The sequence below is a fragment of the Arabidopsis lyrata genome (genome assembly GCF_000004255.2).
Source record: "Arabidopsis lyrata subsp. lyrata unplaced genomic scaffold ARALYscaffold_8, whole genome shotgun sequence".
NCBI classification, from domain to species: Eukaryota; Viridiplantae; Streptophyta; class Magnoliopsida; order Brassicales; family Brassicaceae; genus Arabidopsis; species Arabidopsis lyrata.
In genome coordinates this window covers 144,522-204,048 of record NW_003302548.1, presented here as the reverse complement: position 1 = coordinate 204,048, position 59,527 = coordinate 144,522, and the positions used below count along the sequence as shown (strand labels likewise).

The 59,527-nt window shown below is 37.8% G+C and overlaps 7 protein-coding genes and 3 long non-coding RNA genes across 27 annotated transcripts; 4 read left to right on the top strand and 6 right to left on the bottom strand.

Moving 5' to 3' along the window:
• Positions 1-4,514: 4,514 nt before the first annotated feature.
• Positions 4,515-5,356, bottom strand: LOC110225887. The gene is made up of 2 exons (XR_002330040.1): positions 5,212-5,356; positions 4,515-5,116 (listed from the first exon to the last, which is right to left on the bottom strand). It is a non-coding gene; the product is annotated as an uncharacterized LOC110225887 (long non-coding RNA).
• A 405-nt stretch (positions 5,357-5,761) lies between these two features.
• Positions 5,762-7,501, bottom strand: LOC9301193 (aquaporin TIP2-3). The gene is made up of 2 exons (XM_021016171.1): positions 6,745-7,501; positions 5,762-6,340 (listed from the first exon to the last, which is right to left on the bottom strand). The coding sequence occupies exons 1-2, from the start codon at positions 7,120-7,122 to the stop codon at positions 5,966-5,968; spliced, it is 753 nt and encodes a 250-aa protein (XP_020871830.1). The 5' UTR covers positions 7,123-7,501; the 3' UTR covers positions 5,762-5,965.
• Positions 7,502-12,883: 5,382 nt separating this feature from the next.
• Positions 12,884-28,141, bottom strand: LOC110225913. Of its 4 annotated transcripts, none has more exons than XR_002330083.1 (7): positions 26,362-28,134; positions 26,063-26,098; positions 25,612-25,713; positions 25,452-25,505; positions 13,477-13,542; positions 13,185-13,364; positions 12,884-13,092 (listed from the first exon to the last, which is right to left on the bottom strand). It is a non-coding gene; the product is annotated as an uncharacterized LOC110225913 (long non-coding RNA). The 4 variants fall into 4 exon arrangements; XR_002330084.1 differs by lacking the exon at positions 13,477-13,542 and having other exon boundaries at positions 26,362-26,405; positions 26,555-28,132; XR_002330081.1 differs by having other exon boundaries at positions 13,185-13,542; positions 26,362-28,141.
• A 124-nt stretch (positions 28,142-28,265) lies between these two features.
• LOC9301192 (protein transport protein SEC16A homolog) lies at positions 28,266-32,587 on the bottom strand. The gene is given in 11 exon segments (XM_021016263.1): positions 28,266-28,554; positions 28,795-28,903; positions 28,989-29,116; positions 29,310-29,444; positions 29,522-29,755; positions 29,838-29,960; positions 30,042-30,167; positions 30,266-30,545; positions 30,547-30,575; positions 30,766-31,649; positions 31,652-32,587. Coding segments are annotated over 11 exon segments (3,039 nt in total). The 5' UTR covers positions 32,373-32,587; the 3' UTR covers positions 28,266-28,284.
• Positions 32,588-32,709: 122 nt separating this feature from the next.
• Positions 32,710-34,509, top strand: LOC9299419. Of its 10 annotated transcripts, none has more exons than XR_002330079.1 (5): positions 32,740-33,013; positions 33,104-33,222; positions 33,807-33,853; positions 34,068-34,112; positions 34,337-34,494. XR_002330079.1 is itself a non-coding variant. In XM_021016266.1 (4 exons), the coding sequence occupies exons 1-3, from the start codon at positions 32,838-32,840 to the stop codon at positions 34,085-34,087; spliced, it is 315 nt and encodes a 104-aa protein (XP_020871925.1). In that variant the 5' UTR covers positions 32,740-32,837; the 3' UTR covers positions 34,088-34,112; positions 34,337-34,509. The 10 variants fall into 10 exon arrangements, 6 of the variants coding, with proteins under 6 accessions (XP_020871924.1, XP_020871925.1, XP_020871926.1 ...); XR_002330078.1 differs by having other exon boundaries at positions 33,104-33,277; positions 34,337-34,355; XR_002330076.1 differs by lacking the exon at positions 34,068-34,112 and having other exon boundaries at positions 33,104-33,277; positions 34,337-34,489.
• Positions 34,454-36,448, bottom strand: LOC9301191 (putative pentatricopeptide repeat-containing protein At5g47460). The gene has a single exon (XM_002863296.2). It carries the CDS (start codon positions 36,312-36,314, stop codon positions 34,584-34,586), a length of 1,731 nt encoding a protein of 576 aa, XP_002863342.1. The 5' UTR covers positions 36,315-36,448; the 3' UTR covers positions 34,454-34,583.
• Positions 36,449-36,501: 53 nt separating this feature from the next.
• LOC9301190 (WAT1-related protein At5g47470) lies at positions 36,502-38,890 on the top strand. Its single transcript, XM_021016264.1, has 8 exons — positions 36,502-36,639; positions 36,706-36,944; positions 37,048-37,113; positions 37,225-37,341; positions 37,420-37,642; positions 37,703-37,867; positions 37,951-38,102; positions 38,307-38,890. Exons 1-8 carry the CDS (start codon positions 36,517-36,519, stop codon positions 38,431-38,433), a joined length of 1,212 nt encoding a protein of 403 aa, XP_020871923.1. The 5' UTR covers positions 36,502-36,516; the 3' UTR covers positions 38,434-38,890.
• Positions 38,891-41,513: 2,623 nt separating this feature from the next.
• Positions 41,514-47,853, top strand: LOC9299418 (protein transport protein SEC16A homolog). 4 transcript variants are annotated; one of them, XM_021011188.1, is made up of 12 exons: positions 41,516-43,461; positions 43,652-43,972; positions 44,068-44,193; positions 44,275-44,397; positions 44,480-44,713; positions 44,791-44,925; positions 45,122-45,249; positions 45,335-45,443; positions 45,683-46,006; positions 46,262-46,396; positions 46,477-46,775; positions 47,064-47,853. In XM_021011188.1, exons 1-12 carry the CDS (start codon positions 41,815-41,817, stop codon positions 47,551-47,553), a joined length of 4,071 nt encoding a protein of 1,356 aa, XP_020866847.1. In that variant the 5' UTR covers positions 41,516-41,814; the 3' UTR covers positions 47,554-47,853. The 4 variants fall into 4 exon arrangements, with proteins under 4 accessions (XP_020866851.1, XP_020866854.1, XP_020866847.1 ...); XM_002865069.2 differs by having other exon boundaries at positions 46,256-46,396; XM_021011192.1 differs by lacking the exons at positions 46,477-46,775; positions 47,064-47,853 and having other exon boundaries at positions 41,514-43,461; positions 45,683-45,989; positions 46,256-46,355.
• Positions 47,854-48,141: 288 nt separating this feature from the next.
• LOC9299417 (protein transport protein SEC16B homolog) lies at positions 48,142-55,163 on the top strand. Of its 3 annotated transcripts, XM_021011207.1 has the most exons (14): positions 48,143-48,531; positions 48,644-50,493; positions 50,668-50,991; positions 51,087-51,212; positions 51,317-51,439; positions 51,525-51,695; positions 52,132-52,257; positions 52,332-52,466; positions 52,670-52,797; positions 52,883-52,991; positions 53,166-53,486; positions 53,564-53,713; positions 53,792-54,066; positions 54,373-55,163. In XM_021011207.1, exons 2-14 carry the CDS (start codon positions 48,859-48,861, stop codon positions 54,824-54,826), a joined length of 4,077 nt encoding a protein of 1,358 aa, XP_020866866.1. In that variant the 5' UTR covers positions 48,143-48,531; positions 48,644-48,858; the 3' UTR covers positions 54,827-55,163. The 3 variants fall into 3 exon arrangements, with proteins under 3 accessions (XP_020866873.1, XP_020866866.1, XP_002865114.1); XM_021011214.1 differs by having other exon boundaries at positions 48,142-50,493; positions 50,671-50,991; XM_002865068.2 differs by having other exon boundaries at positions 48,143-50,493.
• A 1,388-nt stretch (positions 55,164-56,551) lies between these two features.
• On the bottom strand, positions 56,552-58,371 carry LOC110224680. The gene is made up of 7 exons (XR_002329177.1): positions 58,211-58,371; positions 57,956-58,106; positions 57,745-57,832; positions 57,617-57,657; positions 57,350-57,514; positions 57,093-57,169; positions 56,552-56,966 (listed from the first exon to the last, which is right to left on the bottom strand). It is a non-coding gene; the product is annotated as an uncharacterized LOC110224680 (long non-coding RNA).
• Positions 58,372-59,527: the final 1,156 nt, after the last annotated feature.

Sequence of the window (59,527 nt, the reverse complement as noted above, 5' to 3'; positions counted from 1 at the left end):
ACCATAATTTATGGTTCCTTTCAAGTACTTGAGCACCCGCCTTACAGCTTGCCAATGATGAGTACTAGGATTACTAGTATATCTACTCAACTTTCCTACCGCATAAGCTATATCCGGTCTAGTGCTAGTCATGGCATACATTAAGCAACCAATTACTCGTGAATACTCGAGTTGTGATACCGCTTGTCCCGTATTAGGCATAAGCTTCACGCTCGCATCCATGGGAGTGCTCACGGGAGAACAATTTTCATAATTGAACTTTTTAAGCACTTTCTCAATGTAATGTGATTGAGTTAAAGATATTCCTTTGTTCTCACGCTTGATTCGAATTCCAAGAATCACCTCCGCCTCCCCCATGTCTTTCATGGCAAAATTTGATGATAAGAACTCCTTTGTAAGTTCTACTTGTCTAAGGTTGGTACCAAAGATCAACATGTCATCAACATATAAACAAATGATCACTCCATTACCGGAATCATCAAATTTGCTATACAAACACTTGTCCGACTGATTTAATTTAAACCCATTTGACAAGACAGCCTCATCAAACCTTTGATGCCACTGTTTAGGTGCTTGCTTTAGACCATATAATGACTTTACCAACTTACACACCTTATGTTCATTACCAAGCATAACAAACCCTTCGGGTTGTTTCATATACACCTCTTCTTCCAAGACGCCATTTAAGAATGCCGTCTTGACATCCATTTGGTGGATCACAAGGTTATGAATGGATGCCAAACCAATTAATAACCTTATAGAGGAGATCCTAACAACCGGAGCATATGTATCAAAATAATCAATGCCTTCCTTTTGTCTAAAACCTTGAACAACCAACCGAGCCTTAAATTTGTCGATCGTTCCATCGACTTTCATCTTCTTCTTGAAGATCCATTTGCATCCTAAAGGCTTGCAACCGGGTGGAAGATCCGTTAAGAACCACGTATTATTTCCCATGATGGAATCCATTTCATCATTTACGGCTTCTTTCCAAAAAATAACGTCATTAGACGTCATAGCCTCACTAAAAGTTCTAGGTTCATCATCAATATGATAACAATATGAGTATTGGAAACCAATCTCATCTCTTGACCCTTCAACTAAGTAAAGTTGAAAATCGGGACCGAAAGATTTTTCGATTTTCCCTCGTTTACTCTTACGAAGCATAGGTGACTCGTTAGGAGGAACGAACATGTCGTCTCTTTCCTTTGTTCCACTTGAACTAGGAACTAAATCCTTTGGTCTAGGTATCGATGAAAAACGATTCTCATCAAATATTGCATCTCTTGACTCAATTACGGTGTGAACCGCTATAGAATCATTAGGTTCTATGACATAAAACCTATATGCCTTGGAATGCAAGGCATAACCAATGAAGATGCAATCAATACCTCTTTCTCCCAAAGTCTTAATCTTTGGTTGGGGTAATCTAACGATCGCCCTACAGCCCCAAACTCGAAGATAGTTCAAGTTTGGTTTCTTTTTATACCAAAGTTCATATGGAGTAACTTTGTTCCTTTTGTTGGGAACTCTATTTAATAAATAACAAGCCGTTAACATGGCTTCACCCCAAAATCCGTCACTTAATCCCGAGTAAGATAACATGGAATTAACCATTTCTTTTAGAACTCTATTTTTCCTCTCGGATATACCATTTTGTTGTGGCGTATACGGAGCCGTAGTCTCATGTATTATGCCCACAGACTGAAAATACGTAGGATCATAATACTCCCCACCTTTATCCGTGCGTAACTTCTTAACCAAGTCACTATGTTGTAATTCAACCTCGGTTTTATAAACCTTGAATTTATCTAAGGCCTCATCTTTAGCATGTAATAAATATACATAACAAAAACGAGAATAATCATCTATGAACGTGATGAAATATTTCTTGTTTCCTAAAGATGGTGTAGCATGTAAGTCACATAAGTCACTATGAATAAGTTCAAGCACCTTTGAATTTCTTTCAATGCTTTTAAAAGGTTGTCTAATTATCTTAGTCAACATGCATGTTCTACACTTCTCTATATTCACGTCAAAAGTAGGAATTAATCCTTCTTTAGACATATCAATCATTCTTTTATAATGCACGTGGCCTAATCTTGCATGCCATAAAGAAGTATCATTTTTGCTAGAACATGCCATGTAAATAGAATTGACAACTTTATTAATATTAAGCATAAACATGCCATTACAAAAGTATCCAAATCCAACAAAGATACCACACTTAGATAAGACATACTTATCTGACTCATACACTTGTTTAAATCCACACTTATTTAAAACACTACCGGAGACTAAGTTTTTCCTAATTCCGGGTACATGAATTACATCATTAAGATCAAGAGTTTTCCCGGAACTAAACTTTAACACCACTTTTCCACGACCTAGGATAGGAGCGGTTGACTCGTTGCCCATATAAAGTACAGATCCATCTTGAACCGGCTCGTACGTCTTGAACCAGCCACGATCCTTGCAAACATGTATTGTTGCACCCGAGTCAATCCACCATGCCACCTCATCATCCTGCACATAGAATGCCTCAGCTATTTTTGATACATAATACACTTTTGAGTATGAATCAAAAACAAAATTCTGACCTTGATGAGAGGATGGGCCTTGATCCTTAGACCCTTGCCCAAAACGGTTTTGTTGCGTTTTATTCTTATCCTTTGCTGCCCGACAATCACGTTTGAAGTGACCCGGCTTGTTACAAATCCAACAAACGCTCTTGAATCGTTTGTTAGATCCATCATTGGTGTTGTTAGTAAAGGGGCGCTTCTTCCCCTTGTTCTTTATTTTAGAACTCCCACTCTCCTCCATCATATTGATTGAAGAAGTTTCAGCCTCCTTATCTTTGGGTTTTCCACCCTCTTGCACCCTTAGAGATTCCTCTATGCGCAAATGGCTACCAAGTTGTACAAGAGACAACTCTTCCTTTTTGTGTTTTAACATGCGCCTAAAATCTTTCCACGAAGGCGGCAACTTGTCGATGATACACGACACCGAGATGGATTCATCCATCTTCATGTTGTGTTGAGCGAATTGGCCTAGGATGCGAAGTAATTCATTGTATTGCTCCATTACCGGCCTTGAATCGGACATCTTGTAATTATTAAAATCACTCACAAGGAACTTCTTACTAGAAGCATCCTCGGCCATGTACTTCGATTCCAACGCATCCCATAGTTCCTTTGCGGATTCGACATTTTGATAGACATCAAAGAGAGAATCAGACATACCGTTGAGAATGTGGCCACGACATATGTAGTCATCGTTTTCCCACTTAAGTTGCTTCCTTGTCTCCTCCACGGACTCGTTCTCACCATTCTCCGACACGGTGGGCATTGGCACACTTAGAACGTGAACCACATTGAGCGTTGTGAGGAGAAAGTGCATCTTCTTTTGCCATCTTCTAAAATCAACTCCTTCAAACTTATCCAATTTGCCAAACTTTGACGTCATCTCACGCACAGAAACATTAGCCATTGTTCACCGTAAATACTCTTTAAGATTGTTGTGTATCGACGTTGTATCTCCGGGACGTAACGAACGTGAACTTGGATAGAGATTGAATCGCGCACGAGAGCACTTTCCTTAAAGAGTATTTCGACCCTTCTCAAGCCTTGGGTTACACGAAATCCCTTCTAGGATAAGACAATCAAAGTTCTCTCTTGTTCTAGGCTAAGACACAAGAGAAACAAATAGAGCTTTTTGTGTTTTGTTTTTGTGTTTTGCACTAAAGATTAAGACAATCTTTAGTCTCGTGAATCTCTCTTTACTCCTCTTCTTCACTTTCTTTGACACAAGAGAAACAAAGTTTATATATGGTTCAAAAGTTGTGACGTACGTTTGCAACCGTACGTTTAAATAATAACCATAAATTGAATAGTTGCAATGGTTAATTTAATAACCGTCGGTTTACACTTAAATTTATAACATATTGTGGGGACATTTGCATTGGTTTAAGAGCCATAAGCTGCTCTTTTGTCTTGTCTTTTTTTTGAGTTCGAGAAGATTTGACCGGACAACTTTAACAGAGTTCGTGACTCTCCCGACCAGTTTCTGTTATCATTGTAGTCACACGTAACAACATCGCTTTTGGTTTTTCTATAAAGATACTCCCACGAGTTCAAAAGTGTTACAAACAATTCGAATAGTCCTTTTGGTATGTTTTTTTACTTTCTATATTACCATTATTATTTCTTGCATATCTATGGATAATTACGTAACAAACAAAAAAATTAATAGTCCACAGTATTTATTTAATATTTTATCACAATGTGCATTATTTATTTTCATTGGTTGATTTAGTATTTATGATGTATTAGATAATATTTTCTTAATTAATCTTTGTGCTTTAAATCAAAAAATCTTACAAAAAAAAACCGGAAAGAGTATAAAGTTGCCTCAAGGCGACAACTCAACCGGGGATAGGGAGAGTGAGAACAACAAAAATCTAAATAGTGTGATTATTAATTTATCGCTAAGTAAATTTCAATTATATTGATAACTTTTTTTTTTCCAAAGGATGTCTTTGTATATATAACATCCAAACAGCATCATCCATCAATGGAGAACCCATGTTGGAGAGGCAAGTACAAGATACAACAACAAATTTTACAAACAACCAAGTACAAGTAAAGTACAACCCATTCTGCCACTAAAGGGAACGTTGTGAAATGGTAGCTTGTTAACAGCAACCTCATAACTAATCTCAATAAGACCAAACATCAAAACTCAAAGGTTTAGAGCTGATCTTATAGCTTCCATCATATGCTTGTAGTATGGTTGCTTCTTGCTCACCATCTTAACATCCGAGCAGGGTGATAACTTCTATTCTGATTATAAAACAACTAAACAGATAAAAGCATAAAACTAAAACAATCTACACTAGAAGCTTAACCCTGATTAAAAAGCCAAACTAAAATAAAATATCAAAAGCGATAACAAAGAGATAAGGATGAATCCACGTGTTGCACAATCAGCCAAAGAAAAGGTGAGTCATCAAAGTGGCCTGAGTAATGACGCCAACAAAATGGAGTCACCGGAACATCTTCTCCGGTACACTGAAAACCGTCACAGAACCTTCAAAACCACTGTGCCCAAACTAATTCTAAAGCAACAAAAGCATCCTGAACTGCTAAAAGAAACATCTTCTTTTTTATTCATTATGTCACAAAACGAAGACTGAGATATTGCTTCAAAAACCTGCAGCTTCCCAACAAATCAAGTCAAAGGATGGTTCGAAAAACAGATCCAAAATCCCAATTTTTTATGCACCAACAGAGACTCGAATCGAAGTGAATTCTCCAAGGCAAAGGAAGCTGTCGGAACCTTCGAGAAGAAGCAACTTCACAAACAACAAAACCAAATCAAAAGATAAACCGAAGCTAGACGAATCACAGAGACGAGACAGTGAAACCCTAGACGAAAACCGACCATGATGTCGCCGAAGGAGCCGACACATGCCGGACTCAAGCCGTCCATCACCGTAAAAAGAAACGGTCGATGACGGAAATGATAGACGACCCAACCATCGCATAATAAGCCGGTGGTTGTCGGACTGAAACCGGTTGCAACAACCGGACGGCTTTGCCGGAATTAACCGGACGGCTTTACCGGAAATATCCGGACGGCGGAAGAAACAAAGTTTCTCTCTCTAAAAGATTTAAGAGAGAGAAGAGAGAAAAACCTGGGATAAGAAGCTTTTTCCAATTATATTGATAACTTTATGAAAGTAAAATGCGATAGAAATAGAATATGAAAGAAATCCCATGCTATACGTTAAAAGTAAAAGACATGAAGTGAAATATATACATTTTCTTATTAACACGACATAACTTTTTTTGTTTTCTCTACATACAATCTTGCAAGAAAGTGGACACGAAACATGGATACACACGCAAACAAAACATCAAACCAACCAACAAGCAAACACCAAGCATTCACAAAACCCGGTTAATTACACTCGGATCTCACGGGTTTCTACCGCTTCATAAGAACCGATGAACACGTCACCGTAGATAAGTCCGGCGAGTGCACCACCCACAAGTGGTCCCACCCAATAGATCCAGATTTGGGACAAGTCACCACTCACAACAGCTGGTCCGAAAGACCTTGCTGGGTTCATGGAGCCACCACTGAATGGACCAGCAGCGAGGATGTTGGCACCAACTATGAAGCCGATAGCGATTGGAGCGATGGTCCCAAGCGATCCTTTCTTTGGATCAGCTGCGGTGGCGTAAACGGTGTAGACCAATGCAAAGGTCACAACGATCTCCATCACGATACCTTCAACCGCTCCTAAACCGGCTGCGACTCCGTGGGTCGGTACGCTCTGCAACAAACCATTTAAGATTAAAGTATTTATTTATTTCTTACTGATCAAACCGAATTTTGTAAACCTTTTCTAGTCTAACCAAATAAACTGAAATTCATAATATTGATTGACATAGATAATTTACTAAATTTGTTAGAAATGATTTACCAAATCAAACGGAGAGTTATGATTCAAACCAAATCGAACCGGAAAACAACAATACATCTTTCTGGTTATTTTTACCTAATAAAAGTTATCAAACCAAACCGGGGTAATTTATATTCTATTTCGGTAAAAATTCTACTAAATAACCTAAAGCCAACCAAAAAAAACCTATATACGGTAACCTAAAAAACTGATATATTCATGATCCAAACCGGAGAAACAAGAATAAAGCCACTCCTAGGCCTACTAGTACGTACCTTTCCATTGGTAACAAAGACGAGGAGAAGACAAGCGACGATGGAGCCAAGACACTGAGCAATCCAATAGAAGAAACCTATGATGAGTGTTATGTTTCCGCCGATGGCAAGGCCAAGAGTCACAGCTGGGTTAAGGTGACCACCGGATATATTAGCCGCAATGGAAACTCCAACGAAAAGAGCAAACGCATGAGCAATCGCAATCGCTACAAGACCAGCCGGGTCCAAGGCTCCATCAGAGGTTAGTTTGTCAAACGCGATAGCAGAGCCAACACCGGCGAATACGAAGAGAAGCGTTGCGATAAACTCAGACAAGTAAGCTTTTAGAGATGATACACTGAATGAGTCACCCACACTTCCAAGTTCGATCTTCACCATTTCTTGAAAAACTAGTTTTTGGTTTTGTTATCTCTTTCTATTTTCTGTTATTTGGGCTTTGGATGGGCTCTTGTTTATATAGCGAAGAGCAATTGACAAAAGGTGGGGTTGATAATGATATTACGTGGCAGTATCATTATTGGATGCCGCCCAAACCGCCTCTTATTTGATTAATGGATGGTTAGCAATATTAAACATGTTTAGTGACAACTATAGTGGGATTTAATAACATGTAAGGATAGGAATCTTCTCTTGGCATTTTGGTAACCCGCATTTTATAATTAATGTTGTGTCACACCAATAATGATAATGGTCTTTGTTATTTTTGTGTTTCTTATTGGATTAGATAAGTAGGAAGGTACTAAATTATTAGTAGGGATTAATTTTATAAGTTAAATCCAATTTGTTTGTTTTTTTTTGTGTGTGGAGTTTGATTGGGAATATTTTACAAGGAAATCCAATTTTTAACTAGCTGCGATTATGACTATTCACAAAACTAACATTAGACTGAACATATCTATTTCTATAAACTTACATATAGATGTATTTCTAAGAACAATTTGTATGCCTTCTTGAAATATTAGATTTCATAGAAACAAACATGTAGTCGCTACGGAATATTTGGTGTACTAGTTTCTTTTAAATTAATCTTCTGACGTTCAACGTTGTATTAAAATCATGAGATGTAAGGTACATCGAGTTTAAGGAGAAATTAGGTAATGCATGTGCCATGGACATGCAAATTTGATCCTATTTAATATTTAAGAATAGCAAAATATTTATTTTTGATAAATAAATTTGTATGTATAGTAAATATATATTTGATATATATGTACAATATATATTTCAAAATTTTAGTTTCACGCATAGATTTATTCTATATATATATTTGAAAAATAAATTAAATATTTATTTGTGTTTGGCTATTGATTTTAGAATATTAAGAACAAAATCACAAAATTAAAAGTGTTGACAAAAAATAGAACTAAATAAATGTAAAATAAATAAAATCATGACAATTGTGGGCTTGCAACATCAGCAAAAATAACTCTATAATGTATAGACTATAGAGGATGATAAAAAATGTATTAAGTTAGTTTTACTTTTAAATAAAGGTTTGACATTAAGTAATTTGTCTATATTAACCTACATGTGGTGCTATACAATTCATGTAAATTATAAAAATTAAGCGATTAGATACTTACCCAAACTTTGATGATAATTGTAGTTGATATTCGAATAGTATTAAGTTAGAAAGGGTATTTTGTTGAATTTCGAAAGGTGATCCGCAATGATGGCCAGATTATCTAAATGTTATTTTTATATTGCTGAGCCAACGATTGTTTTATTTTATACGTATATCACGTTATATTTAGCCGAATAAAAAATATTATTCGAAATTAAAACCTGACATATTTCGGTCTAGTCATCAAAAGGTGAGTTACTCAATAGTTTATTTAGTGAAAAGGTTTAGGACATGGATAACATAAATTAATAATCGCATGTTCTTTTATGTAGTTAGCAGTGTAGCTGCCACGTAGCCACGTTGCCCGGGACCGAAACCCAATAACATCTGAAAAACCCGAAGATGGGCTTTTTTTTTTTTTTTTAATAGATATTCTTAGACTTTGAATGATTGTCTAGACCGGACTAAAATTATACCAGTCTATACTTAATTCACCATTTACTATTATGGACTAGTGTGCACTATTGCAGACTAAAAATCTCCATACTAGTATGCACTTGAGCATACAACTCCATACTATCATAAATTCACTGTTAATCTGCATTTTTTCATTCCATTCCCCAAAAGCTCAATACCATCATAAACTCCAAACCAACATACAAATATCTGCTCCATACTACAGTCCGATATTTTGCATACTAAAGTATTGGTATGCAGTGTCTAGTCCACATAGAATAACCCATTCAAAGCGTTAGTCGACAAAAAAAAAGAAGCAAACCCATTAACTTTTTTTACAAAGTTTCAAGTAATTTAAATACTTTCAGGTATTACTAGTTAGTTTTGATGATTTTTAAGATCTTTTTAGTAATTCAGATATTTTCAAATATTTTATGATAATTTTTGGTTAGTTTGGATTTTTTTTTCTACCAATTTTTTTGGGTAATTTGGATAATATAAATATTCAATGTTTTCCAAAGTTAAGAAATAACAGTATTAAAAATAATAATTTAATTCATGTACCAAATTAAAAATAATAGTTTTGATATTTAAATTTCTCACCTTCTAATCTCCAAACAACATTCAAACTACCATATCTTATTATATAAAGTATGGTTTTCAAAGTTAATAACTCATAAGATCGTGACACGTGGCAAATTTACCGATCTTAGATTCTGACACGTGTAAAACAATTTTTTTTTTTTTAAAATTGGAAGTAATTATAAATTTAAATAATTTTAAAAATGTAAAATCTTATTATAAGGATAATTGTAAATAACTAATATTTCTATAAACAACCTAAAAAATGTCAAAAGATAATAAGGAAATTATACATTTTTTATAATTAAAAATATATATTTCAATTAAACAAGAAAAAAATTAGACAGATTTATTAAAAAGGAAACATATGTTATTATATAACTAATATTATATATTTTTGTTTCTCAAAGTTAGTAATTAATAGTATCACGAACCGTTATCCATCAAAGATTTTATCATGTGTCATGATTTAATTTAAAATTTGATATTATTATCTCAATTTCCTTCTAATTATAAATATGTGATGATTTAATTAAACTAATCCTCATATTATTTATTTGAGTTAATTTTTTCGATTAGAAATATGAAATATCAATTTTTTTTTTCCTTTTTGTAATATTTTTTTTTTACTTAACTGTGTTTTTTTTTTGTCCTCAATTATGATTGTAGTATTGTTAGATTGTTTATTTCAATTTCTCTTTACATATTTAAATTATCAAAGATTATCAACGTGTTTATAATTTATTACTTTTACTTTAATTTTTGTATCCTTAAATTATTTATTTGGTTTCTACGTTCAGTTTAAATTATATAAAAGTTAGAATATATCATAGTTCTAATGATTTTATATAGCGACATGTGTCATTATTTAAATTACAAATTTACATTATTTATCTCAATTTTATTATCTAAATAGAAATATGTGATGATTTTAAGTAAAGTTTTATATTGTTTAATTGAAATTCTTGAATATGTAAGAACCATATATGCTTCTTTTTTGTTTTTGATATTTTGAATTTAATTATACTATTTCAAAATTGTTTATTTAAATTTCTATGTTTATATTTGAATTATATAAGATTCATATATCATCATGCTTATAATTTTTGAATTTATCGATTTTTATTGATTGATCATAAAGTCATTGCATGCGAGTATATAGGAATCGAACCCGCAATGTTAGCTTGGAAGGCTAAGAGATTTAGTCGATTTATCATTTTTATATTTTTAATGTGTCTAATTAAAAATCACTACTTTAGTTTCATTCGCCAACTTTATGATGATATTTCTAATTTGTTCTTCATATAAGTATACCATGAGTTATTGTGATGTGATATATCTTTCATTCGAAATAATTTTGAATTAATAATTTTAGTGGTTAAAGAAACAATGCAACAGTGAAAAAGTAAATATTTTTTTATACTTTTGAAAGAAAATTTCTACTTACAAATATTGTTAATTAATTTTTAGTTAAATTTAACTTTAATATTTAAAAAATTAAACCCGTCTATCGGACGGATCCTTATCTAGTTATAAATAATGTATCATGAAAACAAATTGGTCAGCTTTCTGTAATCAATTAACAATTAACAAAGTTAAAAATTAGATTAAAAACAAGTAATAATAAATGAGACCGGTAATAAAAGTATAAATCTTTTTGGATTTATTATATACTAGTATTTGATCTTTTTGCATACTCACAGAATTAAAACTGTTGAAATCATATAATATTATCCTTACTTTACAATAAAATTTTTGTAACAATTGATGATTAGGTAAAGTTTTGTAAAATGAAATTATGATTTGATAAGTTAGCTAGAAGCCTAGAACATTATTCGTGGAATATAAATATCTAGTTTTGTTAGAAAATGTATAGTCAATATCTATATATACATTTTTGGAGTACACTTAGCAAATAAATCCTAGAGTTGCTAAGTATTTACAATACAATGCCATTGGCATTTAATGTTTTAACAATTTATTCTTAAATCTAGATATGAATCGATTTGTTACAAAAATTTAGGAAACTAAAAGAAAAAAAATTACAAAAATCATTTAAATCTTTCCAAATCTAAACAAAATATAGTACACACTAACAATCCTTTTAAGAGGATCAATAAGCATTAATCACCCTGATTTTCGTTTTAAATCATTTATTTTCAGTTAATAAAAAGAATGAAATCTCATATTACAATATATGCTTTAAAATTTTTATAAAAAATTAATTACGCCACAATTTTAAAAATTGAAACCCTAATTCTTTCCCAATCTCCTATAAATTAAAATCTATTTCTTAAGCTTCCCTTCATTAATCATTACGATAAATCGGCACTCTACAGTCCTAATTCTTCATTAAAAAAAAAAATATTTTAGTTTTATATTTTTTTATATTTTCATATGTTTGATTATGTTTCTTTGAATGATTCGTTAAGTCTTGCCAATCATGTTTGTTCAATACAATATCACTCTTCTTGAGAAGATCGAAATTGATTTTATTTTATTTTGAATCACTTTTTGGAGTGTATGATCTTCCTCTTATAGTAGTTCATATGTAGAAGCCATCCATCACAAGTTAAAAAAAAACACTTCCTAAAACCTTTTTTTCTGATTTTTTTATTACGGCGTTCTAATTCTGTTTTTCTATATACTTTTATGATTTTATCCAATTTGCAATTGTACAAAATAATTATCACACCCTAAAACTTTCTTTTCTGATTTTTATTAAATTTTGTTCTTTTTCTGGTAAGAATAAATTGTACATGTATTTAGTTGATATTGCAATTCAAATAATGTTAACAAAAATGCCCAAATATAGGCTATTAAAAGAAAAAACAGTTAGTCAAAAACACAAGTATATCAATCCCAAATTATGATTAAACTAAATATTTATTTATAATATTTTTTACCCAAAACAATAACATTATATATATTAAAAATTTTGAAGTACCTTTTTAAATTACTTTTGTGTTAGTAAAGTAAGAATTTACAAAGAATGTGATCACATTAAAGTAAACAAAAACAATTATTATTTTTGAAATATTATTATTGATATATTTTAACTTTATAAAACATTATTAATTAAAATATCATGAGACGAATTATATAACGGGACGGATTTGGATTAATATAACATGGGTTATATCTTTATTTTATTATTTTATCATCACTAATTTTTTTAGTTACAACATTAATATAAAATTATATAACTTTAATACTAAATTAAAAACCATAAAATTTAATATTATTATATTTATGAATAAAACATTTGCTCCGTGGTGTACCACGGGTTAAATCCTAATAAATTACAAATTTTAGTTGTCAGTTAAGTAATTAAAATATATAAGGACTTCATATCATGTCTTTCCATCCTCATAATTATAATTAATGACTTTAATAATTGAGCTCAATGGTGTAGTCATCCTCGTTCTTTATCTAAAATGTGATTTAAGCTTCATACACTTGTAGAATATACAAATGTTCTAAAATTGGTTCATGCATCACCAACGACCATCTATAATTAAAGGCGCTCTTTGCTTATGACATGACAATTACCATTTACGTAACTCATCGCTTAAAACAATATCCACCAGTAAAAGAAGATGAGTGATTAATTCACCGAGGTGGAATGTTCTTCTTTTTTTTTTTGTTCTATCGACTTTTTTTTTTTTTTTTTTTTTTTTTTTGTTAAAGGATCTTCATTTGTTCTATCGACTTTAATCATTCTCCTACTTGAAAGGATACTTCTTCTACAAAATTTTAGAGCAGAGTAAAAAGATTAATCATTTGGAACTTGGTAAATTGGTGTTCGAATTAGAGTTTAGAGTTAGTTTTGGAGTACCTTTACTGTTCCTTGTTTCCTCAAAATTTTTAGGTCGGCAACATGATCCCTTGTGATTATTAGCAACTGCGTCTCTGAATTGGTCATGTTATTTACTTTGCGTGTTCCTTTTTGTCCTTCCAAATCCAAAAAGTGAAGCATGATAAAGACCTTCACTATAACTCTGCAACTCCTTGAACTCTGCATATTGCCAAATACACAAACCACCAGATAAAAAAAGAGAGAAAATAAGAATCTTCTCAATTCTCAAAGTCAAGTGTGCGGCGCAGTGGCGAGAAAATATGTAGAGAACCTTGAAATCGTTGCCGCTAGAGTAGATGCCGGAGAGATCGATGTTGCGGCAGATTGACAGAAGACACTATGAAACAAAAAGGTGGAGAAGAAGAAGGAAGAATGAAGAAGTGTGGATGTCGGAATCCGCACTTAAGAATTTGTGGACGATTTGGGGGTTCTCGGCCTCGTGAGATGAGCACGATCAAATCTTAAAGCAATGAATCGAGAGTTGAAAGTGTTTCGTATTAATCGTAATAGAGTTTTGTTACAAGATTTTTTGACCACCGTACAATACAGATGCCTCTATATTAATATGCGAACCCTAGAATATATTTCATAAATGCAGCCATTTCCCCACCGAGAATCGCGCCCAGACGTTACTTGTAATCCATGGAACAGACTATTAAATGCTCCACAATCAATGCCTCTTCATTACGCCTCGGAATATTCGTCCGTTACACGCATTCGGGAATGCCCAATTCTTACAGTCCGCTAACAGTTCTCGGCGCATTCAGGATCTTGCGACCCATTTACGATAAACCGTTTTCCCTCCGGGCTGGACAGATACCGAGATCCGTCACCAACAGTTTGCCCCAAAGTTATTTGAAGTGCGTAACTTTGGGGGACTTAAATGCACTATAAACTCTCCGCGGTGAAAGTAAGGGAGGTTAACCCCGCAAATCTTGGGATCCTAGGGCTTTCTTTTGCCGCCCAGCGGTCAAAACTAATCTTATAAAAACCAAAGGACCCTTTGGGTTCCACACCTTTCGTCCTTAAAAGGTAACCTTCTTCCCTTCTTCTCCTTTTATTTTCCTTAATTCGTTTTAGAGAACTAGGTTGACTCTTCTTTAGAATAGGTGTTAAGATCATTGTTTGCTTTAGTTTTTAGAAATCTCTCGACGGTTTTTGTTCAGGAATTCTTACAGACTTCATTAGATTTTCAATCGTAGGTTAGGAATTCTCACTGTCATTATCGTATCTCTTCAGATCTTTACCGGTATCTTTTCGTTTCTTAGGGCAAAAGCATACGTCTGTTCGTCGGAACACCTGGGAACCTCCAAAGTGTTCTTACTTTGTTCCTTAATTCATATTTCTAGATCTCTGTCCTCGCCTTGAATTTCTAATAGTTGTTATGGCTCTGAAGCGATCTCGAAAAGAGGTAACCGTTCTGGACGGACAATTTGAGAAATACACTCCGTCCATCCTTGGCTCGTGGAAGCTAATTATAACAAGAGGAGGATGCGAGATCCCAAAAGAAGTACTTCCCTGTAGCGTCCCGTCCCGGACGTCTCGGCGTCCGGCGACCATGGACACACGCTCGTGCCTCCTCCCGGCCGAACCTCTATATTTTTCGCATTTTCACATAGAATTTCCTTTACGAGGCTTAATTCGTTTAACACAGTGGAAGTCTTTCTACCCTTGGTCTAATTCCAACCACCCCTTATACCGGTTTGATCGTCTATGTCTCTTAGACCTTAGATCAATCATTTACTCGGCCAAGTCAAGCAATTTGTTCGCTAACCATTCTAAGTCTAACGATTGCATATTCTTTTATCCTTAATCCAACGGCCAATTCCCAAACGTCTATCTTAACTAATAAGTTAGATTTGTTTACATACCTTGGCCTACATGCGGATTCGATTCTTCTTCGATCCGTCCATTGGTCCTTCTCTTAGCTCTTTCGTTGCCTTATTCCATTCGTACAACGATTCTTAACCATTTGTGTATTGATGGACCAATCTCTATCGTTACTTAGCCACACATCAAACCAACCCCACTGGTCTAAGTCCCACGATAGAGATTGGAGATCATACGATTCCCTTGGTTCACGATGGCCGAATCAAGCTCTTGGCTCATTGGTCCATCCGTCCTCCAAAAGTACACCCCTTCGGTTTCATGGTGGACGATCAAGCCCTCGACTTATCGAACCATCCATGTTTCCGATAAGGTCGTTTAACACTACAACCGCCCACGATTTACTAACCGTTTACCCGTCCGATCCATGGTGGTGGGTAAAGCTTTCGGCTTATCGATTCATCCATGCGATCCGAACAATATCCTTATCACACCCAAGGGTCCGTGGATTCATCCATCGGATCATCGTAGGCTAGCCCATGAAATCATTCTTCCGTCGACCTTTGGTTTGCTCGCGGGTCCAACATACGTTTTGTCCATCGGTTCTCACTGAGAATTTTCCCGTAGGTTATCCATCGAGTCACCATTGGTCTTACCGATCTCTGATCGATTTCACCATTGGCCGCGGTGATAGATACATGAAGATGGTCGTGATATTGATCCTTGTGTGGAGAACCACGTTCCTTACCCATTCTTGATGTTTTCACCTTTTTTCGGTGAGATTGCATCTATGGGCGACCCTTGGGTGTGTTTGGTTGCACTTATCCCCGTGCTTCATAGAACACCTTTCCCTTATACACCTTCCCGAGTAACTTCCCGTTAACCCTATCATTCCATCGGTATATCTTTGGATTCGTCAATACTTCCAGATCGCAATTTGAGATTTGTCGATCCCTTTTCTTTTCGTATCCCTCACTCAGCGATATGATTTGTCAGACGATACATCGATCCCATAATCGAGCTATCGATCCGAACAATCAATCGAATCGTCGAACTCTTCGTCGATCCAACTCCTTGATCGAATTGTCGTTCCGCCGATCTGATCGATACAACGATCTGATCATTCGGTCGACCCAACAATCTTACCTGATCCGATTCATCTCTCCGACAACCAATCTATCCGTTTCGATCTGTGTCTCCGATGATCGGTCCGATTAATCCATCAATACTATCGAACCGTTGGATCGGGAGGTAGCATGCGCATCAGTTCGGTCGAGACTCGTAGAATCCATCCCGATTCCCGAGATACTCGCCGAGCCGCACCACCTTTCCGACCAACAACTTCGTGGTGTGTTTAGGATTGTTTCGGGGTGTGTTTTCGTGATTGTGAGGATGATCTAATGCCCTTGGGCGTCCTCCCTTATATAGGGGCGAATGGATGCCTTTCCGAAACATCACACCCGTTCATTGCACCCTTCCGAAGGGTTGCATCTTTTTTTATCATAACCGCTCAGCCTTATCCACCTTTTGGCTAACAGAACGTTCGTTTGTAACCGCTCGACCTTAACACCTTTTGGTCGAGACATCCTTTGGTCCCCGAGCTACCACAGTCCACCAGCTCGAGTGTTAGCTCACCGGACCACCAAGCTGGATTACTACTCGGTCAGCTCATCAAACTCGGTTGAGCTTTCGGTCAGCTCACCTAGCTAAGCAAGCTAGCCTTCCAGCTGGTGTAGCTCACCTAGCTGAGCTTGCTAGTTCATCCAGCTAGTCCAGCTCACCTAGCTGGATTAGCTCGGACTCTTTTGTGCGTTCTTTTTGGCTAAGTCTTTCGGTCCGTTTCTCAGCCTTAACTACGCCACTCCTAATCGTTCCATGATCATGTCCCCATGATCATGTCCCCATGATCACACGATTATCCCAAAACGATCTAAGTCATATACCATTTCATGACTTAAACGTTTCTTTCGTTCCTTGGGTTAACTTATTTATAAGTCTTTTTCGACCATGATCTAGTTTTCCCCTAAACAAACCGGCCCTCCTTTAGAATCACGGGACGCGGGTGTAACATTCCTCTTCCTGGAACTGCTTATCAAGCTCGGAGTTTCTCTTCCCAAGTTGTGCCCAAATGTTATCTATAATGTTTTATGCCTTCAAACTTCAGCCGAAGAAAGCGGCTACCTTCTATCTCTTTCGGACCTTTATTATTTGTACACGATGAAGAGGAAACCAACAAAAGGAACCTTTTATCTCGGACCTTGGAAACTGTTCAAAGTTTTGACAGGATAGCATACTTTTTCTTTCCAGTCAACCAATTTACGTACGATGAACGTACATGCTAATTGGTTTTGGACTGGAACGCTGGCTGACTGACTATGGTTTTACACTTTCTCTTGCAGTCAAGTTCAAGCAAGGTCCGCGTCCCACACTTTTCCCAACACTTAGTCGCCTTCTATAACAATCAGATTGCCTAGGACTCCTTCACTTATGAAAGAATCAGGAGATCGGGAAAAAGAATACGCTCGAGGACAGACCTAGTTGTTGCATCACCTTTTCCCCACCCTCTCCAACCGCAAGCAGACATGTTTCCAACCGCGAAAAGAAGAATCTAGAAAAAGAGAGAGCACGGAGAGCCAAGGAGAGGAGCAACACAAAAAGACGATGTATCGGACTCTCGGAGAGAATACGGGTAGAACGCTCTTCGGATATATCGAGAACTCCAGATCCGAAGAATTTTGATGGGGATCCTCTGGCAATATCCGATAACCGATGCATCCAACATTAGTAAACCTACAAGATCGGGTAAGGACAAACCTAAAGAATCATCCGAGAAAGTCAATCCTCAGACCCAAGATATGAAGATAAAAGCCTTGGTTACATATCTACCATCCTTTCATCGCTCATCCCGTCCCTGTCTACCTGAACTGAGCGAGAAGGAAGTGTCCTCTACTGGAGGTGGGTCGCCTCGGGTCAAATTCATGGTTGAAAATAAAGAATCTTCTCGTAATATCATGATCCGTGCACCGAAGGAAAGTGGTTCGAAAGACATCAATAACCGCAAGGCTCCATTTCCCACATATTTCGAACTATGAATTATAGTTTTGATGGCACCGAATTTATCCATTGAACCCAAATGAATCAGGTACTTCTCCAATGTCTCCTTCTGATATGATGATAAACTTTGTCCGCCCAGGGTCGGGAATCCCCCCATTCAGAAAGCTCAAGGACATCAATCGAGAAAGTTACTTCCGCCTTGCCGACAAACATGGAGAGGTAATAAGACCCAGGTTTACTTTCTTGTTGTCACTTCACACCTTTCGCAAGTCAAGAGGACCAGATTGCGAACTCTCATTCTAGGAAAATTAATTCATTGCAGGGTCGAATTGCTGACTTGGAGAAGGAGGTTCAAGAGCACAAGATTATCGAGGAAAAGAATGTGAGAGCAGTTTACAAGGCGAATCAGATCAGGGATAAGATGAAGGAAGAGGAGGCTGGCTGCAACGAGCTAGAGGTTACAAATCAGGACTTGTCCAAGAAGCTAAAGGGTAAGAATATGTACTTTGAGGTTGGAAGAGTGTGAGGCCCAATGCAAGCTTATCGAAGAGAAACGCGACGAGGATATCAAAGCCGCGAAGAAAGAGTAAAAAGTGGCTTCTCGCGAGCACTTCTTAGTACGAGAATTTCCTCAACGGAGTAAGCAAAGTAGACCCCCCGCCCTATGGGTTGCAGAGACGAAAGCCAACCGCGAGCTTCTCAAAGAGATCAAGAGTGGGGAAATCATTGATACTGATCAGGAGCTCAGAATCGTCAGGAGAGAAAGAAAAAGCAGCCAAAAAGGTTGCCGAGGTGAGTGCGCTAAAAGCCATCTCTCTTGAATGTGCTCATCTTCTGGTTGACACTAGTCCCAAACAAGAGAAGGAGGCAACTCTTCCCAAAGAAGAATTGGTTATCGGCGAGTCCATGACTAATCGAATCACTCTGAATGGAGTAATATAAATTACTTCATTTCTACTCGGGGTTGTGATGGTCCTTAGGATCCCCCCATTATGTACTCTTTTGGGAAACTGAATTCTTATTTCTCTTTTGGATTTTAAATTGAGAAGGTTTCGTGGTCCATGGGGACCCATCCGTAATGCACTTATCGTTCCCTTACCCTTTGTTTTTAACAAGTAGAGTACGTGGGGAAAAGAAATTAGCATTCTGAGGGATGAGACTCGAAGTGAATCGTTCATGACGAACAAAAATTCGACGCGACTTAAAAGGGATTTGTCGAAAGCAAAACAGTTTTGATACCGGAGGATCCTGATTTATACAAAGCGTTTTTTCTTTAAGAGATTTACCTCGGCTTTGAAGCATGACTTCAAAACTATTCGAATGAGAAAAACACAAAACGAATGTGCTATAACTTGTTTAAATAGGAATCAAATCGATCTCAGATCAACCGTACAAGATTTAACTCGGTTTAAAAGTTGATTACGTTATAACTTGTTTGAGATGATTTTGGTTTAAGATAAAAATCCCACACGAGTTCCGAACTCGAAATAAGAAATTTTCTTATTAGAGACTGGACTCGGAGTGCAAGCTGCCAACGTACCCAAAGGCCCAACAATATCCATATACCACCTCGTAAATGGATAAAAGGAGGATGCTTTTGTAACTATTCGCACTTCTAAACATAAATCGCAATCCATGATTAGAGTTGGCCAACAATAATTATACTTCTAGATTTTAATTGCTAAGGACGGACTTCTAGAATGATTACCGCAAATCCCATCATGTATTTCTTTTATGACACTACGAATTTGCTTCCTGAAGATACATATTGCATAAGAACCTTAGACATTTCATCGATACATATGTCGTTAGAAAAATATTGAAGCAGTTACTCGTGGCTTTCAACTTTCGAGTTTCCTACTTTTCAGCGGAAAGAGTGCCATTGAGGATATATTCTTGGATAGGTATCCTCTAGTCTGCCCCCTAGACATGAGGCGGCGGTACCGGTTTCGCAGATTCAGGATTAGATGAACTTAGAGGATGTAAGACTACCAAAGGAAGTGGCTCGGGATTCGGGGCTCCTTGGATAACTTCACCAAAATCTAACATATGCGCATTGCCCTTGTAGTAACAAAATTTAACTCCACAACATGAATACTTGGTCGTTCAATGACTTAGACTGGGATTAACCTAGTTACAATTACTTCGAACTTGAGGCGAGACCGACGAGAGCCTCTACTACTAAGTTTTTTGCTCGTGGAATTCTAGAGAGCTCAAATCTTAAGAATCTAGATGATTGTTCTCGGACAAGACCATTCGACTGTCCTTTGTCTCATACTCTCCTGAAAACTGATTAGCATCGAGTTGCGATTCGCAGAAAGCTTCCAGGTTGGTAACCCCTATTCTGACGGCCAAACTTAACCCGGCAAGTAGAGATTCATAATATGCGTCGTTATTGGAGGCATCGAATGGGAGACGGAACAATTGCTCGATAACCTCTCCGCTAGGTGATTTGAATCAAATCCCGACTCCTACTACTTGCTTCGAGGAGGCACTATCAATATGGAGAACCAAGAAATGGGAATTCGATTAAAAAAATCAGCGAGTACTTGGGATTTAGCACATGTCCTATAGTTCGAACTCGATGTCATATTCACTGAGCTCGATAGCCCACTTAGCCAGTCACCCTGATTGATTGGGACTGTGCATGATCGTACGAAGTGGTTGCATGGCTAAAACAACAATCATATGATACTTGAAAAATGGCCTTAATTTCGCTCCATCATAGGGTACCTCGACTCAGCTCCAGTGATTGATTTACTTATGTAAAAGATTGGTCTCTCTTCGCTACAAACGAGTACTCCACTTACTGCACGATCCAAAACCAAAATGTAGAGGAAAAGCTGCTCCGCGAACTCCGGTTTGGCTAAAATTGGATGTTTCGATAAAAAAGTTTTGAATTCCTTGAAACCATCCTAACACCGTTCATCCTAGGTGAAACCCTTGTTTCCCTTCTGAAGCAAGTTATAAATTGGAGGCATTTATCGATTGACATGAAAATGAATCAGTTTAAGGCTGCGACCCGCCCAGTGAAACGTTGAACCTTACAGATGTTGCTTGGAGAAGTTTAGTAAGAAACGAGTTTCGTTGGTTTGAATTTGCTTCGATTATGCGCTCAGTGACTATATATCCTAAGAACTCTTCCGAAGGTAAGGCAAATGTGCATTTAGACGGACTTAACTTCATTCTGAAGTGATTCAAAATGGCAAAACATTCTTTTAAATGCCATATGTGCGAAGTCAAAACCAAAGACTTCCATAGTTTTTCCGAGGAGATCCTGAAACATTCCGTTTACTAGACGATGGTACGTAGCTCCAGCGTTTTTCAAGCCAAAAAGGCATGACCATATCACAATAGGTCTCGCGATCCGTAATGAAAAATGTTTTCTCTTGATCCTTCAGATTCATCAAAATTTCATTATAACCCGAAAAAGCAACCATGACAGATAGCATCTCGTGACTAGTTGTGGATTCTACAAGACTGTCGATGTGAGGAAATGGAAAGCTGTCCTTGGGGCAAGCTTTCTTTTGATCAGGAAAATCAACACAGACTCACCACTTCTCGTTTTTCTTTTTGACCACTACGGGACTTGCGAGCCAGTCAGGATATTGAACTTTGCAAATTAGATCGGCATCGAGTAATTTGACTACCTCGGAATTAACAACTTTTACTTGGTCGGGATAGTGTTTTCTTCGCTTCTGTTTTACGGGTTTGAAAGTATGACCAACATTGCGCTTGTGCGAGATCTCATTGATTTCCCATAATTTGCTCCACCCCGGTTTTCGTAGAAAACTTCACGCATTGATAATATGTTGAAGGTACTACTTTAATTTCGAATAATCATGGTGTTCCCAAAATTATATTGTAAGTTGCTGGTCAGTCAAAAACTGTGAACTCGACCATTTTCACAACTCCTCAAGCTGATACAGGCCGTATAATTCTTCCTAATGACATTGAAGCTTCACTAGTGAAGGGGACTAGAGGACTTGTGGGTCTCTTGATATCTTGCTTCGAAACTTCCATTCTAGTTAAAGTATCCAGGAAAAAATCATATCAACCGAACTCACGATATCCACCAAAATCTATGATACTTCGTAATGCCCTATGTCGAGCATTATGACCAATGCGTCGTCATGAGGCTTGTTCAAACCATCCATTTCGCTTTTTCTGAACATTATCTCGGGTAACTCTTAGCAGGTTAGCTTGGCTTGTGTAACCAATGGCGATGTCGCTTTACGCTAATGATGATTGATAGCGATGATCGAATCATAGAATAGTTTTGATCCACCATAATCATTTCGATTCTTTTCTTTGGGATCTTTGGATTGTTCAGACTCTGAGCTGTCTTAGCTTTCTTACTGGGAGGTGAAGGTTCTTCGATTTCTACAACTTGGTTATGGGCTTGCATTTGCTTGAGCTCTAAGAAATCGACCTCAGTGATCTTGCCAGCCGCAAATTTAGCTGCAAGGAGCCGCCCCAACCTTTTGCAATCATTAGTAGCGTGCTTATTGATCTTGGGAAATTAGCAAAAAGCAATTGGAGCAATAAGAAATGGATCTCGGACCTATTTTTCACTTGGGAAAGCGCCATTTTTGTTTTTCAAAGATAACGTGGCTTCAGAGCTGTTTGAACTTCTTAGATAGCCAGGGCAACTCGCTCTTCCTCGGCATTGATCTAATTCGTTACTCGGTGAAGTGCGTCTAGGATTGTTGTAGGTCGATTAACGTTCAATTCTTTATGGTAGCGGGACTCATGCCTTAAACCATTTTTGAAAGCTGCTAAAGCTGCTGAATCTGACAATCTAGGAATCTGAACCATGATTTCCTTGAATGTCGTAATGTAGACGCGAAGTGGCTCAGTTACAGCTTGGGAAAGGTTCCAAAGTTGAGCATTAGTGAATGCATGCTTGATGAAGTAACTGATTGAAGTTATCGATCAATCCTTCTACAAGATGAGTGAACCATGAGAGGGTCGGTCCGGAAAAGGTTCTCAACAAACAATTTACAAGGTCATGCATCTTCATGCGGTTCAAGGCGTACGCGCCCTGCAGATACTCAAAAAAAAAGGTAAGATGCTGCTTTGAATCTCCTTTTCCACTGTAGCTCGGGAATTTTATCTACCTGGTATCTCGGATACGAAATAAAGAGATGCGAGGTGTGAAAAGAGTTCTCGTTGTTTCTTCAATTACCATGTCCACCTCAGGAGCCGAGTTGGTGGCCTTATGGACTTTAATTGCTCTGATCTGGTTCTGCATGCTTTGGATCTCTAGATTGAAGTGAAAAAAGTGTTGTTGCATTCCGAATTGTGGGTAAGAGGCGTGACTTCCGGACGCAGCAGTAGCGGAGTACTCCACCAGCAACAACAATTTGAGAAACTTGAGGGTTCTGGTGGATAGGGTCGTAAACTCTAAACGCCGTCTTGATCCGGAGGTTCACAAAGTCCTTAGTAAGAGTGTTGACTCGGTCAGCATAATCAATATGTATTAACCCTGATTTCAGAGCAACTTGCAGTAAGGACTGTAAGCTAAGTGTTGGAACGCTCCTCAAACGATATGAACTTCTCAGACAGTTCAGTGATGGTGCACTGCTGTTGATCCAACTTATCATCCAAATCCTTCTACAACTTCTTGATTTCGTCAAGCGTAGAGGTTTGATCTCTGTTGTTTGCCATAGCGATTCGACTGATACTCTAGAGTGAGAGATTGGGATGCCCCTCCTAGCGCTAAAATATGGATGATGTCGAAATTCGCACTTAAGAATTTGTGGACAATTTGGGGTTCTCGGCCTCGTGAGATGAGCATGTTCGAATCGTAAAACAATGAATCGAGAGTTGAAAAGTGTGTAGTATTAATCGTGATAGTTTTTTTACAAGATTTTTTCATCCACCTTACAATATAGACCCCTCTTTATTTTTATGCGAACCCTAGATAATATTTCATAAATGCAGGAAGGACTATTAAATGAGCACGTTACTTACAATCCGCAGAACGGACTATTAAATGCTCTGCAATCAACATCTCGTCATTATGGCTCGGAAGATTTGCCTGTTACGCGCATTCCGGAATGCCCTTCAACTTCGATGTGCCTTTATCTAGGGCTATGACATCTCAGCCATTTCTTACAGCTCTCGGCCCAGTTAGGATCTTGCGGCCCATTTACGATAAACCGTTTTTCCTCCGGGCTGGGCGGATACTGAGATCCAACACCAACAAGAAGGATTGAAGGTCAAAGATAAAGAGAGTTTGTCGAAGAGTAGAAAAGAAGGGTTCGTGAGAAGGAGAGATTAAAAAACAAACATATGAAGTGATAGATCTAGGGTTTTCTGTTTATATAAGGTGTCTCCCTTATTAACTGAAATACTGATCGGTTTTGATGAACAGAACCAAAAAAATCGAAAACCAAAATCAATTTAAAATTCCGCCGATCGGTTTACAACAGTAAGTCGATTTCAAACCGAAAATCGAAATCATCGGTTTATTGGGTTCGGTTTAAACGGATTATGCCAAACGTCCATGAATAATTTCAAGGTAATATGGGTATATTTGGTTGATACAGTTACAATTTGTTTTTAAGTATTTCAAGTAATTTCGGGTTTAAGGTTACTTTTGAATAATTTCGAGTAAAAAGTAACCAACCCAAACCCGAAAAGACCGAAACCATAACCGAACCAAAAAATTACCCGAATGAGACCTAAATCTCAAGAACCGAAGAACCGAATCTGAATGGAACCGATCCGAGTAACCAAATGGCCAAGCTTACCTCTAATCCTATATATGATTATAGAATAGAGAGTGATTCTTGGAAAAGTTCCAAGGAATCAAAGAAAATGTGAATGAAAGAGAGCTTTTTCACGGCTCTGATTCCATGCCACAAATTGAAAAATGAAGTCCTAACGAGACTTTTAAGATTATAGAAATGAAAAACTGTACATAAGCCTCTTATTTAAACAGAGGGTTAGTAAGTTATTTCATAAAGTTCTGTTTAGCACTCTTCATCATACAACATAAACAATTGCATTTCCAATTGTGTTGCATTAAAATAAGTTAGTACATTCATGTGTGAGCACAAAAGTTATGTTTACGTTTTAGAGTGTGTCCGTGTAATGCATTTGTGTTTGTATTAGTGTGAGCACAAAAGTTACGTTTGTGTGTATGTTTACGTTTAGTGTATGTGTTCGTGTTATGCGATTATTTGTATAAAGGAAACATTAATCTACCTAGAAAAAAAAAAACACATTCAAATACTAAATTTGCAGCCAAAGGAGAAATAAACCAACCAAAGCTTTGCTTTGCTGAAGCCAACAATACCAAAATATCTAAAAACGTTCATGCATAAACGTCTTAAGTAAACTTAAAAATATACTTACTTGGAAATACGAGTGTTGAAGATGACGCACGCAACAAAAGCTCCAATCATGCCTCTGATTGAAGAATCAAAGAGTTATGCTTTGCTTAAAAATATATCCGTAGGCTGGAAAAAAACTGTCCAAATGTAAGTAGGGACATCAAGATGATTGTAGGCTATACCTTTGGTTTCAAAGAAGAGAATGAGGTATTAGACGACAAATGGATGGCAAAGTCAGATGTCTAGAATCGCGTGGACTTGGAGAGATAATAACCCTTTAGTTCCTGCAAGTTTGATATAAACCATAAATGAGTATAGCAAGACAAGAATATATCATTGAATGTTGAAAAATCATGAGATCTCAACTTTGCAGCAATATAAACAATATATGAATCACAACTTTGGTTAAGGGATAACAAATTATCTGATCAAAACCTGCTGAATTTTCCGGTTAAAAATCTGACATTGTCCACTATAACAACTAAAACGCAAGCAACAACATTATATATTGAACAGAGAATTCATGTACACAACATTACCACCAATGATGCCTAATTTGAAATCATATCAGATGTACGATCAAGAGTCTTTGACATAAATAAAACTTGCAAGAATAATTGGATCAATACTTACATCTTACTCATGTACACAATGCCTTCTTTACGGTTCCTGCAAATAGAACATAAAGACTTTTCAAATTTTGATTCTGCAAATGGTAACTAAGACATGTAACCGGTAAGTTGCCTTAACCGTGCTTTATTTTAAGTCTTACAAGTTCATTATAAAAAATAGTGAGTATTAGTCACAAGTTCATGGATGTTAGCCCAAAAATAAACTAAATGATATTGTACTTGATACTGAACATTCACTACAACAAATCAAACACAGCGAGTAACACTCTAATATTTCAAACTGAGGGAGAGAAGTCGAACCTGAGGAAGATCACTTACACACTCCATTTCATGGTCTTCTGAAGCTAAAAAAAAGGATCAAAATCACTCATAGCAAACAGTTATAAAAGACTACGTGATCTAAAGATGTAATCAATTAACGAACTACAAACTCCATCAAGGAAAAATATTATGAAGAACATACCTTATTTTAAAAGACGGAAGAGACACTTACCAGATTAAAAGAGGGAAAGATACAGTCTGCAAAGACTTTTTTTTTATGCAGAATATTGTAAGTTAGAACATGATGTCCCATTGAATATCATATCTCAATGAGATATATATTGATTTGCCTTTAGTGCCTCATCTCTCTCTTTCTCTTTAGTGCCTTGCTCGAGCCTCGACCCATCAAGCGTTGCACAACGATGTGCCTTCGCTAACAGGAATAGCTTCAAGAGCTAGGCATAAAGGGCATTTTCATCCATAAAACTGAATTCCCCAACCGGAATTCATTAGACAAGTCTTATAAAAGACAATTAATATCCATTAATAAGCAGATCATTGAGTTTTAAAGCAGATCATTGAGTTTTATCCCCGTCAATAAGCAGATCATTGAATTTATCCCCGTCAATAAGCAGATCATTGAATTTATCTCCATCAATAAGCAGATCATTGAGTTTTATCCCCATCAATAAGCAGATCATTGAGTTTTATCTCCATCAATAAGCAGATCATTGAGTTTTTATCTCCATCAAATAAGCAGATCATTGAGTTTTATCCCCATCAATAAGCAGATCATTGAGTTTTATCCCCATCAATAAGCAGATCATTGAGTTTTAAAGCAGATCATTGAATTTTTCTCCATCAATAAGCAGATCATTGAGTTTTAAAACAGATCATTGAATTTATCTCCATCAAATAAGCAGATCATTGAGTTTTATCCCCAGCAATAAGCAGATCATTGAGTTTTAAAGCAGATCATTGAATTTATCCTTCTTAGGACATCATTAGAAAAGCCTTAATGAAAGCAGTTCTATGCAGAAACTTGAAGTTATGCTGCCCAGCCAGCAATATATCGATTAGATTCAATTATCCAATCTTTGAACATAGTTAGATAAGTCTTACAGATTTCAATCAAAATCTTGCTTGTCTTAAATAATTTACAAGTCTTACAGATTTCAATCTCATCTTGCTTGTCTTTCATAGTTTAACAAGTCTTACAGATTTCAATCAAAATCTTGCTTGTCTTAATTAATTAGACAAGTCTTACAGATTTCAATCTCATCTTGCTTGTCTTTCATAATTTAACAAGTCTTACAGATTTCAATCAAATCTTGCTTGTCTTACATAATTACACAAGACTTACAGATTTCAATCAAAATGATGCTTGTCTTAAATAATTAGACAAGTCTTACAGATTTCAATCAAAATGATGCTTGCATTACATAATTTAACAAGACTTGCAGATTTCCATCAAAATGATGCTTGTCTTACATAATTTTACAAGACTTACAGATTTTAATCAAATCATGCTTGTCTGATATAATTTTACAAGTCTTACAGATTTTTAATCACATCCTGCTTGTTTTACATAGGCAACATCTCCCCAAGTTAGAAACCGGACAGACACAATCATATAATGTGTAGTCCCTTTCTTTTGGGTTTGAAGAAAACAAAAAACTCTAAACAAACAAAAGATTGAAGTAAAAATCCATAGAAGCAAAACAAAATTGGAATTCAAAAGAGGGATTTCAGATTTACGAAAATATATAAGAAAATTAATCAAAACTCTAAATTTGCAAAAAAGGTTTCAAATTTAAGAAAACGATAATCAAGAAAGAAAAAAAAAGCCCCACGAAAAAGAAGAGAACACAAAACAAAAAGAGGGCTTTGATTTGCAGAAACAAAACAATCATAAACCCAATTTGAAACAACAACGTAAAATCTTTAAAGAGAAACACAAGTTTAGAATTTGAAAACCCTAAGATGCAATAACACAACTAAGAAAAGAAGGCTTTCGTATTTGCGTGATGAAAAACCAAATCGAAGTTTTGATTTTGAAAAAGAGAGGTTCGCCAAACAATCGCGTTGATAGTCATTTACCTGCAGGTTTCCAGTTGTTGAATGTGGTGCAGGTGGTGGCATCCCCCCAACAACACGAGATGCTGTACTATCAATAAAGTTCAGGAACTTTCCAACAAGTTTTGCTGGGGTCAAATTCGCAGTATACCCGCCCTGAAATAGAAATGTCCGATTAGTCGGATCATAAGTAAAAAAGAAGCTTTACTTGGTTCCCGTTTTATGGATGTCACATCTTTAATCAAAGTACAACTCACAGATGTAAATACTTTTCACTGTTGCATTTTTTTTCCTGGAAACTTCCCCATTTCCATTTAAAGGAAAAGACAGCTAACAGATGTAAACCCACCCGAAATATCAACTGTTCCATGTAACCAGAAGTTGTGTAAGTTGTACCTGTTGGTGGATACGGATTCTCTCTTCAAGAGATGAAACAAACTGTTTCCACATTCCCACTTCTGGTGATCGGCCTGTCTTGAGGCATTTTAATACTGCTTGACAGTACCTTATTCACCCACAGCACAAAGGACATCAGGAAGCCATTATACAGTCTAACAAAGGAGTAGATGATGGAAAGTGAATCTCCTTACTTCTGTGCAGTCGAAATATTACCAACTTCGGCCAGCATATGGGCATATATGATTTTATATGGTTGAAACGGTAACAGGATATACTGAGAATTTCCCAGTGTCTTAGAGTATTCATATAACTCTGTCCTCTGCCCATGCAAAGATAACTGACAAATCAAGGGAGCATCAAATATGTAAGAAAAAGAATGGTATCCTGCATGAATTTCGTTGGAGATTCTATACAACATTTGAGTAACATGGAGGGTATTCATAAAGAGGCTCAAAATAGAATCTTCCATCTACAGTATTATGATAACTAAAACACAGTGATGAAAAATTCACCTGTATAGCCTCTGGACTTGCGTATGTTCGAGGACATTTCCAATGGTCAGCTCTGACAAGGCAGAGTCTGGCGCATTCTGAGTATGGATCAAAGTTCTTGTCCGCGATTAAATAGCAAATATGCGCCGCAATTATCTGATTCATAACAGTAGTTCAAATGTCATGATAAAATCTTCCATGAAGTAAAACAATACAACAAGTCGGAGAACCACCTCGCCCCTATCTTTCCACATGCGATCTCCAAGATGAGTAATCACAAGCTCATCATCCGTGGTTCTGTTAGCAGTTATTATACCCAAATTCTCTTCCCAATTGTCAAGCATGCTACTACTTCCAGCGGGACACACTTCAGCTGGTTGTCCTGCAACCAGTAGGCACAATGTCCGTAAAGGTGACCCTGGTATCAGCTGGCGAAGGGCCATTTGTTTCACAGTGTCAACATAGAACTGCAATTTAAGATATCACTAAGTCAGTCAACCAAGCAATACAGTGGAATGTTTAGTTCTATAGCAATCAAGGGAAAAGAACCTGATCCCCAAGTTGTGCCGCGATAACAAGCGCTGGTCCCCATAAATGGCCATCTTGTGCACATTGTAGAGCCTCCATTTTTCTACCAGAAGCCAGAAGATTCTGAACCTCTGAAGCAGTTACCTGGGGAATTCTTCCACGAGTTAATCAGAAAAAACAAATCGTCCTCGAAAGAGTACATGAAATTTGATGTCCAATACTCACTTGCATTTGTGATTCAGGTGGTAAATACTGCAAGCATTGGCTAATAGGAGCATAACCATTTTGTACGCCATCTTTCTTGGCAAATGCAAAAAGCTTAGCGACTGCTGCTTCAGCAGAGTCCGTTTCCTGTTTGCAGTGTATATACAAGAATGAGAAAATTGTAATACATATCAATGTTTTTTAAAAAAAAAAAGAAGTGACAAGACATCTCATAGATTGCTCACCTTTTGTGATGCATCAGTACCAAAAGGAGAACGGAGTTTCCCATAATACTGATAAGATATTCTGAGTAAAGAAAGAAGCATCTTTAAGAGTTTCCCTCTTGAAAAATCCATATAGGAAGATTCACAATTCAAAATTCTCTCATCAATCCACTTATGCAACTCTTTACTTCCAACATTTCCTCCTACCAAAGGACCTGGAAGAGATTGTTGATGCAGGCAACGAAAGTAGCTCAAAGAGTCTTCCCCTTGACTGGAATAAGAGGCACTCCCAGAAATAACTTAAGACGGAGGCGGAGCTTCCCCCAATTCCCTTTTATTCAGATAGAGATATATCAGCAGTTAAACCAGAAATAAATTTCACTTTTTGAGGTTATAATTGGACAATATATTTCATACATGTTCAATGATAAACAAAATAAACTAGTGATAGCTCTATAGTAGTTTCATAAACTTCCCAGGCTGTAAAATAAACTAATGAAAATTCACACTTAAGGACTAACCTGACTTCCAAATGATGAATTATGCAGAGAACCATTATTATCCTTCATAACAATGAGCTTCCCACCAAATCCAAAACTGACAAGTGCATGTGGTGGACGACCATCAGATGATCTTCCCGCACTTGGGGAGAAAAGCTGATTGTTCTGAAAAGACTGATGAGCATCATCTACAGATTGCTGTCTATTATAGACATCGTTTGAGAAACTCAAAGGTCCATTCTGTGTGACACTAGCCAGATTCATATGCTGTGGGATGAAGCTCTGCGCTCCAATCGCATTTGGCTTAAACTGTTCAGTCACAGGTTCTGTACTGTACAAATTATTTACTTGCTGGTTTCCTCCAAAGCTTGATAATGAATCCGAATTTATAGCAGGCTCAGCCTGACCTACATTTACTGATTGCCAAGTGTTTGCAGCCTGCTGATTGTTGGCATAGTAAGACTGGTCCCAACTTCCGTGTTGGCTCTGAATAGCATATTCTTGCGCTTTGAAAGTCTGGTTTTTGTCGTTAACATCATACATACTACTCTGGTTATTACGAGCATGACCATTCTGAACTTGCTTATCATGAGCTTGACCAGTTAGAGTTGTTTGAGAAGCCTGGTTGTAGCTGTCTAGAGAGCGACACTCTTGAGCAATTGTGTCATAGTACCATCCAGGATACTGAGCGTCAAAGATCATGTGTTCTGGATATCCATTGCTCACTTGTGAAACCTGATTCCAAGTAGACACACTCTCAACTGTGCCAGCCGCTGCAGATGGTGTACTCTGTTTCAGATAAGCAACATCCGAGTTATCAGCAGCAACGCTTTCCCAGTTACTTGTTGAGTTTATATAGCTCTCCTGTGAATTCACGCTTGCATCATGACCATCAACTTGATACATTGACCAGTACTCGCATCATATTTCCATCCAGGATAGAGATATTCCCAAGATTGACTATTATCCACATACCGCCCGCTTCCAGAATCGTGTTGCACTTGACCATGGTGTTGCTCAAACCCTGCCGAATTATCTAAACCAACACTTGTTGCATTGGCTACTAAGTTGCCTCCAGTGGCCACAGCTACCTCGGCCTGTCCCTGTAAATCCCCTGCAGTTCCATCCAACTCAGTGAAGAAATCAGAGTATGAACCAAACCCACGACCGTCATTTACAGATGAATCGGCATAAAAGGAGCCCCAACCAACCTCCTTAACCCCAGGACTCCCAGATCCATCGACTATATTACTTTCTTTTGCCGTTTCAGTTAGTGGCATATCATCCACCCCCGATCTCACCACATCATCATCATCCCTTAACTTATTTGCATCACTGTTGACAAATTGAAGAGCTTCCGGAGCAATAGATGAAGAAGGCTCTTCTTTTCCCACCGAACCACTTGTACCCAAACCTGCTTCATTCAATGCGACATCTCCATCACCCACAACATCGTCAACGACGGAGAGATTCGCAAAAGCTTTGGCGTCATCGGAATCACTACCGTCATCGAATTTGAGCTCCTTAGCAGAGGATGAAGCGGTAGGAGTATAGGAATCATCAACAAGTTTGTCGAAGAAATCCTCGTCCGTTTGATCCTCCAGGAGGAAATCAGCAGTCGAAGCCATCAAAATTGACAACCAAAATCGAAATCGAAATTAAAACCCTAACCCTAAACCCCACAGAATCACAGAAAGAGATCGACGGATCTGCAAAAGCTTCGCGAGAGGATCAAGATCAAATAGATCAAAATCCAGAAAGGATTCGTCGGTGATATCCCGGATTTAATCTCCGATCCAAACTCCGATAAGTCGGTGAAATCTTCGAGATCGAATGAGAGAGAGCTCTAAATTTTTGGTAAAACAAACCCTCCGACGCATTAAGCGAGTTCAAATGACGTACCTTTTTCGTTAATGGGCCTAAAGCCCATAAAGGCCCATCAATTATCTGAAAGATTCCCAAACCCCTTAAAAAAAAAAGAACAGAGAGACGGCTTCTTCTTCTTCTTTCCTCCGTCCGTTCTAAAACCCTATAAAACCTCTGTAGACGACGAAGTTCGATCTTGCTTTTTCCGGCTTTTTCTATCTCTTACAATGGCGTCTAGATTCATGAGCAGATCCTCCGTCTCTTCTCTCAAATCCGCAATCAGATCTTCACTTCGAAATTCTCCCATTGGCACCGGATCTTCTCCGGCTGCTGCTTCATCCGCCGGATTTCGTATTCCGTCTAAACCTGCTGCTTCTCCACTTCCCCGATTCTCCTTCTCCAGGTCTGCTTATGTCTAATTCCATGTATCTGCTTCACTTTAGCCATTTCTTTGATTTCATTTGATGAAGTTGTGTGATTACATTACATGTAGGTGTCCATCTGAGCTTGGTTGTGTTCAGTCGCTGTTACCGCTTCACAGCACGGTGGCGGCTGCTCGGTTGACTTCATGCCTAAGCACAACTTCCAGAAGCAGCCGAGCTCTCTCTCAGGGTACTCTCTGCTGCACCTCTCCCGACCTCTAATTCTCTTTTCTGCTTTCTTTCTTGTGAGTAGCTTTTTTTTTTTTTTGCTTTCTTCTCTACGTTTGATCCTTCTTTCTTGAGACTTTAAAATTTGTAATTCTATGTTGCTCAAGTCTTAGATTGCTCTGATCGGACAGCGTGTTAAAGTTTGATACTTTTTATGGTTTTTTTGCACATCATCCATGGGTATAGAGGTTATGGTTGTAGCAGTCGTTTTGTTAGTTAGACTTAGAAAGCTGAAACCTTTTTTTCAGTGCTTTTTTTTAAGTGTTCTACATCTGAAGCTTTAGTTTGCTCTGATGAATTGTTTGATTGCTCATATGAAGTGTTGTAAACTTTTTCCTTTTTTATGTTATTTCTTGGTTTTATGACTTTGCTTGCTTGGTGAAATAGGTGCATTTGTAGTGTTGATAGTTTCAATATTTGACTCATAACAAGTAGGAGGATTTTCCCTAGTCAAACTTATGAGTGAATCAGTTTCTAGAATTGTGAAAGAGTTTTGAGCTTCAGTGCCATTGTGTCTGTCTAATTATGAGTACTTGGTTCATGCAGGCACATAATTTCACCGTTACCATGTGGGATCCTTGCATCTTTATCAAGTACGAACCTTTTTTGAGTTCCTAGTAATCCTAATTAAATATTCGAATACAAGCTCTAGGATAAACCCTGAAGAACGTGGAATTTGAATGTTAGATGCGTCATATTGTCATTGTGTTTCTTGTTTCTATGAATGCCAGTCTAGGGAAGTTCATGATCTGTGTAAAAGAGTGGCAAAAATAATCTAGTAATTTGTAAAAGTGCTCTTTGTCCCAGATGGAATCGATGGCACGTGAGACGTATTTGCAGTTGTTTTTAAAGGTGGGCTCTGTCAACAATGCTTTGGTGATAATTTAGAGTTTAGGAAGCTATTTTAGATGAGATAGCTTAACTAGTTTACTGTTCATCTGATTCACTTAGCATTGTTTAAAGATTCTTACCATGAAGTCAATAAGCCCGAAGCATCCATCTTTCTTCTTACTTTTGTAAAATCAGTTTTCTGTTTCTGCCCTAATCTTTATTTCTCTTTCTATTTACTATTATAGAGATGGGCCTTTCAGTTCCAAGGTGACAAGTTGAGGGATGCAAGTTTCTTCTCTAAACTTAGAGACAAGAAGTTGTTGTTTTTGTTATGACTCCAAACTCATGTTCTTTGATTCATGAAGGGAAAAAAAATGTAATACTATTTCTTCTTTTTACACGATTCATCTCTCAGAAACTAGCCTCATGTTTGATTTCATGACTAGTTTGACATTGCGTTTACATAACCAGCAGCTCAAAACTTAAAAGATACTAAAACTGTACTGCTACATTTTGCTCTTGAATCCAGCTAGACCCAACTTCTTTCGTTACCCCTTTTTCTCTCATTATCTTCCTAATTTGACTAACTTCTCTCCATCTCTCATGGTAAGCATAGAGATTTGACATCACTATGTATACATACTCATCTTTATCAGCTTCCCCTAATTCAATCATCTTTGCGGCGACGGTTTTTGCAGCTTTCAGATCCTTGCGAGCACTGCAAGCACCAAGTAACGCCCTCCAAGCCACACCATCATACCCAAAACCGAATTCTTGAATCACCTTTTTTGCCTGCCAGACCTCTCCTCTCTGTCCCATAGCTCTGATAATAGAACAGCAATGCTCTACGCTTGGTTTGATTCCATACTCGTTAATCATCATCTCAAAGTATCCAAGCGTGACTTCCATTGGAACTTCACAATGAGAACACACAGCTAAGAGATTCAAGAACGTGAATCGATCAGGTTTCATGAACCTTTCTTGTTTCAATTGGTTAAAGAGCTTGATCGCCTCGATTGAATCGCCATTACGGGCATATCCAGAGATCATCGCGTTCCACATAATCAGATTCTTTCTAGGCATTGTCCAAAACATCAGCTCAGCATGCTTCAACATTCCGCATTTGGAATACATATCTATCAGAGCACTCGCGACAACAACTCGAGAGTCTAGGCCAAGCTTGAGAGCACAAGCATGGATGAGACTCCCCCATGGAACCACAGCGAGAGCAGCAATGGCGGCCAGAACTATTGACAAGCTGTACTCATCCAATCCAACTCCCGATGAATGCATTTTGGTGAAAAACTCAGTAGCTTCTCCTGATTGCTCACTGTTTACATAGCCGGTCAATATTGTGTTCCATGAAGACGAATTTCGATTTGGCATATCTGATAGAACCTGAAAGGCATTATTGAAATCTCCAGACTTGACGAAAGCATAGATGAGCTCGTTGTATGTTACAGTGTCTGGATTTGGCATTTGGTGGAAAAACCAAAGTCCCAGCTCGAGCTTACCGTTCCTTGAGCAGGAAGCAACAATGGCATTCCAAGAAACTGTGTCCTTTTCTTCCATGTGTTGGAAGACCAAAACTGCATCATCCATGGAAGCACATTTCCCGTACATGTCAATTAGACAATTACCCACAACAACATTGCCTTTCTCTAAGCCAAGTTTCACAATCTTGGAATGGATGCAAGCTCCGAGTGGCCAGAGATGCAGTCTCGCACAAGCAGCTAAAGCGGCTGTAAAAGAGAACTCGTTAGGCAAAACATCAGATCTGTGGAGCTTGAGAAACAAACAGAGTCCTTCCTGGAACCTTCCTGATTGAACGTAACCAGAAACCAATGAGTTCCAAGAAATGACATCTGGGTCAGGCATTTCATCAAACAGTTTGTGAGCATCTTCCAACGAGTCGCTTGTCTTGTAAAACCTCATTAACGAATTGGAAAGACGCGTATTTGAGACAAACCCATGTTTTACGACGTAGCCATGAAGCTGTCGACACAAAGAAACGTAGCCATAATTCCCGGAGACACGGAGCAAGTGAACAAGTGGAGAAGCACCTGGCTTTTCGCCGTCATTGATCAATTCAACTGCAGCGCGTAATACGCCGATGGAACCGAACCGAGCCAGAGCAGGAACAATGGTGGTCCATGAGTTCGAATAGGCAGTGGAACCAACATGGCTCCTTGTCGGAAAAGCATTTGACACAGTTCTTAGCATTTGATATTATTACCCTTTTAATCAGATTGGTCCATGATGCATCATATAGAATCAAAATTCCAAATATTTGGTAAATTTTACCAAAACAAAAAAAAAAATGTTTTGGGGGAAGATTGCAGAGCAGTTTTGGTGAGATTGAAGGTTGGGATAAAAATGGCTTAAAATAGAAATATGAAAGTTATTTGGGAAGTAACAAATATAGATGGAACAACAATGGAGGGTCTGTTTTCTTACAGAAACAAAACTTGAGGAATATAATCAGAGAGTAAAGGAAAGAGAGAGAAAAGAAGAAAATGGTGATTCCAGATATATTTTCTGGATGAAGGTAAAATCTCTCTATTGCAATCTTATCCTAACTCATTGTGCTTATAACGGATTTCTTGCCATGCAGTTTTTTTGTGTGAATTTGTATCGATCGGTGCTTAATCTCCTAGAGGAGAGGATGAAGAAGGAGATGATAGAAGAGATGGTGATAGTAGGAGGTTTAGTAATGGTTCAATTTGTATACGCAGGCAATTCTTTGCTCATGAGTTATTTGATGTCACTTGGTCTTGGCCCTTTCACCATTGTCATCTTCTCTACCTTTGCCACTTTCATAATTCTCTCGCCTTTCGCCATCCTCTTCGAAAGGTTTGTTTGATAACATTTTCACATACCCTACAAAAAACTAGCTAAACTTGTCCTATTCTTTTCACATAGTAAAATGTTTTGTTTTGTTTTTGTTGCTCTAAAGGAAGCAATGGCCAAATGAGCTTAGTTTGAGGCTGATTGGTAAGCTAGTTTTGATCTCCTTTGCAGGGTAAGCGTAATCCTCCATTTACTCTCTTTTTTTTGTGTTTAAAAGTATAAAACTTGGTTTACATTTTCACAGCTTTTTTTGGTTCTTTATTTGAAAAAAAAAAAAAAACAGGGTTACTCTGTTCCAGTCTCTGTTTCTAGAAGGAATCAGGTTGACATCACCAGCAATGGCAACAGCGATGCCTAATCTCGCTCCTGGTCTTATTTTCTTCCTCGCTTGGATCGTTGGGTGAACCACTTAATCCTTGTTTTAACATGCGACTGCACGACGTGTTCCAACATTAAGTGTGTCTTCTGTTATGGATAGGTTAGAGAAGATGAATCTGAAATGTGTGTACAGCAAACTGAAGATCTTAGGGACATTGTTATGTGTATTCGGCGCTTTAACTATGAGCATAATGCACAGCACTTCTATCAGTCATAAAGAAGAAGATGATACTCCAGTATTCGTCTTTGATAGAGATAAGGTCGTCGGATGTATCTACCTTCTTGGAGCCGTCTTTGTTTTATCTACCAACGTTGTTCTTCAGGTAAGCAATCCGATTCTTCGTGACCAGTTTGGTTCGGTTTCTAAAACTCGGTTATTTCAGGCGTCAACATTGGCAGAGTTTCCGGCACCGATATCCTTAAGTGCAATAACGGCATTACTAGGAATGTTGATAACAACGGTGGTACTACTACTACAAAACCGAAAGGCAAAAGTACTTAGCAGTTCATTTGTTAGTTTCGGTAACCTCGTTGGTTACTCTCTCCTGGTAAGTTCAAATGAATCATTCGTATACATGATAACATATTTAATTGGTTTATGGTTAGAATGTATAGTTTTTGAAATGGTCAGGCAGGGACAGTGAGTGGAGCATGTGTTAGCTTTAATGGATGGGCCATGAAGAAACGTGGACCGGTTTTGGTTTCAATGTTTAGTCCTTTCGCTACCGTTATTTCGGTTGCTTTCTCCGTTTTGACATTAGGAGAGTCCGTTAGCCTTGGAAGGTGAACCTTAACACAACTCTTTTAACAATTTTAGGTTCTCACTGGTAACATTACAAATGTTGAATTACCATCTAAACATATGCTCATTGTTACCAGATTAAAATCCAAACCGTCAGAACTAATAGTTACTCCGATATGTTATAGTTCCAAAGGTTATAATCTTTGATTTCTTTAATTTAATGAATGATTAACAAAAAATTGCAGTGTGGGAGGGATGGTGTTGATGTTCGTAGGGCTATACCTTGTGTTATGGGCTAAAGGCAAAGAAGGGTTCTCTGAAATTGAGAGTTTTGAGAGTGAGTTCGACTCTAAGAAGCCTCTTTTGTCTTGATTGTTTTCTTTTTGTTCATCTTCTTCTTCTATCAATTTATGGAAAAGAAAACTGGTCGAAAATTGGATATCTAGTTTTAGTCTTTATTTCTAGTCAACATTTTAGACGAAGAAAATGGAAATCTATATATGTTCCACTTTTATAGTGTTTTTAGCAGAACATTGATAGAAGATGATGGGTGAAATCACAAATCATATCGGATGACACAAGTTTGTTTCATGAGTTAGAGCAATCATCTTATAAGTCCACCAAAGATTACAAGTTAGGTTAACATATAAATCATGTTAATATATTAAACCTATAATTTTTTTCTTCATAAGAAGCTAGTGAACTTAGATTTTTCCGAAGCATTGTAAATAATTTTAAATGTTGCGAAATTACTTGATTACAATAGGTTCCCATTGGTACCCATTTTGAAGAAAATAATGAGTATGAATGCAATGTTCTTTTTTTGTTCCTAATTTTTAGAGATACGAGCTTAGATTAGATATATCATCATTTATGGAACACAAACTATCATTTTGTCTGATCTATTTATAGCAGTGGTAACACAGAAATTAATTTGGGTTTGTTGTTGTAATTGTTGTTTTTTTTAAATCAACATCTGTACACAACGATTTTGGCATTAATACCAAAAAAGGAGGAAGCAACAGAAATGAAAGATTACCGTCCCATCTCGTGCTGCAATGTGTTGTACAAGGTGATTTCAAAGATTCTCGCAAATAGACTCAAGAGTATACTCCCGAGATTTATTTCACAGAATCAGTCCGCTTTTGTCAAGGAGAGACTATTGATGGAAAATGTGCTATTGGCAACGGAATTGGTTAAAGATTATCATAAAGAATCGATCTCCTCTCGCTGCGTTATGAAAATTGATATATCCAAGGCCTTTGACTCTGTCCAATGGGGATTCTTGCTGAACACACTCGAAGCTTTGAATTTCCCGAAAAATTTTATTCACTGGATAAAGCTATGCATCACAACAGCTACCTTCTCTGTTCAAGTGAATGGTGAGTTGGCGGGTTTTTTCAACAGTTCTCGTGGACTTCGTCAAGGCTGCTCTCTCTCCCCATATCTATTCGTCATTTGCATGAATGTCCTGTCACATATGATCGACAAAGCTGCGGTAAGTCGGAACATTGGCTATCACCCTAAGTGTAAAAACATTGGCTTAACCCACCTTTGCTTCGCTGATGACCTCATGGTGTTTGTGGATGGTCAAAAGAGGTCAATAGAGGGGATCATCAAAAATTTTCAAGAATTTGCGGGAAAATCAGGTCTCAAAATCAGTTTGGAAAAATCAACACTCTATCTTGCTGGGATTTCAGAACAGAACAGAGACCAAATCACTACAAGTTTCCCATTTGCAACGGGACAACTACCGGTTCCATACTTGGGCCTACCTCTCTTAACCAAGAGGATGACTACGGCTGACTATGCTCCGCTCCTAGAAAAAATTAGAGCCAAGATAAGTTCATGGACAGCCTGTGCTCTCTCTTACGCATGCCGTCTAACTCTTATCAATTCAGTCATTGTAAGTCTCTCAAATTTCTGGATATCCGCCTATCGCTTACCCGCTGGTTGTATAAAGGAGATAGATAAACTTTGTGCGGCATTCTTGTGGTCTGGTCCTGATCTTAACCCCAAGAAAGCAAAGATAGCTTGGACGGAAATATGTAAGCCTAAACAAGAGGGAGGGCTGGGAATAAAATCACTTGCCGAAGCAAATAAGGTTAGTTGCTTGAAACTGATTTGGAGAATAGTTTCTGTGCAATCATCTTTGTGGGTCACTTGGATTTGGAAAAATCTCATACGAAAAGGATCCTTCTGGTCGGTTAAAGATAATTCTCATGCGGGATCTTGGATGTGGAAAAAGTTACTCAAGTATAGAGAAGTTGCGAGAGCAATGCATAAAGTTGACGTTAACAATGGCCACTCTACATCGTTCTGGTATGACAACTGGTCACCAATGGGTAGACTAATTGACGTGACGGGACCTCGTGGAGTCATTGATATGGGCATACCACTTGAAGCAACCGTCGGAAAAGTGCTACAGTCTCAACGAACCAGAAAGCATCGAGTTGATAACCTCAATCAGATTGAAGCTGCGATTCGGGCTCTCTATCAACGAACAAGAGTAGAAGGAAATGACATTCCACTATGGCAATCCTCAGGTGATAAATTCAGTAAAACGTTTACGACAAAGCACACTTGGAACAAGCTTCGGCTTTTGCATCCAAGAGTAGAATGGTATAAAGGGGTTTGGTTCTCTTACTCAACCCCAAAATATTCATTCCTCTTATGGCTTGCAATTCACAACAGATTGGCTACCGGGGACCGTATTAAACAATGGAACTCGGGACAGCGCGTAGACTGTGTCTTATGTGAAAATACTGAAGAATCAAGAGATCATTTATTCTTCTCTTGCCCATATGCTGCTGCTATTTGGAAGGCTCTAGCCCAACGACTGCTGCACGTCAATTACTCCACGGATTGGACCCAACTGGTTGCTTTGCTCAACAACTCAACCATCCCGCGGCTCAACCTCTTCTTGTTTAGGTATGTCTTTCAAGCTACTCTCTACCACATATGGCGCGAGAGAAATGCAAGAAGACATGGAGAACTTCAATCCCCTAAAACTCGTCTCATCAAACTCATAGACAAGACTGTTCGAAACCGCATCAGCGCTATCAAAGACTTGGGAGATCATCGATATAGTGATGGCCTAAGTCTGTGGTTCTCTACGCGACCAACTTCATAAACAAGACTTCGACACCTCTCTAAACTCTCTACTCTGCCTTTAATGTTTTCTATCTAACTTTTCAAAAAACAGATGCATTCATTGTACACATGTCTTTTTGGTTGAATATATTTTTACATTCATTCAAAAAAAACATCTGTACATTGTATTCTTTATATATTTTTTGGTAAAACGTTATAAACAGGTATAATGTTTTTTGGGCATAAAATTATTTTTAATTAAATAATACGGTCAATACTCAGTAGTTATTATGTTACCAAAATAAAGCAAAAAAAAAAAAAGGATTAATCTTGTGGAACATATAAGGGTAAATCCGGAAAAGGAAATACAAAAAAACAAATCAAAGAGTCTCTCTCTCTCATTCGATCTCGAAGATTTCACCGACTAATCGGAGTTTGGATCGGAGATTAGATCCGGGAAATCACCGACGAATCCTTTCTGGATTTTGGATCGGTCTATGCTACTCTACTCTATTTGATCTTGATCTTCTATTAATTTAACTTCGTTTTGCAATTGATCCTCTCGCGAAGCTTTCGCAGATCCGTCGATCTCTTTCTGTGATTTTGTGGGGTTTAGGGTTCGGGTTTTAATTTCGATTTCGATTTCGGTTGTCAATTTTGATGGCTTCGACTGCTGATTTCCTCCTGGAGGATCAAACGGACGAGGATTTCTTCGACAAACTTGTTGATGATTCCTATACTCCTACCGCTTCATCCTCTGCTAAGGAGCTCAAATTCGACGACGGTAGTGATTCCGATGACGCCAGAGCTTTTGCTAATCTCTCCGTCGTTGACGATGTTGTGGGTGATGGAGATGTCGCATTGAATGAAGCAGGTTTTGGAAACGATGTTGCAAACGAGGGTACTAGTGGTTCGGTGGGAAAAGAAGAGCCTTCTTCATCTATTGCTCCGGAAGCTCTTCAATTTGTCAACAGTGATGCAAATAAGTTAAGGGATGATGATGATGTGGTGAGATCGGGGGTGGATGATATGCCACTAACTGAAACGGCAAAAGAAAGTAATATAGTCGATGGATCTGGGAGTCCTGGGGTTAAGGAGGTTGGTTGGGGCTCCTTTTATGCCGATTCATCTGTAAATGACGGTCGTGGGTTTGGTTCATACTCTGATTTCTTCACTGAGTTGGATGGAACTGCAGGGGATTTACAGGGACAGGCCGAGGTAGCTGTGGCCACTGGAGGCAACTTAGTAGCCAATGCAACAAGTGTTGGTTTAGATAATTCGGCAGGGTTTGAGCAACACCATGGTCAAGTGCACCACGATTCTGGAAGCGGGCAGTATGTGGATAATAGTCAATCTTGGGAAAATCTCTATCCTGGGTGGAAATATGATGCAAGTACTGGTCAATGGTATCAAGTTGATGGTCATGATGCAAGCGTGAATTCACAGGAGAGCTATACAAACTCTACAAGTAACTGGGAAAGCGTTGCTGCTGATATCTCAGATGTTGCTTATCTGAAGCAGAGTACAACATCTGCAGCGGCTGGCACAGCCGAGAGTGTGTCTACTTGGAACCAGGTTTCACAAGTGGGGAATGGATATCCGGAACACATGGTCTTTGACGCTCAGTATCCTGGATGGTACTATGATACAATTGCTCAAGAGTGGCGCTCTCTGGACAGCTACAACCAGGCTTCTCAAACAACTGTAACTGGTCAAGCTCATGATCAGCAAGTTCAGAATGGTCATGCTCATACAGCTACGTATCACAGTAATAGCCAGAGTAGTATGTATGATGTTAACGACAAAAACCAGAGTTTCAAAGCGCAAGAATATGCTATGCAGAGCCAACACGGAAGTTGGGACCAATCTTACTATGCCAACAATCAGCAGGCTGCAAACACTTGGCAATCAGTAAATGTAGGTCAGGCTGAGCCTGCTATAAATTCTAATTCATTATCAAGCTTCAGAGGAAACCAGCATGTAAATAATTTGTACAGTACAGAACCTGTGGCTGAACAGTTTAAGCCAAATGCGATTGGAGCGCAGAGCTTCATCCCGCAGCATATGAATGTGGCTACTGTCACACAGAATGGACCATTGAGTTTCTCAAACGGTGTCTATAATAGACAGCAATCTGTAGATGATGCTCATCAGTCTTTTCAGAACAATCAGCTTTTCTCCCCAAGTGCGGGAAGATCATCTGATGGTCGTCCACCACATGCGCTTGTCAGTTTTGGATTTGGTGGGAAGCTCATTCTTATGAAGGATATAAATGGTTCTCTGCAGAATTCATCATTTGGAAGTCAGGTTAGTCCTTAAGTGTGAATTTTCATTAGTTTATTTTACACCCTGGGAAGTTTATGAAACTACTGTAGAGCTATCACTAATTTTCTTTGCTTATCATTGAACATGTATGAAATATGTTGTCCAATTATAACCTCAATAAGTGAAATTTATTTCTGGTTTAACTGCTGATATATCTCTATCTGATGAAAAGGGAATTGGGGGAAGCTCCGCCTCTGTCTTAAACTTGGCAGAAGTTATTTCTGGGAGTTCCTCTTATTCCAGTCAAGGGGAAGACTCTTTGAGCTACTTTCGTTGCCTGCATCAACAATCTCTTCCAGGTCCTTTGGTAGGAGGAAATGTTGGAAGTAAAGAGTTGCACAAGTGGATTGATGAGAGAATTTTGAATTGTGAATCTTCCTATATGGATTTTTCAAGAGGGAAACTCTTAAAGATGCTTCTTTCTTTACTCCGAATATCTTGTCAGTATTATGGGAAACTCCGTTCTCCTTTTGGTACTGATGCATCGCAAAAGGTGAGCAATCCATGAGATGTCTTGTCACTTCTTTTTTTTAAGAAACATTGATATGTATTACAATTTTCTCATTCTTGTATATACACTGCAAACAGGAAACGGACTCTGCTGAAGCAGCAGTCGCTAAGCTTTTTGCATTTGCAAAGAAAGATGGCTTACAAAATGGTTATGCTCCTATTAGCCAATGCTTGCAGCATTTACCACCTGAATCACAAATGCAAGTGAGTATTGGACATCAAATTCCTTATACTCTTTCGAGGACGATTTGTTTTTCCTGATTAACTCGAGGAAGAATTCCCCAGGTAACTGCTTCAGAGGTTCAGAATCTTCTGGCTTCTGGTAGAAAAATGGAGGCTCTACAATGTGCACAAGAAGGCCATTTATGGGGGATAGCGCTTATTATCGCGGCACAACTTGGGGATCAGGTTCTTTTCCCTTGATTGCTATAGAATTAAACATTCCACTGTATTGCTTGGTTGACTGACTTGGTGATATCCTAAATTGCAGTTCTATGTAGACACTGTGAAACAAATGGCCCTTCGCCAGCTGATACCAGGGTCACCTTTACGGACATTGTGCCTACTGGTTGCAGGACAACCAGCTGAAGTGTGTCCCGCTGGAAGTAGTAGCATGCTTGACAATTGGGAAGAGAATTTGGGTATAATAACTGCTAACAGAACCACAGATGATGAGCTTGTGATTACTCATCTTGGAGATCGCATGTGGAAAGATAGGGGCGAGGTGGTTCTCTGACTTGTTGTATTGTTTTACTTCATGGAAGATTTTATCATGACATTTGAACTACTGTTATGAATCAGATAATTGCGGCGCATATTTGCTATTTAATCGCGGACAAGAACTTTGATCCATACTCAGAAAGCGCCAGACTCTGCCTTGTCGGAGCGGACCATTGGAAATGTCCTCGAACATACGCAAGTCCAGAGGCTATACAGGTGAATTTTTCATCACTGTGTTTTAGTTATCATAATACTGTAGATGGAAGATTCTATTTTGAGCCTCTTTATGAATACCCTCCATGTTTCTCAAATGTGTTGTATAGAATCCCCAACGAAATTCATGGAGGATACCATTCTTTTTCTTACTTGTTTGATATTCCCTTGATTTGTCGGTTGATCTTTGCATGGGCAGAGGACAGAGTTATATGAATACTCTAAGACGCTGGGAAATTCTCAGTATATCCTGTTACCGTTTCAACCATATAAAATCATATATGCCCATATGCTGGCTGAAGTTGGTAAACTTTCGACTGCGCTGAAGTAAGGAGATTCAGTTTCCATCATCTACTCCTTTGTTAGACTGTATAATGGCTTCCTGATGTTGTTTGTGCTGTGGCTGAATCAGGTACTGTCAAGCAGTATTAAAATGCCTCAAGACAGGCCGATCACCAGAAGTGGAAATGTGGAAACAGTTTGTTTCATCTCTTGAAGAGAGAATCCGTATCCACCAACAGGTACAACTTACACAACTTCTGGTTACATGGAACAGTTGATATTTTGGGTGGGTTTACATCTGTTAGCTGTCTTTTCCTTTAAATGGAAATGGGGAAGTTTCCAGGAAAAAAAATGCAACAGTGAAAAGTATTTACATCTGTGAGTTGTACTTTGATTAAAGATATGACATCCATAAAACGGGAACCACGTAAAGCTTCTTTTTAGTTATGATCCGACTGATCGGACATTTCTATTTCAGGGCGGGTATACTGCGAATATGGCCCCAGCAAAACTTGTTGGAAAGTTCCTGAACTTTATTGATACTACAGCATCTCGTGTTGTTGGGGGGATGCCACCACCTGCACCACATCCAACAACCGGAAACCTGCAGGTAAATGACTATCAACATCAACAGCAGGAAGCAGCTAAGTTATCATATAGTCAATCGGCTAATACAATGTCATCATTGATGCCACCTGCTTCTTCAATTGAACCCGTGCGTGAGTTGGGTGGGAACGGGAGGACAATGGCAGTACATTCTAGAAGTGTATCAGAGCCAGATTTCGGTAGGACGCCAATACAGGTCTATATCACTAGAAAACCATTTCTTTTTCTTCATTTTTATTAGCAACAGATGTCTTGTTTGCTGTATTTCTTGATTAACCCTGCGGGTAAGTAGCTCCCTCATCATGCTATTTCCCCTATCCCGCCACCCCACCCTCGGTTAAATCACTGGATCGAGTAATCCTAAGGAGGCTTTCTAACTACACTAACCAATACATGTTTAGAAAACCATTGCTTATTGCTGATATGTTTTTGCCTTTTTCTGTAGGATCAGACTGACTCCTCAAAAGACAAAGCTGCTGATGAGGTGACACAGGTGAAAGCAACTCGTAGTGTGCCAAGTTCTCGGTTTAGCCGCTTTGGTATTGGAATACTGAAGAGGGTCTTACCATCTCGTTCAGCTAAAGAGGTGCACCTTGCTAAATCTTAAGGTCGTGATGAGTCTTCTTGAACTTATACTAATTGTTTTGAGTCATGCTTTGGGTGAAGGCAAAACTGGGTGACGAGAATCAATTCTACTATGACGATAATCTAAAGAGATGGGTGGAAAGAGGTGTGGAACCCCCAGCTGAGGAAGCTGCACTACCTCCTCCTCCAACGTTAGGCGCATTCCGAAGCAACTCATTGGGTTATGAAAACAAATCTGACATGAAGAACGAGATGTCTCCATCTAGTGGGAGCTGGAGTAGTGGCAGCCCAACTCCGTCAGAGAATTCTTCGGGAATCCCACCAGTATCACAGGGCTCAAACCAATTCTCAGCTCGTGGACGTATGGGTGTGCGTGCAAGGTAAACAAACCACGTTAAAATTATAATCTGTGGAGACTATCGTGGATCCTTAGTTAGAATGGCAATAAGGAGGGAATATAAGCCACCATTGATTTGCTGGTACAGAAGAGCTTTCGGTGTGAGATGGGCATTTTTTTTCTGATGGGGTAGTGTACGGTTGTGCAACTGTTAGTTATAAGTTCTCTGATCATTATCAAAAAGCGGCTGGATATAATGTTCCCTTGTTAGTGTTTTACTGTAGATAATGTGCTTGCGTAGAAGTAATCATTTTACTCTCTTTTGGGGCAGATACGTTGACACCTTTAATCAAGGCCGTGGAAACTCCTCGAGCATGTATCAGTCACCTCCCGTACAATCTGCTAAACCACCGATTCCTGCAAAAGCAAAATTCTTCGTCCCAGCAGCACCGGCATTGTTTGCAAACGACCAGGTAATGGAATCAGTTAGTGATGAAACCAGACAGGAGAACTCAGCAGATGAAGGGGTAGTAGGGTCTGCAGGCGCTCCAGGACCAAGCCAGTCTTCATTCCAGTCCCCGACACCATCTCCAATGGCAATGCAGAGATTTCCAAGTCTAGACAACATCAAAAGAAGTGGATCAGGAATAAGCCTTAATGGTGATCTTCCTCCGTCAGGATCAAGAAGAACAGCTTCATGGAGCGGAAGCGTCAACAGCTCGTCGTTTATGTCTCCAACGAGTGCATCAACATTCAAACCAAGCCCACTGAACAGTAGCAGCAGCAGCTTAGGAGAGGAGCTTCAGGAAGTGGAACTGTAAGTTGAAAAATCTGTAATATCACAACAACAACAACAAAAAGTTTTGCTCACTGTCACAACAACAACAGGTTAGATCGATCAATCAATCAAATGTGAATCCATGAGTTACCCAAAATTACATAAAACACTTACTCTGCTTCTGTCAACGACGGGGGCAAATATGTATTATGCCGTTTGTAATTTTTTTTTCTTTTTTTTTTCTAAATATAAATTCATTAATTTTTCTTTGTTAACAGACTTGAGGAATTACACAATAATGCACATTAATATTTCGTTTATGAGTGATAATCAAATTTGTTCACCATGTGTAGCAAATGTCAATTAGATTCGATTCTCATTTCCATCACAATTTTAATTTTTTTTAAAGAAAACATTTTTTTTTTTTTTTTGGTAAGGAAAAAGAAAACATTAGTGTCCGAAAATGTGGCTCAGTGCGCGCTTTGGACCGGAAACGCACCGCTGGTAATCGGCATGTGCCTATTTATTTGGTTTTTGTTTTATGTGGGCTGGCCATTAATAATAATTGGGCCGATAATTCGTGTTTTTTTTATTGAATATATTATTATTAATTTGTCCGATCTAAATATAATTAATTTAATTAACGGATGAAGAACCGGTTGGGTTAAAGCATCTTGAGGAGCGATCCAATGGTGACCGTTGGATTTATCAGATCTGTGGAGCTTTAGAAACAGAGAGAGTCTCTCTTCCTTGTTCCTCCAACGTAAAAAACCAGAATTTCAATGTCTTCTTCCTTGCGTGATTATATCAAATCTGGATCAGGCATTTCGTCAAACACCTTGGGAGCATCTTTCAGCGAGCCGATTCTTTTGTAGAATCCCAACAAGGAAATTGGAATCAAACCGTACCTGACGTAGCTAGCCATGAAGCTGTCGTCACAAAGAAACGTAGCCATTATCGCCGGAGACGCTCCTGGTTTTGTCTCCTTCATTGGGTAGATACGAGATATCGGAAATTTTTTGTAAGTTCCTTAGACATAGATCCTCGCATTTTGATGATCCCTTCGAACAGATCGCCCAACCATGCTCCATGTTAATTTGAATCATATCGGATGATAATTTTGTGCGAAGCAGTTCGTGAGAATGACGTTGAAGGTTGAGAACTTGAGATAGAAAAGCTTCGAATAGCAAATTCTAGGTTTTGTTGGATCGGAGTCTATGGCATCATGCTCCGCTTGATCGCTGCGTTTTATAGAACTTCTTCCTTTGGCTTTTGATCTTCTTTGTCACCTCTCACGGCGATTTTGTTGGAGATTAGATTAGGGTTATTTTCATTCCGATTTTGATTCATGGCTTCGTCTTCTCAATTCCTGCTGGAGGATCAAACGGATGAGGATTTCTTCGACAAGCTTGTTGATGATGCTTTTTCTCCCGGCGAAGCTCAGGCTTCATCCTCTGTGACGGAGCTCAAGTTTGACGACGAAAGTGACTCCGATGATTCCAGAGCTTTTTCGAATCTCTCCATTGCTAAAGATCCTTTGGGTGAAGTAGATGGCACATTGAATGAAGCAGCTTTAGGGAACGATGTTGCAAGTGGTTCGGTGGGAAAAGACGAGCCTTCTTCTATTGCTCCGGAAGCTCTTCAATCTCTCCATGGTGATGCAAAGGAATTAAGAGATGATGAAATGAGATCAGAGGTAGCTGATATGCCACTATCTGAAACAGCAAAAGAATGCACCATGGCTAACGAGCCCGGGATTCCTGGGGTTAAGGAGCTAGATTGGGGTTCTTTTGATGCAGATTTATCTGTAAATGACGGTCGTGGGTTTGGTTCATGCTCTGATTTCTTCACTGAGTTGGATGGAACTGCAGGAAATTTGCAGGGAAAGGCGGATGTAGCTGTGGCCACTGGAGGAAACTTAGTAGCCAATCATACAAATAACACAAGTGTTGGTTTTGATAATTCGGCAGGGTTTGAGCAACACCAGGGTCAAGTGCACCACGATTCTGCAAGCAGGCAGTACGTGGATAACAGTCAGTCTTGGGAAAATCTCTATCCTGGATGGAAATATGATGCAAGTACTGGCCAGTGGTATCAAGTTGATGGTCATGATGCAAGCATGAATTCACAGGAGAGCTATGAAAACTCAACGAGTAACTGGGAAAACGTTGCTGCTAATTACTCGGATGTTGCTTATCAGAGACAGAGTACAGCATCTGCAGTGGCTGGCACAGTTGAGAATGTGTCTACTTGGAACCAGGCTTCACAAGTAAGCAATGGGTATCCAGAACACATGGTCTTTGACTCCCAGTATCCGGGATGGTACTATGACACAATTGCTCAAGAATGGCGCTCTCTTGACAGCTACAACCAGGCTTTTCAAACAACTGGTCAAGCCAATGATCAGCAAGTTCAGAATGGCAATTCTCTTACAGCTATGTACCATAATAGAGAGAGTAACGTACATGATGTTTACGATAAAAATCAGATACTCAGAACGCAATCATTTGATATCCAGAGCCAACATGGAAGTTGGGATCAATCGTACTATGACAACAATCAGCAGGCTACAAACATTTGGCAACCAGAAAATGCAGGTAAGGCTGAGGCGGCTGTAACTCCTGCCTCATTATCAAACTTCGCAGGAAACCAGCAAGTAAATAATCTGTACAGTACAGGACATGTGGCTGAACAGTTTAAGCCATATGAGAGTGGTGTTCAGAGCTTCATCCCTCAGCATATGAATGTGGCTAGTGTCACGCAGAATGGAGCTATGAGTTTCTCGAACGATTTTTATAGTAGACAGGAATCTGTAGATGATGCTCCACAGTCATTTCAGAGCAATCAGCTTGCCTCCCCAAGTGCAGGAAGATCATCTGATGGGCGGCCACCACATGCACTTGTCAATTTTGGATTTGGGGGAAAGCTCATTCTTATGAAGGATGATAATGGTTCTCTCCAGAATTTATCATTTGGAAGTCAGGTAATGAAGTGGTATTTTTCATTAGCTTAATTACACTCTGGGATTATGAACTCACTTATTTTTTCTTATATTATGCTTATCGGAGAACTTGCATGAAAGATATTCTCTAATTATAACATAATAAAGTAAATTATGAAATTGTTTTCACTACTAACCTTTTTCTATCCGACTCAGAAGGGAACTGGGGGAAGCTCCATCTCTGTCTTAAACTTGGCAGAAGTTATTTCTGGGAGTGCCTCTTATTCAAGTCTCGGGGAAAACTCTTTGAGTTACTTCAGTTGTCTGGATCAACAATCTCTTCCAGGACCCTTGGTTGGAGGAAATGTTGGAAGTAAAGACTTACATAAGTGGCTTGATGAGAAAATTTTGAATTGTGAATCTTCGTATATGGAATTTTCAAGAGGGAAACTTTTAAAGATGCTTCTTTCTTTGCTCAGAATATCTTGTCAGTATTATGGGAAACTCCGTTCTCCTTTTGGTACTGATGCATCGCAAAAGGTGAGCAATCCATGAGATGTCTTGTCACTTCTTTTTTTAAAGAAACATTGGTATGTATTACAATTTTCTCATTCTTGTATATACACTGCAAACAGGAAATGGACTCTGCTGAAGCAGCAGTCGCTAAGCTTTTTGCATTTGCCAAGAAAGATGGCGTACAAAATGGTTATGCTCCTATTAGCCAATGTTTACAGCATTTACCACCGGAATCACAAATGCAAGTGAGTATTTGACATCATATCTTGTATTTATCTTTCTAGGAGAATGTTTCTATAATTAACATGGTTTGGTTTTGCTTATTAACTCATTTGGAAGAATTGTCCAGGTAACTGCTTCAGAGGTGCAGAATCTTCTGGCTTCTGGCAGGAAGATGGAGGCTCTCCAATGTGCACAAGAAGGTCATTTATGGGGACCAGCGCTTGTTATCGCAGCACAACTTGGGCAGCAGGTTTGTTTCCCTTGATTGCTATAGAACTAAACATTGCACTGTAGTGCTTGGTTGACTGACTTGGTCGATGTCTTAATTGATGCAGTTTTATATTGACACTGTGAAACAAATGGCCCTTCGCCAGCTGGTACCCGGGTCACCTTTACGGACACTGTGCCTGCTGGTTGCAGGGCAACCAGCTGAAGTGTTTTCCACTGGAAGTACAAGCGATATCTCTTTTCCTGGTTCCATAAATGTGCCTCCACAGCAACCTCAGGTAAGACATAAACCATCTATTTCGTCTCAGTAAGACAATATGGTAGATTAAAGAGTAAAAAGGAAATTTAGAAACGTGTTGCCAAAAGATATAGAGATTACAACGGTAAACTCTCTTGTTCCTTCGAAGAGTTCGATAAAAACATACCCCTTACTGCTCTTTAAGAGCTTATTAAATACTAAATAGGTGGACCCCAAAATCCAAAGTAAGAAAACACACAATCTAATCAATCAATCTCCTCCCAATCATTGCTAAATATCAATTACTATGATTAAAGTCGGGAACCATATAAACAGTGAGAAGACACTGCAAGACGAAAAATATTTTCTCTACCATAGGGAACTAGATCGCTCTTCCATTCCAAAGGGCATATTTTCTTATGCAGCTCTGCCATGGGAGCTTATTAATAATGTCTTAGTGTTTCCCTGAATTGCAGTTTGGAAGTAGTAGCATGCTTGACAGTTGGGAAGAGAATTTGGGTATAATAACTGCGAACAGAACCACAGATGATGAGCTTGTAATTACTCATCTTGGAGATTGCATGTGGAAAGAAAGGGGCGAGGTGGTTCTCTGCCTTGTTGTGTTTTTTACTTTATGAAACTTTATCATGACACTTGAACTACTGTTATGAATCAGATAATTGCAGCTCATATTTGCTATTTAATTGCGGACAAGAACTTTGATCCATACTCAGATACTGCCAGACTCTGCCTTGTTGGAGCGGATCACTGGAAATATCCTCGAACATATGCAAGTCCAGAGGCTATACAGGTGATTTTTTTTTTTTTTATCATTCTGGTTTTTAGTTATCATCATACTAGCCGGACGATTCTGTTTTGAGCATATCATAAATACCCTCCATGTTCCTCAAATATGTATTGCATAGATATTACAACGAAATACTTGGATGACACCATTCTTTTGTTAATCTTCTGATAATTTTTTTATTTGTCGATTGATCTTTGCATGGGCAGAGAACAGAGTTATATGAATACTCTAAGACGCTGGGAAACTCTCAGTATACCCTGTTACCGTTTCAACCATATAAAGTCATGTATGCCCATATGCTGGCTGAAGTTGGTAAACTTTCGACTGCACTGAAGTAAGGAGATTCACTTTCCACCACCTACTCCTTTGTTAGACTGTATAATGGCTTCCTGATGTCGTTTGTGCTGTGGCTGATACAGGTACTGTCAAGCAGTATTAAAATGCCTCAAGACAGGCCGATCACCAGAAGTGGAAATGTGGAAACAGTTTGTTTCATCTCTTGAAGAGAGAATCCGCATCCACCAACAGGTACAACTTCTGGTTCCAATCCGTATCTACCAATAGATTTTTCCATTTGGTTTACATCTGTTAGATGTCTATTCCTCCAAATGGAAATGTAAAATCAGCCTTATGGACATCCATAAAACTGGGAACAATCTAAAGCTTGTTCTTTTCTCTAATGATGCAACTTAACCATTTCAGGGCGGGTATACAGCGAATTTACACACAGAAAAACTTGTTGGAGTACTGCTAAACTTTTTTGGTAGTAAAGCACATCGTCCTGTTGGGGGCATGCCACCACCTGCACCACATTCAACCAAAGGAAACCTACAGGGAAATGAGTATCAACATCAACTGCAGGAAGCCACTAAGTTAGCATATAGTCAATCGGTTAATACAATGTCATCATTGATGCCACCTGCTTCAATGGAGCCCATACATGAGTCGGGTGGGAGTGGGAGGAGAATGGCAGTACATACTAGAAGTGTATCAGAGCCAGATTTCGGTAGGACGCCAATACAGGTCTATACCAAAAAACCATTATCACCGCTAAGAATATTTGAAAATATGAAATTTATAAAAGGTTTCCTTTTTTCTAGGATATGGCTGACTCCTCAAAAGAAAAGGCAGTTGATGGGGTGACAAAGTTGAAATCATCTGGGACAGTGGCAGGTTCGCGGTTTAGTCGCTTTGGTTTTAGCATGCTGAAGGACACTGTAGGGAGGGTCTTAAATCGGTCATCCAAAGAGGTACACTGCTAAATGCTTTGGTTGTGATGATATCTCTTGAACTTATTCTAATTGTTTCGGTTTGTACTTCGGGTCAAGGCAAAATTGGGCGCAGAAAATCAGTTCTACTATGATGACAAACTAAAGAGATGGGTGGAAAGAGGTGTGGAACCCCCAGCTGAGGAAGCTGCACTGCCTCCTCCTCCAACAATAGGCGCATTCCAAAACAACTCACTTGGTTATGAAAACAATCCATCTAATGGGAACTCGAGTTCTGGCGGCCCAACTCCATCAGAGAATTCTTCAGGAATCCCACCAATCTCACACGGTTCGAATCAATTCTCAGCTCGTGGGCGTACGGGTGTGCGGGCAAGGTAAACAAATAACTTGAGGCATGTGAGAATTATAATCTGTGGAGACTATCCTGGATTATAAATCATGAGCGCAATTGTACCGTCACATTAAAATTGCGTTAAGGAGGGAATATAAGCCACACTTGGTTTACTACCAGGACAGATATAAAGATGAAACATTCAGTATGAAATAGGCCTGAGTTTTTCATGATTGTAGTTGTTTTTTCCAGCTGTGAGTTGTAAAAAAATTTCAAGTGAAATTGTTTGCAGTTTACTGAAGATAATATGCATGCTTAAAGCTAATCACTTTACTCTCTTTTTGGGCAGATACGTTGACACCTATAATTTAGGCCGTGGAAACTCTCAGACCATGTATCAGTCACCTTCCGTACAAACTGCAAAACCACCAATCCCGGCAAAAGCAAAGTTCTTTGTTCCCGCAGCACCTGCATCGTTTTCAAACGACCAGGCAATGGAACCGGCTGCTGCTGAATCCAGACAGGAGGAGATTTCGGCAGATGAAGTAGTAGCCTCTTCAGGGGCTCCACCACCAATGATGATGCAGAGATATCCAAGTATGGATAACATCCAAAGAAATGGATTGGGGATTAGCGTCAATGGGGATCATCATCAGCCTCCTGCTTCCAGAAGAACAGCTTCATGGAGTGGAAACTTCAACACCTCGTTTACGCCTCCGACCAGTCCATCAACCTTCAAACCAATCCTACTCAACAGTAGCAGCAGCAGCTTAGGAGAGGAGCTTCAGGAAGTGGAACTCTAAGTCACCAGGAACTGAAAAAATATTTCACAAAGTTTTTGGTTATTGATTGTCACAGGTAGGAAAGTCACACAGAGATGGAGCTTGGATTTACGCCGTCTTCTTGAGTGATAGGGGCAGGCAATATATAATTGCAGTTTGTATAGATGATTCTTTGCTTCATTTGGGTTTTGAGAATGGAACCAAAAGTTGGGAGAGAGTTGCAAAACTGTACCTTTCGCTAAAATATATAATAAGGTCAAAGCTGACCAATTTTTCATGTATTGTTTTTTCTTATTCATTAATTCTTTCTATCTATGTCACAACAGAGAAGTCGGAAGTTGAACACATCTTGTATTTACTCTCTGCTAAGCCAATTTTTTCAGTATGAAACTAGTTGAATTTTCCAGCCAAATAAAATGTTATATTCTTTTTGTAAGATACACATACATATAGATGATAAGAAAAAAGGTGATAATTTAAGTTATATTTATAGCAAAGGTTACATACAAAGTATACACATTCGTTTTTCTTTACTCATTTTTTTTTTAATATACTTTGTATGCAAATAATAACCTCAAAACGTTTAACTGAAATGGACACAGGTAAAGAAGAAGCAATATACTTTGTATCACACAACTAGGGATTGACCTGCGGTACACCGCGGGACGATATTTTTATTTCAAAAATTATATACTTTTGTTTGGATTTTTTTTTAATTTTTGTTACATATAACAAATATATGTATATAACCTATTTACATGTGTAATTAGAATGTATATATAGAATTTTATATAGTGTTTATTGTATAATAAGGATGTTGTATGTTTGACTAATTCTAATTCTACAGAAAAATGAGATGACAATTAAGTAAGCAACAATGTACCGCGTGTGTAAATTATGTATCATCTTATGGTGTTTGTTTTATATTTAAATAGTTTTAAAAGTGTGTAAGTATTTTATATATATGTGCAAATACTTGTGTTGGTTTGTAAATTTTGTTTATTGTTATAAATATTGAAATATGATATCTTATATTTTTTTGTGTAAAGAATATAAAATACTTTGTGCAAAATTCTGTTTGAATTATATCTTTTAAGATTTATTGTATTTATTTGTTGTTTCATATTTCATACAAATAAGTGTATTTATATTGCTGTATAAATGAAAAGAACAATTTTACTCCCTCCGTTTCATAATATAAGTCGTTTTAGTTTTAAGCACGCAGATTAAGAAGATTTACTTTTAAAAAGTTCAGCCAATCATAAAAGATACTGCATAATATAAATAATTATAAAATATTAAAGTAATATATAAAGTGCATATAAACTTAAAAACGACTTATATTATGAAACAAAATTTTTTCTCCAAAAAGACTTATATTATGAAACGGAGGGAGTATAATATGAGAATATCTCACATAATAGCAATGTAAATACGACAAACAATAATATATCTATACCACATAAAACAAACAAAAATATTATGAGCTAAATTTCATGTAATAACGTATATGTGATCAAATTCCAAACAAAAATAATTAATTTGTATATACAACAAACAAATAAAAATACACGAACCTTCTAAATATCCTATATTATTTTACAAAACGAAACAAATTTAAAAATTTGCATACTATGCAAAATACAAATTTAGTAAATAATACAATTTTTAAGTATAAACTTATTTTTTTATATTAAAAAAAACATGAACCCGCGGTGTACCGCGGATCATATCCTAGTTTCCTTATAAAAACATAATCAAATACGTATCAAATTAATTAATTCATCGGTTTTTACATAGATATTACATATCTCTCTAGAAGAAATCAAATAAAAGATGAAACAAAAACCAAACCCACGCTTAATCTTGATTTCACCTTCCACTCCAACAAATCAGCGCCTCTCCGAATCAGTCCAATAGTTTTGAAATATCATAAACACAAATCTCTCTCTCTCGGCAAATGAAACGTGTGTGAACAATCCACGGTGGTTACTTCTTAGATTAGGGTTACGATCACTTACGCCGCCGTCATGTATGTTTCTCTTGAACCTAACTAATATAACTCTCTTGAACTAAATGAAGAAGTGATTTTAATTTTTGTGGTTACCGAAAATCCAAACGCACACCTCAAGTTTGAGAAAATTCCATTCAATCATACAACCTGACACAAACAGAACAATTAAAGTTTGGTTATAAGGAAAACACTGAAAACAGTGTGCCCCTATCAAAAAAATTCATATAGACCTGCCACTCCAACATAAATTTCATTGCATGCCAAAAAACTTACAGGGAATTCAGAGGAAAGCATAATGTCGATTGTAAGACTCTGTTTAAGTTAATCTTCCTCAAGTAGCTTGTAAAAATCTGCAAAGCAAAAGAAAAAAAAATGATTAGATTTTGTCATTGCAAGGAACAGAGATAATTAGAAGTAAAGATGTCCAATCCACAATTGAACCAATATGACATTGTAGCTTCCACGAACTGGAGTAAACTCTTACAATCATATAAGAGAGTGCTTACTCCAAGATGAATTAGGGTACATACCAATGGAGTTGATAGAGATCTACATATGAAAGCTCGAGCAGGGAAAGGGAATCTTTAAGGGCAGTGATAACACTTTCACGACCCAATCGCCATGGCAATGCAGCAAACTTTGTTGCAACTGAAATCTCAGCTCCGTAAAATCTCTCTTTTCTCTCACGGATGAACCTGTTTAAAATCTCACCAAAGACAGTCAAGAAGAACATGTATGAGGAAATGAGGATCAAAGCACACTAATATACATGTTTCCAAAATACAGTGAAAAGGTACCTTCCTAAAAGAGTTTCAGAGCTTATAACACCCAGAGAAAACTATAAAAGAAGATAATGTGAGGCTTCCAATTAGTTTCAAAACAAACCACTATACGAAGGAAGAGTAGTCAGATTTGTCATTCTTACCTTGGAACCATAAACTTCAGCGGTATCGAAAAAATCAATACCATTGTCAAGACTGGTATCGAAAGCACCTTTAGCAGCCTTCAATTTCCTGTATACCATCACAGAAAAAAAAAAAGAGAAAGAAGAGAAAAACTTTATTCATCTCAATACTTGTTGTTGCTTGTTGATACATGAAGTACTGCAAACACAAAGTTACAAAAGTAGATAAAACCTGGTTTAAACTGCACAGTGCTCTGTTCAAAAGCTTCTTTACCGGTGATTCCATCTTTCAGATTCTTGAAATACTCATTGTAGTCTTGCTCCGGTGGAGGATTCTCAGGATCTACCGTGAAAGGCTCACTAAACGGAACTGTACTTTTAACCTGAAACAAAAAAAACAACATACAAAGCAGCCCAAATGAGAAATTTAACATCTTGAATATATAGAAACCCCAAAAAAATCGACAATTGCTGGTTCTTTATAAACCTCGAATGTCTTGTTTAGAGCACACGGGCTTGACTTCGAAAATATTATGCTAACAACAACGGCGATTTAAAGAAACATACTAATATCAAAAAATTTGATCCGTCTAAGCTAAGACAAATTAAGGTTCCACAATCAAATCACTTACCTATGGAGAAAAAGTAGATTTTTGTGTGTTTAGAGATTGGAGAAATGAGCGAGTATTTATAGTGTTTTGATAGTTAGTAAGGTTTTAGGTTAGAGAATATTCAAAATCTTGATGAGCAAGAATTTGATATCTTTGAAAATCTTTAAATCGTAACAAAAAAAAGAATATGCTACATAGATGCTTGATCAAAAATAAGGATAAAATCGTTTAGTTATGTGATATTTCCAATTCGTTTAGTTGAGATTGATATCAAATTAATATAGTTCAATTTTTTTAGGAAACAAATGTTAAATACAATAAAATCTGTAGCATTAAAATAGGAAACTATTTACTTTGTAAATATATGTTTGTTATGTAAATATATACGATTTTTATATTTACTAAATCAATCATTTAATTTCGATTTATATAATGCTAATTTAGATTTGATTTCGATTTTATTGTTTTAGTAGTTTTCATTTGCTAGATATTCTCGAGATTATGTTTAATAGTATTTAAAATTAAATATTTGATTTCCATATATTAAATATATCTCGTAAACAAAAAAAATTAGGAATGTTTAGTTAGTTTATTTATTGATTTGTAAATTTGATTAAGACATATATTTTTTTCAGATTTTATTTGTAGGGACTAAATGTACAATATTGAAATTGTAAAAGGATTTTTGAGGTCAAATCTTCACCAAAAATGTATATATAGACTAGAAATTAACCCGCGGTACACCGCGGGCCTATAATTTTACTAAATAATAAAATTAATTTTTCTTTTTCAGGTTGAGAGCCCGCGGTATACCGCTGGAAATATTAATTTTACATGTTGTGACATTTATTTTAATATTGTATATTTTTAGTAGAGAAAATTGTGTAGTGTATGAAAAAATGATAAATTGTTTACAATAAAAATCTGTCATATTAATTATGATTTAACGGTAAAATGGAATTTTGAAATCTTGGTAATGAATGTTTTAGGGGTAAGGAAAATACTATGTTTTTAGGAAAACATATACTTAGACACGCCGCACGCGTTTGTATTAAACAGATATCAAAACAAAAAAAAGAATTAAAATCGTAGAAACATTACATCATTAATAGAAAATAGAGAATACACAATGAAAATAAAAATTAGATTGCTCAAAAACTGAAGCATAGATGCTGAGATATCAAAACAAAAAA

What these genes read in the sequence shown, in the direction of transcription:
- LOC9299417 (XM_021011207.1), top strand. Translation starts at nt 48,859, where the DNA reads ATGGCTTCGTCTTCTCAATTCCTGCTGGAGGATCAAACGGATGAGGAT. An exon ending in GTACTGATGCATCGCAAAAG is followed by an intron (nt 50,992 to 51,086) that starts GTGAGCAATCCA and finishes CACTGCAAACAG; the next exon opens with GAAATGGACTCTGCTGAAGC. An exon ending in TAAATCGGTCATCCAAAGAG is followed by an intron (nt 53,714 to 53,791) that starts GTACACTGCTAA and finishes CTTCGGGTCAAG; the next exon opens with GCAAAATTGGGCGCAGAAAA.
- LOC9301191 (XM_002863296.2), bottom strand. Translation starts at nt 36,314, where the DNA reads ATGCTAAGAACTGTGTCAAATGCTTTTCCGACAAGGAGCCATGTTGGT.
- LOC9301190 (XM_021016264.1), top strand. Translation starts at nt 36,517, where the DNA reads ATGGAACAACAATGGAGGGTCTGTTTTCTTACAGAAACAAAACTTGAG. An exon ending in TTCGCCATCCTCTTCGAAAG is followed by an intron (nt 36,945 to 37,047) that starts GTTTGTTTGATA and finishes GTTGCTCTAAAG; the next exon opens with GAAGCAATGGCCAAATGAGC. An exon ending in CTACCAACGTTGTTCTTCAG is followed by an intron (nt 37,643 to 37,702) that starts GTAAGCAATCCG and finishes CGGTTATTTCAG; the next exon opens with GCGTCAACATTGGCAGAGTT.
- LOC9299418 (XM_002865069.2), top strand. Translation starts at nt 41,815, where the DNA reads ATGGCTTCGACTGCTGATTTCCTCCTGGAGGATCAAACGGACGAGGAT. An exon ending in ATTCATCATTTGGAAGTCAG is followed by an intron (nt 43,462 to 43,651) that starts GTTAGTCCTTAA and finishes TCTGATGAAAAG; the next exon opens with GGAATTGGGGGAAGCTCCGC. An exon ending in CGGCACAACTTGGGGATCAG is followed by an intron (nt 44,398 to 44,479) that starts GTTCTTTTCCCT and finishes CCTAAATTGCAG; the next exon opens with TTCTATGTAGACACTGTGAA.
- LOC9301193 (XM_021016171.1), bottom strand. Translation starts at nt 7,122, where the DNA reads ATGGTGAAGATCGAACTTGGAAGTGTGGGTGACTCATTCAGTGTATCA. An exon ending in TCTTTGTTACCAATGGAAAG is followed by an intron (nt 6,341 to 6,744) that starts GTACGTACTAGT and finishes GGTTTGTTGCAG; the next exon opens with AGCGTACCGACCCACGGAGT.
- LOC9299419 (XM_021016265.1), top strand. Translation starts at nt 32,838, where the DNA reads ATGGCGTCTAGATTCATGAGCAGATCCTCCGTCTCTTCTCTCAAATCC. An exon ending in CCCCGATTCTCCTTCTCCAG is followed by an intron (nt 33,014 to 33,103) that starts GTCTGCTTATGT and finishes CATTACATGTAG; the next exon opens with GTGTCCATCTGAGCTTGGTT.